Source organism: Hordeum vulgare, chromosome 1H (genome assembly GCF_904849725.1).
Source record: "Hordeum vulgare subsp. vulgare chromosome 1H, MorexV3_pseudomolecules_assembly, whole genome shotgun sequence".
Classification (NCBI taxonomy): domain Eukaryota; kingdom Viridiplantae; phylum Streptophyta; class Magnoliopsida; order Poales; family Poaceae; genus Hordeum; species Hordeum vulgare.
In genome coordinates, this window is record NC_058518.1 from 455,970,314 (window position 1) to 456,042,402 (window position 72,089).

The following is a 72,089-nucleotide window of genomic DNA, read 5'->3' on the forward strand; positions in this document are numbered from 1 at the left end:
CCAGCTCAGCTAGACGGTTTGAGTACCCAGACATTTTGAGCACGTGTTCACTGACAGACTAATTCCCCTCCATCTTGCAAGCATATAATTTATCAGAGGTCTCATACCTCTCGATCCGGGCGTTCTTCTGAAAGATAAACTTCAACTCCTGGAACATCTCATATGCTCCATGACGCTCAAAGCGACGTTGAAGTCCCGGCTCTAAGCCATACAAGACTGCACATTGAACTACTGAGTAGTCCTCCTTACGTGTTAACCAAGCGTTCTTAACATCTTGGTCAACCGGAGCGGGTGGTTCATCTCCTAGCGCAGCATTAAGGACACAATCCTTCTTCCCAGCTTGCAGGAGCAACTTAAGATTACGAGCCGAGTCTACAAAGTTGCTTCCATCATCTTTCATCTTAGCTTTCTCTAGGAATGTATTAAAATTCAGGGTGACTATCGCGTGAGCCATGATCTACAACACAAATATATTCAAAGTGGACTTAGACTATGTTCAAGATAATTAGAGTTTAACTTAATCAAATTACTTGCTAAACTCCCACTCAAAAAGTACATCTCTCTAGTCATTTGAGTGGTTCATGATCCAATTCCACTAGCTCAAGTCCGATCATCACGTGAGTTGAGGATAGATTCAGTGGTAAGCATCCCTATGGTAATCATATCAACTATATGATTCATGATCGACCTTTCGGTCTCATGTGTTCCGAGGCCATGTGTGCACATGCTAGGCTCGTCAAGCTTAACCCGAGTATTCCGCGTGTGCAACTGTTTTGCACCCGTTGTATGTGAACGTTGAGTCTATCACACCCGATCATCACGTGGTGTCTCGAAACGACGAACTGTAGCAACAGTGCACAGTCGGGGAGACCACAATTTCGTCTTGAAATTTTAGTGAGAGATCACCTCATAATGCTACCGTCGTTCTAAACAAAATAAGGTGCATAAAAGGATTAACATCACATGCAATTCATAAGTGACATGATATGGCCATCATCACGTGCTTCTTGATCTCCATCACCAAAGCACCGCCACGATCTTCTTTGTCACCGGCGCCACACCATGATCTCCATCAACTTGTCGCCATCGGGGTTGTCGTGCTATCGACGTGCAAGTCGATATTAACTATTACAACATGATCATCTCATACATCCAATATATCACATCACATCGTTGGCCATATCACATCACAAGCATACCCTGCAAAAACAAGGTAGACGCCCTCTAATTGTTGTTGCATGTTTTACGTGGTGACCATGGGTATCTAGTAGGATCGCATCTTACTTACGCAAACACCACAACAGAGATATATGAATTGCTATTTAACCTCATCCAAGGACCTCCTCGGTCAAATTCGATTCAACTAAAGTTGGAGAAACCGACACTCGCGAGTCATCTTTGAGCAACGGAGTTGGTCATAGCGATGAAACCAGTCTCTCGTAAGCGTACGAGTAATGTCGGTCCGAGCCGCTTCGATCCAACAATACCGCGGAATCAAGAAAAGACTAAGGAGGGCAGCAAATCGCACATCACCGCCCACAAAAACTTTTTTGTTCTACTCGAGATGACATCTACGCATGAACCTAGCTCATGATGCCACTGTTGGGGAACGTCGCATGGGAAACAAAAAATTTCCTACGCGCACGAAGACCTATCATGGTGATGTCCATCTACGAGGGGGATTTCAGATCTATGTACCCTTGTAGATCGCACAACAGAAGCGTTAATAAACGCGGTTGATGTAGTGGAACATCCTCACGTCCCTCGATCTGCCCCGCGAACCGTCCCACGAACCGTCCTACGATCCGTCCCACGATCCGCTCCGATCTAGTGCTGAACGGACGGCACCTCCGCGTTCAGCACACGTACAACTCGACGATGATATCGGCCTTCTTGATCCAGCAAGAGCGACGGAGAGGTAGATGAGTTCTCCGACAGTGTGACGGTGCTCCGGAGGTTGGTGGTGATCTAATCTCAGCAGGGCTCCGCCCGAGCTCCGCAGAAACGCGATCTAGAGGAAAAACCGTGGAGGTATGTGGTCGGGCTGCCGTGAAAAAGTTGTCCCAAATCAGCCCTGAACCCTCCGTATATATAGGTGGGAGGGGAGGGGCCTTGCCTTGGGGCTCAAGGAGCCCCAAGTGGTTCGGCCGAAGGGGGGGAGGAGGAGTCCTCCGCCAATCCTAGTCCAACTAGGATTGGAAGGTGGAGTCCTTCCCTTCCTTCCCACTTCCCCCTTTTTTTTCTCTTTGATTTTCTTTCTCTTCCTACGCAGGGGCCTCTTTGCGCTTGCCCACCATCCCACTAAGGGCTGGTGCGGCACCCCTAAGGCCTATGGGCTTCCCTGGGGTGCCCCCCGGTGAACATCTGGAACCCATTCGTCATTCCCGGTACATTCCCGGTAATTCCGAAAACCTTCCGGTAATCAAATGAGGTCATCCTATATATCAATCTTCGTCTCCGGACCATTCCGGAAACCCTCGTGACGTCCGTGATCTCATCCGGGACTCCGAACAACATTCGGTAACCAACCATATAACTCAAATATGCATAAAACAACGTCGAACCTTAAGTGTCCAGACCCTGCGGGTTCGAGAACTATGTAGACATGACCCGAGGGACTCCTCGGTCAATATCCAATAGCGGGACCTGGATGCCCATATTGGATCCTACATATTCTACGAAGATCTTATCGTTTGAACCTCAGTGTCAAGGATTCATATAATCCCGTATGTCATTCCCTTTGTCCTTCGGTATGTTACTTGCCCGAGATTCGATCGTCAGTATCCGCATACCTATTTCAATCTCGTTTACTAGCAAGTCTCTTTACTCATTCTGTAATACAAGATCCCGCAACTTACACTAAGTCACATTGATTGCAAGGCTTGTGTGTGATGTTGTATTACCGAGTGGGCCCCGAGATACCTCTCCGTCACACGAAGTGACAAATCCGAGTCTCGATCCATACTAACTCAACGAACACGTTCGGAGATACCTGTAGAGCATCTTTATAGTCACCCAGTTACGTTGCGACATTTGATACACACAAAGCATTCCTCCGGTGTCAGTGAGTTATATGATCTCATGGTCATAGGAAGAAATACTTGACACGGAGAAAACAGTAGCAATAAAATGACACGATTAACCTGCTACGTCTATTAGTTTGGGTCTAGTTCATCACATGATTCTCCCAATGATGTGATCCAGTTATCAAGCAACAACACCTTGTACATAGTCAGAAGACCCTAACTATCCTTGATCAACTGGCTAGCCAACTAGAGGCTTGCTAGGGACAGTGTTTTGTCTATGTATCCACACATGTATCTAAGTCTTCATTCAATACGATTATAGCATGGATAATAAACGATTATCTTGATACAGGAATTATAATAATAACTTATTTATCATTGCCTCTAGGGCATAATTCCAACAGATGTATCCCGAAGTTCACACCCTTGCGGGTGCTAATCTCCGTTTGGAGCGGTGTGGATGCACAATGCTCTGCAAGAAGCCATCGTAATCTCCTCACACCCTCGCACAATGCAAGATACCGTGATTTTACTAAGGGCCCCTTGAGGGCGGTCACCGAACCTGTACAAATGGCAACCCTTCAGGGCAGTCACTGAACCCGTACACTTTGGCAACCCTTGGGCGCGGTCATCGGTACTCGTATAAATTGCTCGAGGCAATCTCCACAATCTAATTAGAGACCAGGACGCTTGCCCGGAGCTTTACACAACAATGATTAAGCTCTGAGACGCCACCAAGCTTCTAGGACGCCAAGGCACCCAAGAAAAACAAACTCTAAGGTACCAAGCACCCAAGAATAATAAAATTCTTAAACTTCACTTCCACGTATCACCATGGAGAACCGATGCATCAAATGCAATGGCAAGGGCGCACAAAGTGCCCAGGTCCTTCTGTGCCAAATCCAACCACAACAACTAATGCCATGAGAAAAAAAAATGAGAGGAAGAATGAAGAACACGGAGAACTCCAAGATCAAGATCCTAGGGGTTCCCCTCACAAAGAGGAGAAAGTGATTGGTGGAAATATGGATCTAGATCTCCTCTCTCTTTTCCTTCAAGAACTAGCAAGAATCATTGAAGGGATTGAGAGTTAGCAAGCTCGAAGAAGGTCAACAATGGGGGGAGAACACGAGCTAAAGAGTTGTGGGCAATGGGGGAAAAAGACCCCTTTTATAGGTCCCCACGAATCTGGGAGTTATGTGTAGAAAAACATAGGAGCCGTACAACCGCTATAAGATCGTGTGACAGCCCAACGCCGGCGTTCCAGAAGATTCCCCTCTCTTTCCGTTTTCGTCGTGTATCTATTTTTATTTGTTACATCATCATCGCATCATGCACATCATCTGCATTGCATCGGCATCTCCGTTGCCGCCTGTTTTCAAAACTTGCAACCGTTGTTAGTTGCCGGTTCGCGTCGTTGTCCGTTCCGAGCCCGACCGCACACACACGCGCCCGCGGCACTGTCGTAACCCTGTTTTTAAAGCGTGCATAATACTTTCTCCGATTGAGCTGGAATTTGTCGTGCTGTATTATTTATATATATCTAGGCCGCGTGTCGAGTTTCGTCGCGATCGAAGACCGTCTGGTACCCGAACGGTCGACCGTAGCGGCACCGTATTCGGTCTATCCTCGGACGTCTGTCGGTGTTTTAAAATTCGTTGCCGCGCTGCCCGTTCTCCCTCTCGCCTCCTCCTAGCCACTCTACACAGCCCACCTAACCATTCCGCGTCCGTGGCCGTCCGATTACGATCCCGTGGTCGAAAACTAATCCGAATTCGGATAACCCTAGCCCGTTTCCTATAAATAGGACCAAACCCTAGGTCTTCCTCGTTTTCCGTGCCTCCAACCCTAGCCAGCAGTCCCACCCCCAGCCGCAGCCTCTCTCCTCCCACCTCCAGCCGCCGGGCCCGCGGAGCCCGCGTAGGGCCCGCTCGAGCCCATCTGGGCCCAACCTCCCTGCAACCCCGAGCCTCCCCAATGGCTGCCCCTCGCCGCGCCTTAGGTCGTCGTGTGCCGGCGCGCCCCGCTGCCGCCGCCTTGTGCCGCGCCGCCGGCCAGATCAGGTGCCGCACCGTGGCGGAGCGCGTCACCGGTGACCTGCCGGAGCCGCCGGAGGTGCCTCGTCCCGGCTTCAGCCCCTGGCCGCTTCCCTGCAGTGCCCTGAAGGCGTCGGTTCCTTGCGCCCCGCCGCCTTCTCCTCGAGGCGCCGACGGCACCGAGCCCGTGTTCCCCGCCGACTCCCGTGCGCCGCCCGGAGCTCCTCGGCCGCTGTCGCTTGGGTTGGCCGGCAGCGCCGCCCCTGGGTCGTCCCGAGGATAGCCCTACGGGAGGTGGACGACGCTCCAGGTAGGCGACCAACCGCCTCGCCCGGGTGGGCCTCCTGCCCAACGAGCTGCTGGCCCACCTCACCGACGCCTCGGCCTCCTTTGGCCTCTTCTGCGGCCCAGTCCGCCTCCTCTTCCACCAGGCCAGGCCCGAGGTGAATTTTTTTCCCTGAGCCCTCTATTCGGCGCCCGTGCGTGTTTTAGTTAAACCGCCCTTGACCCTGCAGCCCATCAGAAAATAGATTAGGCCCGTTAGTAATTTAGGGATTTTTCCGGAATTAATATATATTCCAGAAATAGACTAGATTTTCAAACCCCCGTAACTTATATTCTGTAAGTCGGATCGAGGTGATCTTTATATGGTTTTGGGGTAGTTTTGCGAGTAAAACGCGATTTTACAACTTGCATATTTATTTGATGTAGTTTAACGTGCCAAATGCTTTGTTTAGCGTGCTGTCCCAATAGGGGAACGTCCCATATTTATTTTTCGCACGTGTTCGGATAGCCCAGATGCCGTGGTATAAATGTCCATGTTTTAGGGACCATTTTTCTACGTATTGTAGAGCAGTCATTGATATTTTTGCGTGTAGGGATTTGCCGTTAGATTATTTTTCGTGTCTAGGTTTATTTCCCGCATTTTCGTGTGGCTTTATTTTGTGTTGCAAACCCCACATATTTTATATGTTTCCAGGGTAGAAAAATCCCATGGATTTTTCTGTGCTATTAGTTTTAGCTTTTGAGCAAGTTAGTCCGCGCGATATTTTGCCGTGATGCACTTTTGTTTAATTCGTAGGATTTATTCCGTGCTCCGTTTGATTAAGTTGTCAACTAGAGATTTGATCTTGGATGTTTTGTATAGCCTCTGGTATTTTTAGTTGCAATAGAAATGCATGTTTAGGTGTGGTTTGTTAGCCCTCAAGTTGCTAGAAATAGTGCTGATTTTGAGGAGCTGAAATATTTCTAAGTCTGGGATCTGTTATTATTTTGTTGCCGTCTTGTCTTGCTTGCATCTTGTGATCTGTAGCTCTTTTGAGGTTGGTCTAATGGAGTTAGTTGTAGCCCTTGTGTTTCTCTAGCGTGATGTGAATTTTCATGCCATTTGGAGTCCTGTAGATATAGGTTTTGCTGCTGTCAATATTGCTTCAGATCGAAAACTGCACTTCCAGGAGGTGTAATTTTCACCAAGTCTGAAATAGTGTGTGAGATGTCGTTTTGTGTCTTCTTGTCCTAGTGCTCCTTGCTGCCATGCTAGTTGTTGTTAGTTGTTTGTAGTAGTGCTTCTTGCCCTCTTCCGTTCCATGCCTTGCTTGAGCATATCGGAGTTGTGTAGTCGTAGTTGTGGGGCGTAGAATATGCTATGTGGCTGATTTTGGCAGATTGTAGTCATTTCTTGTTTTGCTCGTAGTTTTTGAACCGTAGCTCCGATTTGATCGTGTCCTACATGAAACTTGCTTAGAATCTTGTGTAGTTTCATTTTCTCTTGCTGTTTGTATGTTTTGAAGTGTCCGTAGCCGCCGTTGCACACATATTGCATTCATGCCATCATATTTTGCGGTGCTTGTATCTTTTGAACCGTAGCTCTGTTGGAGATGTTCTTTATGTGTAGATTGCTTGCCTTGACGCGTAGAATCACGTGAACCTATTTGTTTTTCTGTTTAACAACTAACTAAATGTATTAGTTCAGATCTGGACAGAATTGTAAATTAACATGTGAGGTCGTCTCGGAGATGCTATATGTCATTTCCAACCTCATTTAAAATGTCTAAATAGATAGTTTAATTTCCGCTTCACCTCTTGCATGTTTAACAACATTATTATTGCCGTGTAAATAACCGGGAGTGAACTAAATAATTAAACTTGGAGTTTCGTCAATATGCAACCCGTTGCATATTGAACTTCACTTAATGTGTAGTGTTGGTCGTGTGAAGTATCATGCCGCGACTTGCATGTATTCAGCTGCTCATGCATCATTTGTGTTGTGCATCGTGTGGTGAATTCCGTGTGTTGATTTGCGTTTCCGGTTTGTTTCGTCTCGATAGAGTTCCGCAGCGTGCCGGTTTGTGAGGACCCGTTTGACTACGTCGGTTCGTCTGCTTCACGGAGGCATTCTTCTTCCAAGCGGGATCTCAGGCAAGATGATCATTTCCCCAGATACCATTACTATCATTGCCATGCTAGTTTTACCGCTTCTATCGATTATGTCTCATTGCCTACCACATGTTAAATATCAGCCTTCTCAACAATGCCATGATAACCTTCAACCTGTTCGACCTAGCAAACCACTGATTGGCTATGTTACTGCTTGCTTAACCATGTTGTTAGCGTTGCTAGTTGCAGGTGTAGTTGCTTCCGTGTGATAACATGGGTTCCTTGTTATGTCACCATGTTAAATGCTATTTAATTTAATGCACCTATATACTTGGTAAAAGGTGGAAGGCTCGGCCTTTCTAGCCTGGTGTTTTGTTCCACCTTTGCCCCCTTAGTTTCGGCTACCGGTGTTATGTTTCATAATTGAGCGCTCCTAACACGATCGGGGTTGTTATGGGGACCCCCTTGATAATTCGTTTTAGATTAAAGCTGGTCTGGCAAGGCCCAACATTGGTTCTACATTTGCCCAACATAATAATTCTGATAAATTGAAATGCATAGGGAGTTAGCGCTACCCGAGGAGTAATTTTACATAGACTGGGGGGGCCAGTGCTGATGGTGTTGGTCCCAAATGGTCTGCCTGCGGGGCCACCGCTAGGAAACTCGAGGTTTGCCACCTGTAGCTAGTTCCATCCGTCGTGTCCTGAGAACGAGATACGCGGCTCCTATCGGGTACGTCGACACGTCGGGCGGCCTTGCTGGATTAGTTTTACCTTTGACGAGATATCTTGTGCATCGGGATTCCGGTGATGCTTTGGGTAATCTCAGAGTTGAGGTTTTCCACTAGGGAATCCGACGAGATCGCGAGCTTCGTGATTGAGGATTTCTATGCGGCTTGTGGTAATTTGTGATGGACTACTTGGAGCACCCCTGCAGGGTTAAATCTTTCGGAAAGCCGTGCCCGCAGTTATGTGGCAACGTGGATACTTTGTTTAACACTGGTTCTAGATAACTTGAAATTAACTTAATTAAAACATGCCAACTGTGTACGTAACTGTGACTGTCTCTTTCGTGAGTTCCTTCTCCGATCGAGGACACAGTGGGGTTATGTCTGACGTAGGTAGGTGTTCAGGATCATTCATTTGATCATCTGTAGTTCACGTCCGCTATGCGTAGATCTTCCCCCTCTTACTTCTTGTACTCGTAAGTTAGCCACCAAATATATGCTTAGCCGCTGCTGCAACCTCACCACTTAACCATACCTCACCCATTAAGCTTTGCTAGTCTTGATACTTTTGGAAATGAGATTGCTGAGTCCCCTGTGGCTCACAGATTACTACAACACCAGTTGCAGGTACATGTAAAGGTTACTTGACGCGAGTGCGTTGATTGCTCATTTGGAGTTGCTTCTTCTTCTTCTTCTTCATCGATCTAGGATGGGTTCTAGGCCGGCAGCCTGGGATAGCAAGGATGGACGTCGTTCTTATCTTTTCTCGTTTGTTTTCGTCCGTAGTCGGACCCTGCTCTTACTCTTGATGATTATGTAATGTACTGATGTGACTCTGATGTAGCTTGTGGCGAGTGTAAGCCAATTCTATATATATCTCTTCTTTTCAGTACATGTACTTGTAACGATATCCATTCTTGCGACACGACGAGATGCGCTTCTATCCCTGACGAGGCCTTCGTGCCAAATTGAGGATAGGGTCGCATCTTGGGCGTGACAAGTTGGTATCAGACCAGTACCGACCTAGGAGCCCCCTTGATTGATCGAACTTGGCCGAGTCGAGTCTAGTGAAAACTATTTGAGTCTTAGTTATATATCGGAGAGTAGGATTCTTTTTTCTCCTCTTTTATGCTCTGGTGAGGAATCTTGACGTAATAATTTATTCTACTCCTCTTCTCACTCAAATTTTTTTTAGGATCACACGATATTTTTGGAATCTATATGATGCCGATGTGACAGAGTTCTGTCTTGGTGCCTCTTGTCTGACTTGATTTTCTTCCGGGGAGTTGAGCTCCAGGGGATTCTTGAGCACATCGTTATCATTCAGATTTCTTAGTATCTCAGAACGAAGGATGTTCGTAATTGCTTCAATACTAGTAGTGGCGAGATAACCCCGATGTCCCCAGTACTGGTGCAGATTGTTCGGGAGTGCTGCCATACTTTGTATCGTTGTGATCACGAGGGTCTGTTGTAGATGAAGGTCCGAGATTCTGGTTGTGTGTTGACGGATGTGATACAGGTGACGGGTTAGTATAGGAGTTGTGTGATATTACTCCTTGTATCCGTGTACCAGATTGCATGACCAGATATTTCGGGAATTCATAGGTGGGGATTCTAGTAGTTGCTTATAGGACAATCTTCTAACAAATGCATGATGTTAGGTTGGGGTTCGACATCTAGTGGATTCGTTTGTTCACGATCGACTTACAGCGGTACACGTTGTGTCTTAAAGAGTCCTTGTAGCTTGCTACGACTCGGGGACGCTTCGTATGTCGGGTGCACTGCCTTGCACTTGATGGCTACTGAAAAATCGAGCCCGTGCGATCCTGTCCACGAAAATATCGGACGAAATCTTTCTCATGAGTTTGTTCTGGCTAATTGCAAGCCGCACCCTTTGTTTTGTTGAATATGGTAATTTAAGTTGCTTCGATGTCAAGTGGTGATTTCAGATCTTTCTAGTGGTGTTCTCATACTTTTATGTGAATGCTAATTCTTTTGCTCAAATCAATTGTCTTATCATTCTTGTCAACCGGAGTCGTCATATTAATTCTTTTCCAACCGGTGTGTTTCTCTCCAAGGGGATTCAATCTTCTCCAGTTTTTGCAGATCAATCTCTCAATTCTTCCGGAGTTCGTCTCATCTGTCCCAAGTTGTCTTTGTTTTTCCCCGCCCCCCCGCTCTTTTTCTTCAGTGATTGGATTTCATCCAAGTGCATTTCATTCCAGTGATGCTTCTGCTATCTCGTCCTCCTTTCGTAACCGGTGACTCATCGTGAAGATTCTCAGGAGATTCGTGTCATATTTGTTCATTCTTGTCATCTTTTCCGGTGAATTTAATTCAGTTGTCCGTGTTCATCATATCCTTTTCATCCTTGTAAATTCTTTCCTATGTTGGAGAGTATCATCAACCTATCTTGTTATTCTTTCATCTATGTTCCATCCGGAGCGTTGAAGTTATCTCAGAATTCTTGTTCCCAATTCTTTAATTATTTCGGGGTGCTAACCTCATCTAGTCTTCATTCATACCGGTGCAATATCTATCTTTTGGGCAATCTTTTCAACGGTGATTTCTTTGAGTGGGCCCATAACCCACAGGTTTTTCCCAGGATCTTATCTGGCTCTTCTAATCTTTTTTTTCGGAGATCCTTAATTCTTTTCAACTATGACATAAGTATGATTTCATCAGTCATATTCCTTCTTCAAGATCTATTTGAATTAATTCTCATATTTGGCTCAACCTTTCATTCTTCATTATTCCGGAGTGTCTCAGTTATTCTTGGTGTTGTTTCTCGTCATCATTCTCACCTTGCAAATTCGAAGGAGTGTTCCTCGTAAATCTTGGTTCATTCTCTTCGAGATTCATCATTTCAGCTTGGTGTCGTCATCTTATTTGTTCCAATCATGAGTATCCCTTTCTTGCTATCCGACGCATTTATGAATTGTTTCATTCTCGATTCTCCGAAGGCCATCATTGCAGAAGACTTCTTCGTTTTCAGCTTGCAGCCTTCGTTCTCTAATTCTTCTCCATTGCTGTCTCTTCGCTCGTCTCTCGGTTATTCCGACGCTTTGTTCAAGTTTTCTCTCAGGTGGTTCATGATCTCTTCATTCTCTTGCATCTCCATTAATTCTTGGTTGCCTCATTTATTTCAATTCTCACCGGTGCCTCTTTCAAGATTTTCTTCTAGTTTGTGCTTATATCTCTCCTTAATCATTTCAAGAAGAATAAGTGGTATGCTAGATCCGTTGCTTGTCATCAATTTAACTTGATGAAGGATAAGCATAATATAATTCTTATTCTTGTTCTTCCTTCTTCCAAGAGATTTCAATTCTTCTTCCGGAGTGGCTCATGATATCAATTCCTTTTCTCTAGTGTTCTTATCTTTCTTTTCCGGAGTTCCAAGTTTTCTCAAGTATCTCTTTGTGAGGCTTCATCTAAATCTTGGTCAGGTCATAATCTTATTCTTTTCTTCCTTGATATCTTTGCATCATTCTTTTGTATACGGTGGTCCGTCATGGTGGTTTTTCAAGGATGTGATTCATTCTCAAGTGTTCTTCAAGAATCTTATTGGAGAACCTCAAGTTTTCTTCTCTTGCATTTGTATGTGCAATTGTTCTTCCTTATCCTTTGAGGTGGTATTATAGCATTCTTGTTAGTGTAGGAGCCTCGAAGAGATATCCTTTCAAGAATGAGATAATTAAAACCACCAATCCTTTGATCATGAGATTATTCTTAACTCATGATTTCTTCATTGAGCTATCTTGGTTTGGATTTCACCTAAAGCTTTTCCTATGGATTGTGCTATCATGGTGCTTGTCATTAATCCAAGTTCTCAATGTATCCTCTTGGTGTAAGAATTGTTCATATCTTGTTTCTCCCAATCAATCCTTGTTTCTTTTAGTGGTTGGTTATCACCTCATATATGTTGAGATGGTTTCTGTCACGCCCAGATGCGACCCTATCCTCAATTTGGCACGGGGGCCTCGTCAGGGACAGAAGCGCATCTCGTCGTGTCGCAAGAATGGATATCGTTACAAGTACATGTACTGAAAAGGAGAGATATATAAAGAGTTGGCTTACACTCGCCACAAGCTACATCAGAGTCACATCAGTACATTACATAATCGTCAAGAGCAAGAGCAGGGTCCGACTACGGACGAAAACAAACGACAAAAGAAGAACGACGTCCATCCTTGCTATCCCAGGCTGCCGGCCTGGAACCCATCCTAGATCGATGAAGAGGAAGAAGGAGAAGCAACTCCAAATGAACAATCAACGCGCTCGCGTCAAGTAACTTTTACCTGTACCTGCAACTGGTGTTGTAGTAATCTGTGAGCCACAGGGGGACTCAGCAATCTCATTTCCAAAGGTATCAAGACTAGCAAAGCTTAATGGGTGAGGCATGGTTAAGTGGTGAGGTTGCAGCAGCGGCTAAGCATATATTAGGTGGCTAAACTTACGAGTACAAGAAGTGAGAGGGGGAAGATCTACGCGTAACGGGCGTGAACTACTGGTGATCAAATGAATGATCCTGAACACCTACCTATGTCAGACATAACCCCACCGTGTCCTCGATCGGAGAAAGAACTCACGAAAGAGACAGTCACGGTTACGCAAACAGTTGGCATGTTTTAATTAAGTTAACTTTAAGTTATCTAGAACCAGTGTTAAACAAAGTTTCCACGTTGCCACATAACCGCGGGCACGGCTTTCCGAAAGATTTGACCCTGAAGGGGTGCTCCAACTAGTCCATCACAAATTACCACAAGCCGCATAGAAACCCTCAATCACGAAGCTCGCGATCTCGTCGGATTCCCTAGTGGAAAACCTCAACTCTGAGATTACCCAAAGCATCACCGGAATCCCGATGCACAAGATATCTCGTCAAAGGTAAAACTAATCCAGCAAGGCCGCCCGACGTGTCGACGTACCCGATAGGAGCCGCGTATCTCGTTCTCAGGACACGACGGATGGAACTAGCTACAGGTGCCAAACCTCGAGTTTCCTCGCGGTGGCCCCGCAGGCAGACCGTTTGGGACCAACACCATCAGCACTGGCCCCCCTGTTTATGTAAAATTACTCCTCGGGTAGCGCTAACTCCCTATGCATTTCAATTAACAAGTTTTTATGTTGGGCAAATGTAGAACCAAAGTTGGGCCTTGCCAGACCAGCTTTAATCTAAAACGAATTATCAAGGGGGTCCCCATAACAACCCCGATCGTGTTAGGAGCGCTCGTTTATGGAACATAACACCGGTAGCCGAAACTAAGGGGGCAAAGGTGGAACAAAACACCAGGCTAGAAAGTCCGAGCCTTCCACCTTTTACCAAGTATATAAGGTGCATTAAATTAGATAGCATTTAATATGGTGATATAACAAGGAACCCATGTTATCACATGGAAGCATCTACACCTGCAACTAGCAACGCTAACAACAGGGTTAAGCAAGCAGTAACATGGCCAATCAGTGGTTTTGCTAGGTTGAACAGGTTAAAGGTTTCATGGCATTGTTGAGAGGCTGATATTTAACATGTGGTAGGCATCGAGACATAAACGATAGAAGCGATAACTAGCATGGCAATGATAGTAATGGTATCTGGGGAAATGATCATCTTGCCTGAGATCCCGCTTAGAAGAAGAATGCCTCCGAGAAGCAGACGAACCGACGTAGTCGAACGGGTCCTCACAATCCGGTACGCTTGCGGAACTCTATCGAGACGGGGAAACCAGAAACAAGCATCAACACACGATATTCAACACACGATGCACAACACATAAGATGCATGAGCTACTGAATACATGCAAGTCACGGCATGACAAATCACACAATCAAACACTACACATTAAGTGAAGTTCAATATGCACGGGTTGCATATTGACGAAACTCCACGTTAATTATTTAGTTCACTCCCGGTTATTTACACGGCAATGTTAATGTTGTTAAACATGCAAGAGGTGCAGCGGAAATTAAACCACCTATCTAGACATTTTAAATGAGGTCGGAGATGACATATAGCACCTCCGAACGACCTCACATGTTAATTTACAATTCTGTCCAGATCTGAATTAATGCATTTAATTGGTTGTTAAACAGCAAAACAAATAGGTTCACGTGATTCTACGCGTCAAGGCAAGCAACCTACACGTAAAGAACATCTCCAACGGAGCTACAGATCAAAAGTTACGAGCACCGCAAGATATGATGACATGAATGCGATATGTGTGCAACGACGGCTACGAGCGCTTCAAAACAAACAACCCACAAGAGAAAATGAAACTACACGAGATTCTAAGCAAGTTACATGTAGGACACGATCAAAACGGAGCTACGGTTCGAAAACTACGAGCAAAACAAGAAATGGCTACAATCTGCCAAAAACAGCCACATAGCATATTCTTCGCCCCACAACTACGGGTACACAACTCCGATAAGCTCAAGCAAGGCATGGCATGGAAGAGGGCAAGAAGCACTACTACGAACAGCTGACAACAACTAGCGTGGCAGCAAGGAGCACTAGGAAAAGAAGACACAAAATGGCATCTCACACGCTATTCCAGACTTGGTGAAAATAACACCTCGTCAAAGTGCAGTTTTCAGCCTGAAGCAATATTGACAGCAGCAAAACCTATATCTACAGGACTCCAAAAGACATGAAACTTAACAGCATGCTAGAGGAACACAAGGGGAACAACTAACTCCATTGGACCAAGCTTAAAAGAGCTACAGATCACAAGATACAAGCAAGACAAGACAGCAACAAAATATAACAGATTCCAGACTTAGAAATATTTCAGCTCCTCTAAAACAGCACTATTTCTAGCAACTTGAGAGCAAGCAAACAACACCTATACATGCATTTCTATTGCAACTAAAAATACCAGAGGCTAAACAAAACATCCAAGATCAAATCACTAGTTGACAACTAATTCAAACGAGGCACGGAATAAATCCTACGAATTAAACAAAAGGGCTTCACGACAAAATATCTCGCGAACTAACTTCCTCAAAAGCTAAAACTAATTGCACAGAAAAATCCACGGGATTTTTCTACCCCGAAAACATATAAAATAAGTGGGGTTTGCAACACCAAATAACGCTACACAATAATGCGAGATAATACCTCTAAACGGGAAAATAAACTACCGGCAAAACCCTACACGGAAAAATACGAGTGACCGCTCTAAATACGTAGAAATATGGTCCCTAAAACATGGACATTAAATCTATGGCATACGGGCAATCCGGATACACACGAAAATTAACTACGGAATGGATCCTAGCTAATCAGCACATAAAACGAGGCATCAGGCACTCTAAACAGCGTGAAACAAATATGCATGTTGGATAAACGTGTTCTACTCGCGGAGCTACCCCAAAACGATATATAACACGCGCCGTTCCGACTTACGGGTAAAAAGATACGGGCATTTTAAACATCGTCTATTTTCGTGAAAATACTAAATCGCGAGGTAATAAAAAAAAACCTCTCGGGCTGAATCTGATGCTAAATGGGCCTACAGTGCATGGGCGTTACATAACCAAATCTCGCTCAGGCGCACGTTAGAGGGGCCGGAGGTTGGCTCACCTTGGGCCGAATCAGGCCGGCCTGTTGGAGTGGGCCGAGGGAGCTGCGGCCTGGCTCGGGCGCTGGGGAAGCTAGGCCAGCGGGGTGAGTGGAGGAGGCCCAGGAGCGCGGGCGACTGGGCCGCTGGCTGGCGCGGCCGGCGCACGCTCGAGGCCAGGGGGCGGTCAACGCGAGGCAGGGCCTCGTCCTCCCGTGCTCTCCAGGAGCACGAGGACATGGCAGAGGCGGCGGCGCAGCATGGGGACTCCGACGAGGGGCTCGAGGATGGCCGGATCTGAGGAGGGGGGTCGCCGAATCCGTTCTTGACGAGCCCGATCCCGGCGGCGGCGAGCCCGGAGTCGACAGGGGCGGCAAGATGCTGCAGGCGGCGGCCGGCGAGGCACAAGGCTCCGGCGAAGGAACTACAGGTGCGGCGAGGCAAGGTGGAACCGGCGGCATAGATTTGCTCTGCTCCGGCGAGCTACTGCTGCCCCGCGACGGGAGGCTGGAGACGAGGCGGCTGCAGGGGCGGCACGAGACGGCGCGCTAGGGCGCGGGGGCAGTTGCCTCGGGCAGGGAGAAGCGGCGGCGCAGCCCGGGCCGAGGGCGGGCCTGCTGCGGGCTTCGCGGGCCCGGCGGCGCTGGCAGAGGAGAGAGAGTGGGGCGGCACGGCTAGGGTTAGGTTTAGTTGGGGCACGGATCCCGAGGAGAGATGAGAGGGGGCTGTCTAATTAATGGCATGGGGGGGGGGGGGGTATTTATAGACAAATGGGGGGGCTCGGTTAACCGGAATCGCGATCCGGATCCAACCGCGGGGTCGGATTCGGACGATTCCGAACGCGGGAACGGGCTACGTGGCCGTGTAGAGGGAATACCCGGAGACGAGAGGGAGAACGGGCGGCGCGGCACGAATTTTAAAACACCGACAAACGTCCGACGGTAGACCGAATACGGTGCCGCTACGGGCGACCGTTCGGGTACCAGACGGTCTCCGATCGCGACGAAATTCGACAGACGTCCTAGCTATATCTAATCGCGACCGCGTGCCAAGTTTCACCTCGATCAGAAAGAGTTTTAAACGCGTTTTAAAAACAGGGTTCCGACGGTGCCGCGGGCGCGTGCGTGAGCGGTCGGACTCAGAACGGACGACGACGAGAACCGGCAACTACTAACGAATGCACGTTTTGAAAACGGACGGCAACGGAGATGCCGATGCATTGCAGATGATGCGCATGATGCGATGATGATGCGACAAATAAAATAAATGACATGACGATAACGGAAAGAGAGGGGAATCTTCTAGAACGTCGGCATCGGGCTGTCACAACACTCCTACACTACAAGAGGATCTCGCCCCGAGATCCAAGAATGAAAGGGGGAGAGGATGAGAAAGCAAGAGGTAAAATTTAGTCGCTTCTTGACAAACGAGTGAAACCAACGATCCTTGAAGGTTGCAAAGAGATGAGGACTGATATGAGAAGGAAGCAAGAATTGACGGAAAATTTCGGCAGCACTTCGGTAGGAAAATGGGACAATTTTTTTTTCGATAAGATGATAGAAATAGACAATATTCACAACAAACAAGTAAATAGAGCAAGGGAACACCATGATCTTGAAAGAACAACAAGCTTGACTCAAATGAGCATCATCACAATGCCTCCGGAAAAAGAGAAAGAACCTAGCTTAAGCAGAAGAAGAGAATGAAGAAAAGAATGACAGCTACCATTGCCATAGAATAGAAGAGCCTCCGGATAGAAGAATAAACGGAGTAGTTGGAAAACCAACAACGAAAAGACAAGATAGCAGTGGGCTTATGAAAATCATCTCAACAAATATGAGGTGACAAACAACCACTAAAAGAACCAAGGATAGATTACGAGAAACAAGATATGAAGAAACTTACACCAAGAGGATACATTGAGAACTGGGATTAATGACAAGCACCATGATAGCACAATCCATAGGAAAAGCTTTAGGTGAATCCAAACCAAGATAGCTCAATTAAGAAATTATGGGTTAAAAATATCTTATGATCATAGAATTGGTGGGTTTAATTATCTAATTCTTGAAAGGAAAACTCTTCGAGGCTCCTACACTAACAAGAAGGTTATAATACCACCTCAAGGATAAAGGAAGAACCAATGCACTTGGAAATGCAAGAGAAAGAATACTTGAGTTCTCCAACAAGAATCTTGAAGAACACTTCAGAATGAATCACATCCTTGATGAACCACGAAGAATGACCCTCGTATACAAATGAACGAAGCAACGACATGAAGGTAGAACAGAATAAGATTATGGCCTTGCCAAGATTTAGATGAAGCCTCACAAAGAGATACTTGAGAAAACTTGGAACTCCGGAAAAGAAATATAAGAAGACTAGAGAAAAGGAATTGATATCAAGAGCCACTCCGGAAGAAGAATTGAAATCTCTTGGAAGCAGGAAGAATAAGAATAAAAATTATGTTAATCTCATCCTTCATCCAGTTTAATTGATGACAAGCAACGGATCTAGCATACAACTTATTCTTCTGAAAAGATTAAGGAGAGATATAAGCACAAACTAGAAGGAATCTTGAAAGAGGCACCGGTGAGAGTTGAAATGAATGAGGCAACCATGAATGGCTGGAGATAAATGAGAACGAAAAGATCTTGAGCCACCTAAGAGAAAACTTGAACAAGGCACCGGATAAACGAGAGACGAACGAAGAGGCAACAATTGAGAAGATTTGAAGATGAAGCTGAAAGCTGAGAACGAAGAATCTTCTAAAATGATGGTCTTCGGAGGATCGAGAATGAAAACAACTCAGAAAAGCACCGAATAGCAAGAAAAGGGATTACTCAAGATTGACAACAAATGAGAGGATACACGAAGCTGAGATGACAGTCTTCACAAGAATGGAACAAGACAGAGAGAAACACTCCTTCGAATTGCGAGCTGAGAATGACGACGAGAAACAACACCAAGAATAGCTGAGACACTCCGGACTAATGAAGAATGAAAGGTTGAGCCAAATAAGAGACTTAATTCAACTAGAACTTGAAGAAGGAATATGACTGATGAATTCATACTTACGTCATTGATGAAAAGAATTTAAAGATCTCCGGAGATGATTAAAAGAGCCAGGTAAGATCCTGGGAAAGAACCTGTGGGTTATGGGCCCACTCAAGAAATCACCGTAGAAAAGATTACTAGAAAGATTGACATAGCCCCGGAATGAAGAGAACTAGATGAGGTTGAGCACCTCGAAATAATTAAAAGAATTGAAAACACGAAACTTCCGAGATATCTTCAACACTCCGGAAGAAAAGAGAGGGATGAATAACCAAGATAGGCTGAAAGAATCTCCAACATAGGAAAGAATTACAAGGATGAAAAGGATATGAAGAACACGGACAACTGAATCAAATTCGCCGGTAAGGATGACAAGAATGAACGAATATGACACGAATCTCCTGAGAATCTTCGCAATGAAACGCCGGTACGAAAGAAAGAAGAGATAACGGAAGCATCACTGAAATGACACGCCGTTGGATGAAATCCAATCACTGAAGAAAAAGGGCGGGAGGGCGGGGAAAAACAAAGACAACATTGGACAGATGAGATGAACTCCGGAATAAAACGAGAGAATGATCTTGCAAAAATTGGAGAGGATTGATTACACTTGAAGAGGAGCACACCGGTTGAAAAATAATTAACATGACCACTCCGGTAGACAAGAATTGATAAGACAACTGATTGAACAAAAGAATTAGCGCTCACATAAAAATATGAGAACACCGATTAGGAAAGATCAGAAATCACCACTTGACATCGAAGCCACTTGAATTACCATAATCCAACAAAACAAGGATGCGGCTTGCAATTAGCCAGAACAAACTCATGAGAAAGATTTCCGTTCGATATTTTCGTGGACAGGATCGCACGGGCACGAATTACAGAAGCCATCAAGTGCAAGGCAGTGCACCCGACATACGAAGCGTCCCCGAGTCGTAGCAAGCTACAAGGACTCTTTAAGACACAACGTGTACCGCTGTAAGTCGACCGTGAACAAACGAATCCACTAGATGTCGAACCCCAACCTAACATCATGCATTTGTTGGAAGAATGTCCTATAAGCAACTACTTGAATTCCCACCTATGAATTCCCGAAATATCCGGTCATGCAATCTGGTACACGGATATAAGGAGTAATATCACACAACTCCTATACTAACCCGTCACTTGTATCACATCCGTCAACACACGACCAGAATCTCGGACCTTCATCTACAACAGACCCTCGTGATCACAACGATACAAAGTATGACAGTACCCCCGAACAATCTGCACCAGTACTGGGGACATCGGGGTTATCTCGCCACTACTAGTATTGAAGCAATTACGAACATCCTTCGTTCTTAGATACTACGAAATCTGAATGATAACGATGTGCTCGAGAATCCCCTGGAGCTCAACTCCCCGGAAAAAAATCAAGTCAGACAGGAGGCACCAAGACAAAACTCCGTCACATCGGCATCATATAGATCCCAAGAATATCCGCGTGATCCTAAATAAAATTTTGAGTGAGAAGAGGAGTAGAGTAAATTATTACGTCAAAATTCCTCACCAGAGCATAGAAGAGGAGAAAAAAGAATCCTACTCTCCGATATATAACTAAGACTCAAATAGTTTTTCACTAGACTCGACTCGGCCAAGTTCGATCAATCAAGGGGTCTCCTAGGTCGGTACAGGCTCTGATACCAACCTGTCACGCCCAGATGCGACCCTATCCTCAATTTGGCACGGGGGCCTCGTCAGGGACAGAAGCGCATCTCGTCGTGTCGCAAGAATGGATATCGTTACAAGTACATGTACTGAAAAGGAGAGATATATAAAGAGTTGGCTTACACTCGCCACAAGCTACATCAGAGTCACATCAGTACATTACATAATCGTCAAGAGCAAGAGCAGGGTCCGACTACGGACGAAAACAAACGACAAATGAAGAACGACGTCCATCCTTGCTATCCCAGGCTGCCGGCCTGGAACCCATCCTAGATCGATGAAGAGGAAGAAGGAGAAGCAACTCCAAATGAACAATCAACGCGCTCGCGTCAAGTAACTTTTACCTGTACCTGCAACTGGTGTTGTAGTAATCTGTGAGCCACAGGGGGACTCACCAATCTCATTTCCAAAGGTATCAAGACTAGCAAAGCTTAATGGGTGAGGTATTGTTAAGTGGTGAGGTTGCAGCAGCGGCTAAGCATATATTAGGTGGCTAAACTTACGAGTACAAGAAGTGAGAGGGGGAAGATCTACGCGTAACGGGCGTGAACTACTAATGATCAAATGAATGATCCTGAACACCTACCTATGTCAGACATGACCCCACCGTGTCCTCGATCGGAGAAAGAACTCACGAAAGAGACAATCACGGTTACGCACACAGTTGACATGTTTTAATTAAGTTAACTTTAAGTTGTCTAGAACCAGTGTTAAACAAAGTTTCCACGTTGCCACATAACCGCAGGCACGGCTTTCCGAAAGATTTGACCCTGCAGGGGTGCTCCAACTAGTCCATCACAAATTACCACAAGCCGCATAGAAACCCTCAATCACGAAGCTCGCGATCTCGTCGGATTCCCTAGTGGAAAACCTCAACTCTGACATTACCCAAAGCATCACCGGAATCCCGATGCACAAGATATCTCGTCAAAGGTAAAACTAATCCAGCAAGGCCGCCCGACGTGTCGACGTACCCGATAGGAGCCGCGTATCTCGTTCTCAGGACATGACGGATGGAACTAGCTACAGGTGCCAAACCTCGAGTTTCCTCGCGGTGGCCCCACAGGCAGACCGTTTGGGACCAACACCATCAGCACTGGCCCCCCCTGTTTATGTAAAATTACTCCTCGGGTAGCGCTAACTCCCTATGCATTTCAATTAACAAGTTTTTATGTTGGGCAAATGTAGAACCAAAGTTGGGCCTTGCCAGACCAGCTTTAATCTAAAACGAATTATCAAGGGGGTCCCCATAACAACCCCGATCATGTTAGGAGCGCTCGTTTATGGAACATAACACCGGTAGCCGAAACTAAGGGGGCAAAGGTGGAACAAAACACCAGGCTAGAAAGGCCGAGCCTTCCACCTTTTACCAAGTATATAAGGTGCATTAAATTAGATAGCATTTAATATGGTGATATAACAAGGAACCCATGTTATCACATGGAAGCATCTACACCTGTAACTAGCAACGCTAACAACAGGGTTAAGCAAGCAGTAACATGGCCAATCAGTGGTTTTGCTAGGTTGAACAGGTTAAAGGTTTCATGGCATTGTTGAGAGGCTGATATTTAACATGTGGTAGGCATCGAGACATAAACGATAGAAGCGATAACTAGCATGGCAATGATAGTAATGGTATCTGGGGAAATGATCATCTTGCCTGAGATCCCGCTTAGAAGAAGAATGCCTCCGAGAAGCAGACGAACCGACGTAGTCGAACGGGTCCTCACAATCCGGCATGCTTGCGGAACTCTATCGAGACGGGGAAACCGGAAACAAGCATCAACACACGATATTCACCACACGATGCACAACACATAAGATGCATGAGCTACTGAATACATGCAAGTCACGGCATGACAAATCACACAATCAAACACTACACATTAAGTGAAGTTCAATATGCACGGGTTGCATATTGACGAAACTCCACGTTAATTATTTAGTTCACTCCCGGTTATTTACACGGCAATGTTAATGTTGTTAAACATGCAAGAGGTGCGGCGGAAATTAAACCACCTATCTAGACATTTTAAATGAGGTCGGAGATGACATATAGCACCTCCGAATGACCTCACATGTTAATTTACAATTCTGTCCAGATCTGAATTAATGCATTTAATTGGTTGTTAAACAGAAAAACAAATAGGTTCACGTGATTCTACGTGTCAAGGCAAGCAACCTACACGTAAAGAACATCTCCAACGGAGCTACGGATCAAAAGTTACGAGCACCGCAAGATATGATGACATGAATGCGATATGTGTGCAACGACGGCTACGAGCGCTTCAAAACAAACAACCCACAAGAGAAAATGAAACTACACGAGATTCTAAGCAAGTTACATGTAGGACACGATCAAAACGGAGCTACGGTTCGAAAACTACGAGCAAAACAAGAAATGGCTACAATCTGCCAAAAACAGCCACATAGCATATTCTTCGCCCCACAACTACGGGTACACAACTCCGATAAGCTCAAGCAAGGCATGGCACGGAAGAGGGCAAGAAGCACTACTACGAACAGCTGACAACAACTAGCGTGGCAGCAAGGAGCACTAGGAAAAGAAGACACAAAATGGCATCTCACACGCTATTCCAGACTTAGTGAAAATAACACCTCGTCAAAGTGCAGTTTTCAGCCTGAAGCAATATTGACAGCAGCAAAACCTATATCTACAGGACTCCAAAAGACATGAAACTTAACAGCATGCTAGAGGAACACAAGGGGAACACAAGGGGACCAAGCTCAAAAGAGCTACAGATCACAAAATACAAGCAAGACAAGACAGCAACAAAATATAACAGATTCCAGACTTAGAAATATTTCAGCTCCTCTAAAACAGCACTATTTCTAGCAACTTGAGAGCAAGCAAACAACACCTATACATGCATTTCTATTGCAACTAAAAATACCAGAGGCTAAACAAAACATCCAAGATCAAATCACTAGTTGACAACTAATTCAAACGAGGCACGGAATAAATCCTACGAATTAAACAAAGGGCTTCACGATAAAATATCTCGCGAACTAACTTCCTCAAAAGCTAAAACTAATTGCACAGAAAAATCCACGGGATTTTTCTACCCCGAAAACATATAAAATAAGTGGGGTTTGCAACACCAAATAACGCTACACAATAATGCGAGATAATACCTCTAAACGGGAAAATAAACTACCGGCAAAACCCTATACGGAAAAATACGAGTGACCGCTCTAAATACGTAGAAATATGGTCCCTAAAACATGGACATTAAATCTATGGCATACGGGCAATCCGGATACACACGAAAATTAACTACGGAATGGATCCTAGCTAATCAGCACGTAAAACGAGGCATCAGGCACTCTAAACAGCGTTAAACAAATATGCATGTTGGATAAACGTGTTCTACTCGCGGAGCTACCCCAAAACGATATATAACACGCGCCGTTCCGACTTACGGGTAAAAAGATACGGGCATTTTAAACATCGTCTATTTTCCTGAAAATACTAAATCGCGAGGTAATAAAAAAAAAGCTCTCAGGCTGAATCTGATGCTAAATGGGCCTACAGTGCATGGGCGTTACATAACCAAATCTCGCTCAGGCGCACGTTAGAGGGGCCGGAGGTTGGCTCACCTTGGGCCGAATCAGGCCGGCCTGTTGGAGTGGGCCGAGGGAGCTGCGGCCTGGCTCGGGCGCTGGGGAAGCTGGGCCAGCGGGGCGAGTGGAGGAGGCCCAGGAGCGCGGGCGACTGGGCCGCTGGCTGGCGCGGCCGGCGCACGCTCGAGGCCACGGGGCGGTCAACGCGAGGCAGGGCCTCGTCCTCCCGTGCTCTCCAGGAGCACGAGGACATGGCAGAGGCGGCGGCGCAGCATGGGGACTCCGACGAGGGGCTCGAGGATGGCCGGATCTGAGGAGGGGGGTCGCCGGATCCGGTCTTGACGAGCCCGATCCCGGCGGCGGCGAGCCCGGAGTCGACAGGGGCGGCAAGATGCTGCAGGCGGCGGCCGGCGAGGCACAAGGCTCCGGCGAAGGAACTACAGGTGCGGCGAGGCAAGGTGGAACCGGCGGCATAGATTGGCTCTGCTCCGGCGAGCTACTGCTGCCCCGCGATGGGAGGCTGGAGACGAGGCGGCTGCAGGGGCGGCGCGAGACGGCGCGCTAGGGCGCGGGGGCTGTTGCCTCGGGCAGGGAGAAGCGGCGGTGCAGCTCGGGCCGAGGGCGGGCCTGCTGCGGGCTTCGCGGGCCCGGCGGCGCTGGCAGAGGAGAGAGAGTGGGGCGGCGCGGCTAGGGTTAGGTTTAGGTGGGGCACGGATCCCGAGGAGAGATGAGAGGGGGCTGTCTAATTAATGGCATGGGGGGGTATTTATAGACAAATGGGGGGGCTCGGTTAACCGGAATCGCGATCCGGATCCAACCGCGGGGTCGGATTCGGACGATTCCGAACGCGGGAACGGGCTACGTGGCCGTGTAGAGGGAATACCCGGAGACGAGAGGGAGAACGGGCGGCGCGGCACGAATTTTAAAACACCGACAGACGTCCGACGGTAGACCGAATACGGTGCCGCTACGGGCGACCGTTCGGGTACCAGACGGTCTCCGATCGCGACGAAATTCGACAGGCGGCCTAGCTATATCTAATCGCGACCGCGTGCCAAGTTTCACCTCGATCAGAAAGAGTTTTAAACGCGTTTTAAAAACAGGGTTCCGACGGTGCCGCGGGCACGTGCGTGAGCGGTCGGACTCAGAACGGACGACGACGAGAACCGGCAACTACTAACGAATGCACGTTTTGAAAACGGACGGCAACGGAGATGCCGATGCATTGCAGATGATGCGCATGATGTGATGATGATGCGACAAATAAAATAAATGACATGACGAAAACGGAAAGAGAGGGGAATCTTCTAGAACGTCGGCATCGGGCTGTCACAGTTTCCATAAGCCCACTACTATCTTGTTCTTTCGTTGTTGTTTTCCAACAACTTCGTTCAATTCTCCTTGCAAGGATGCTTGCCAAGTTCATTTGAGTTAGCGGTTGTCATTCTTTTCTTCATTCTCTTCTTCCGTATGAGCTAGTTCATATTCTATTGTTCCGGAGGCTTTGTGATATTTCTCTTTTGGGTCTAGCTTCTTGTTCTATCAAGATCATGGTATTCCCTTGTTCTGTTTAGTTGTTTGTTATGTATATTGTCTAATTCTCTCTTCTTGTCGAATTTTTTGTCCCTTTTTCCTACAGAAGTGCTGCCGAAATTTTCCGTGAATTCTTGCTTCTTTCCCATATCCTCATCGCCTTGCAACTTTCAAGGGTCGTTGGTTTCACTCGTTTGTCAAAGAAGCGACTAAGTTTTTACCTCGTGTTCTTTCTCATTCTCTCCCCCTTTCATTCTTGGATCTCGGGAAGAGATCTTCTTGTAGTGTAGGAGAGTTGTGACAGCCCGACGCCGGCGTTCCAGAAGATTCCCCTCTCTTTCCGTTTTTGTCGTGTATCTATTTTTATTTGTTACATCATCATCGCATCATGCACATCATCTGCATTGCATCGGCATCTCCGTTGCCGCCCGTTTTCAAAAATTGCATCCGTTGTTAGTTGCCGGTTCGCGTCGTTGTCCGTTCCGAGCCCGACCGCACACGCACGCGCCTGCGGCACCGTCGTAACCCTGTTTTTAAAGCGTGTATAATACTTTCTCCGATTGAGCTGGAATTTGTCGTGCAGTATTATTTATATATATCTAGGCCGCGTGTCGAGTTTCGTCGCGATCCAAGACCGTCTGGTACCCGAACGGTCGACCGTAGCGGCACCGTATTCGGTCTATCCTCGGACGTCTGTCGGTGTTTTAAAATTCGTTGCCGCGCCGCCCGTTCTCCCTCTCGCCTCCGCCTAGCCACTCTACACAGCCCACCTAACCATTCCGCGTCCGTGGCCGTCCGATTGCGATCCCGTGGTCGAAAACTAATCCGAATTCGGATAACCCTAGCCCGTTTCCTATAAATAGGCACCAAACCCTAGGTCTTCCTCGTTTTCCGCGCCTCCAACCCTAGCCAGCAGTCCCACCCCCAGCCGCAGCCTCTCTCCTCCCACCTCCAGCCGCCGGGCCCGCGTTGGGCCCGCTCGAACCCATCTGGGCCCGAGCCTCCCCAATGGCTGCCCCTCGCCGCGCCTTAGGCCGTCGTTTGCCGGCGTGCCCCGCCGCCGCCGCCTTGTGTCGCGCCGCCGGCCATATCAGGTGCCGCACCGTGGCGGAGCGCGTCACCGGTGACCTGCCGGAGCCGCCGGAGGTGCCTCGTCCCGGCTTCAGCCCCTGGCCGCTTCCCTGCAGTGCCCTGAAGGCGTCGGTTCCTTGCGCCCCGCCGCCTTCTCCTCGAGGCGCCGGCGGCACCGAGCCTGTGTTCCCCGCCGACTCCCGCGCGCCGCCCGGAGCTCCTCGGCCGCCGTCGCTTGGGTCGGCCGGCAGCGTCGCCCCTGGGTTGTCCCGAGGAGAGCCCGACGGGAGGTGGACGACGTTCCAGGCAGGCCACCAACCGCCTCGCCCGGGTGGGCCTCCTGCCCAACGAGCCGCCGGCCCACCTCACCGACACCTCGGCCTCCTTTAGCCTCTTCCGCGGCCCAGTCCGCCTCCTCTTCCATCGGGCCTGGCCCGAGGTGATTTTTTCCCTGAGCCCTCTATTCGGCACCCGTGCGTGTTTTAGTTAAACTACGCTTGAACCTGCAGCCCATCAGAAAATAGATTAGGCCCGTTAGTAATTTAGGGATTTTTCCGGAATTAATATATATTCCAGAAATAGACTAGATTTTCAAACCCCCGTAACTTATATTCCGTAAGTCGGATCGAGGTGATCTTTATATGGTTTTGGGGTAGTTTTGCGAGTAGAACGCGATTTTACAACTTGCATATTTATTTGACGTAGTTTAACGTGCCAAATGCTTTGTTTAGAGTGCTGTCCCAATAGGGGAACGTCCGGTATTTATTTTTCGCACGTGTTCGGATAGCCCGGATGCCGTGGTATAAATGTCCATGTTTTAGGAACCATTTATCTACGTATTTTAGAATGGTCATTGATATTTTTGCGAGTAGGGATTTTCCATTAGATTATTTTTCGTGTCTAGGTTTATTTCCCGCATTTTCGTGTGGCTTTATTTTGTGTTGCAAACCCCACATATTTTATATGTTTCCGGGGTAGAAAAATCCCATGGATTTTTCTGTGCTATTAGTTTTATCTTTTGAGCAAATTAGTTCGCGCGATATTTTGCCGTGATGCCCTTTTGTTTAATTCGTAGGATTTATTCCGTGCTCCGTTTGATTAAGTTGTCAACTAGAGATTTGATCTTGGATGTTTTGTATAGCCTCTGGTATTTTTAGTTGCAATAGAAATGCATGTTTAGGTGTGGTTTGTTAGCCCTCAAGTTGCTAGAAATAGTGCTGATTTTGAGGAGCTGAAATATTTCTAAGTCTGGGATCTGTTATTATTTTGTTGCCGTCTTGTCTTGCTTGCATCTTGTGATCTGTAGCTCTTTTGAGGTTGGTCTAATGGAGTTAGTTGTAGCCCTTGTGTTTCTCTAGCGTGATGTGAATTTTCATGCCATTTGGAGTCCTGTAGATATAGGTTTTGCTGCTGTCAATATTGCTTCAGATCGAAAACTGCACTTCCAGGAGGTGTAATTTTCACCAAGTCTGAAATAGTGTGTGAGATGTCGTTTTGTGTCTTCTTGTCCTAGTGCTCCTTGCTGCCATGCTAGTTGTTGTTAGTTGTTTGTAGTAGTGCTTCTTGCCCTCTTCCGTTCCATGCCTTGCTTGAGCATATCGGAGTTGTGTAGTCGTAGTTGTGGGGCGTAGAATATGCTATGTGGCTGATTTTGGCAGATTGTAGTCATTTCTTGTTTTGCTCGTAGTTTTTGAACCGTAGCTCCGATTTGATCGTGTCCTACATGAAACTTGCTTAGAATCTTGTGTAGTTTCATTTTCTCTTGCTGTTTGTATGTTTTGAAGTGTTCGTAGCCGCCGTTGCACACATATTGCATTCATGCCATCATATTTTGCGGTGCTTGTATCTTTTGAACCGTAGCTCCGTTGGAGATGTTCTTTATGTGTAGATTGCTTGCCTTGACGCATAGAATCACGTGAACCTATTTGTTTTGCTGTTTAACAAGTAACTAAATGTATTAGTTCAGATCTGGACAGAATTGTAAATTAACATGTGAGGTCGTCTCGGAGATGCTATATGTCATTTCCGACCTCATTTAAAATGTCTAGATAGATAGTTTAATTGCCGCTTCACCTCTTGCATGTTTAACAACATTATTATTGCCGTGTAAATAACCGGGAGTGAACTAAATAATTAAACGTGGAGTTTCGTCAATATGCAACCCGTTGCATATTGAACTTCACTTAATGTGTAGTGTTGGTCGTGTGAATTGTCATGCCGCGACTTGCATGTATTCAGCTGCTCATGCATCATTTGTGTTGTGCATCGTGTGATGAATTCCGTGTGTTGATTTGCGTTTCCGGTTTGTTTCGTCTCGATAGAGTTCCGCAGCGTGCCGGATTGTGAGGACCCGTTCGACTACGTCGGTTCGTCTGCTTCACGGAGGCATTCTTCTTCCAAGCGGGATGTCAGGCAAGATGATCATTTCCCCAGATACCATTACTATCATTGCCATGCTAGTTTTACCGCTTCTATCGATTATGTCTCATTGCCTACCACATGTTAAATATCAGCCTTCTCAACAATGCCATGATAACCTTCAACCTGTTCGACCTAGCAAACCATTGATTGGCTATGTTACTGCTTGCTTAACCATGTTGTTAGCGTTGCTAGTTGCAGGTGTAGTTGCTTCCCTGTGATAACATGGGTTCCTTGTTATATCACCATGTTAAATTCTATTTAATTTAATGCACCTATATACTTGGTAAAAGGTGGAAGGCTCGGCCTTTCTAGCCTGGTGTTTTGTTCCACCTTTGCCCCCTTAGTTTCGGCTACCGGTGTTATGTTCCATAATTGAGCGCTCCTAACACGATCGGGGTAGTTATGGGGACCCCCTTGATAATTCGTTTTAGATTAAAGCTGGTCTGGCAAGGCCCAACATTGGTTCTACATTTGCCCAACATAATAATTCTGATAAATTGAAATGCATAGGGAGTTAGCGCTACCCGAGGAGTAATTTTACATAAACAGGGGGGCCAGTGCTGATGGTGTTGGTCCCAAACGGTTTGCCTGCGGGGCCACCGCGAGGAAACTCGAGGTTTGGCACCTGTAGCTAGTTCCATCCGTCGTGTCCTGAGAACGAGATACGCGGCTCCTATCGGGTACGTCGACACGTCGGGCGGCCTTGCTGGATTAGTTTTACCTTTGACGAGATATCTTGTGCATCGGGATTCCGGTGATGCTTTGGGTAATCTCAGAGTTGAGGTTTTCCACTAGGGAATCCGACGAGATCGCGAGCTTCGCGATTGAGAATTTCTATGCGGCTTGTGGTAACTTGTGATGGACTAGTTGGAGCACCCCTGCAGGGTTATATCTTTCGGAAAGCCGTGCCCGCGGTTATGTGGCAACGTGGATACTTTGTTTAACACTGGTTCTAGATAACTTGAAATCAACTTAATTAAAACATGCCAATTGTGTACGTAACCGTGACTGTCTCTTTCGTGAGTTCCTTCTCCGATCGAGGACACGGTGGGGTTATGTCTGACGTAGGTAGGTGTTCAGGATCATTCATTTGATCATTTGTAGTTCACGTCCGCTATGCGTAGATCTTCCCCCTCTTACTTCTTGTACTCGTAAGTTAGCCACCAAATATATGCTTAGCCGCTGCTGCAACCTCACCACTTAACCATACCTCACCCATTAAGCTTTGCTAGTCTTGATACCTTTGGAAATGAGATTTCTGAGTCCCCTTTTGGCTCACAGATTACTACAACACCAGTTGCAGGTACATGTAAAGGTTACTTGACGCGAGTGCGTTGATTGCTCATTTGGAGTTGCTTCTTCTTCTTCTTCTTCATCGATCTAGGATGGGTTCCAGGCCGGCAGCCTGGGATAGCAAGGATGGACGTCGTTCTTATCTTTTCTCGTTTGTTTTCGTCCGTAGTCGGACCCTGCTCTTACTCTTGATGATTATGTAATGTACTGATGTGACTCTGATGTAGCTTGTGGCGAGTGTAAGCCAATTCTATATATATATCTCTTCTTTTCAGTACATGTACTTGTAACGATATCCATTCTTGCGACATGACGAGATGCGCTTCTATCCCTGACGAGGCCTTCGTGCCAAATTGAGGATAGGGTCGCATCTTGGGCGTGACAGATCGGTACAACCGCCAGAACCGAGCACGGGTGGTGGCAAAGTCCCGAGCGGTACAACCGCTGGACACTGGTACAGCCGCTCAAAATGTTTACCAGAACAACTAGGCCACCACCGTCGAAGTACCGCATCAAAACAAAAACTTGTGTGGTTGTAGGGCAGTACTGGGCGGTACAACCACGCGAAAGCTACTCTCCAGGATTGGCAGTGGTACAACCGCTGGTACCAACCTAAGAACGACAACCCCATAGAATCACCCCTCGGTCGGTAGTTGCACCGGAAGTACGTCCAGGCGGTACAGCCGCTCGCAAGAAAACAGGTAAGAGCAAAACTACCATAACTTTCGGATATGAGCTTCGAATTGAGCAAACTCAAGCTTGTTGAATAGCACATGACAAGTACTATCCAAAAAGCAACATCAACATGTTAACATGCAATTATTAAAATGCCAATGATATAGAGATGTGAAACCTCTATGAATGAAGAACTTGCAAAAACTCCAACATCGAAAACATCATAGAAGATCCACATGAACTCTGTTTTCGGTGAACTCAAACTTGTCATAAAGATGACCATAAGCTCAAGAACTCACAAAGAGAAACACCAAACAAGAACCAAGAAAGATGATGCAAGGATGCAAATGTTTGAGCTCTCAACGAACAATATGATCAAGCTACTCCCTTGAGAGCCCTTCTTGATAGTACGATAATCTATCCTACAACCCAGTCTCCCAACTACCACCATGAGACTCGTAAAATAGAAAACCTATCAAGGACAAGCCTATACCTTCACATAGTCCACTTGAGCTAGATGATGACGATCTTGACTTCCTCAATGTGGACCATCTTTTTTGATCGTGTTGGCTCGATGAAGACTAGTTGATTGCTCTCCCATAATCATTGCGGGTGAGCCATTCTTTGGCACATCTTCACAAGTCCATTGTCACCAAAATGGATGGCAAGCTTCAAGCATGATCTCTTCGTGATGCTCCACTTAAACTTTCACACCGTAATCTTTCATTGGTTGAATGAGATATTCCTCTTGACGCAAGCCCATGAAAACACAACTAACCCCACATAGAACTCTCATGAAGACCATGAGTTAGTACACAAAACGTAATGGACAATGCTTACCATACAATGAGATAACATGATCCCTCTCGGTACATCTTGTATGCTTTGTGTGTTGATTAACTAGATTCACTCTTTGACTTAGTCTTAATCAACCTTGTGTCTTTATGACCAATCTTTGGATAAAATCTTGAATAACCCCTTGTTCATCATATAAACTCTTTAAAACCAATAGATAGACTTCAAGAAGTGGCCATGAACAAATCCTTCGAATATAACTTAAGACAACCATTAGTTCATAGGGACTGCTATCAATTATCAAAACCACATACGGAGAAATATGCTTTAACATAGGTCTTGAAACAAAAAAACACAATGTGTTAATTGGCTGGACGTTGGGCAAAAACTAGAGCAGGGGGTGTGCAGTAGGAACAAGTAATGATGTATTTTGAGTCTTAAGCGGCTGGAGTTTGGTAGATATTTATATATAATACTTTGTGTTAGTTCCTATTGTTGTTTTTATTTACGATATAAAAACTATAGCAATATAAAATTTAGTGTAGTTAAATATTTAAATAAATATTCACCGTGAATTTTTAAAATGTCAACACGATGTAAAATTTGGTTAGTGAATTTTTATCGAGTGTTGATACATTAAAAAAGTGTTACATATTAAAAATGTTCATGTCTTTCAAAAATCTACATAACGTTTGTGTAATGATAAGCATGTATAAAAATCTTGTATGTATAAACCAAAAACGTGCAGTGTCTACATATATTTTAAAAAACATACATCATTTATTTGAAAAATCATAAACATGTGTAAAAATGTTTTATATTTTAAGAAAAATTACAATATAATGGAACTTATTCATTTTAACACATATTAAAAGATATATTAATCATGTATTTGAAAAATCTTATATGTGCATAAAAATGTTCCTGATTTAAGTAGAAAATCTACAATGTGTACGTAAAATTTAGATATGTGTTGGAAAAAAATAGAAAATATCTCTCTCTAATAATAAATCACATATGGCTTCTGTCGTCCGTCACTGAAAATAGCCTTAAAGTTCGGATGAATTTACCCCTATGCCACCGATAAGTGAAGAGAACGGTTCGTTTTTCCTTCTAAAAAAACGCGCAAACTTTAGTTTATTTTAAGCGAACGCTTTATCAGTTGTGAGTAGCTGGGTAGCACAGCGGCTGAAGCCTCTCTTCCCTACAAAGGAGACTATGGTTCGAATCCAACAACCCTCATATTTTTGTTTTTTTCTCTTCAATTTTCGTCAGCGTAGAAAATGTCACTCGCATGCATTCCTTATTAGCGTTCCATTTTTGGTGTCTGCCGAGCTACTTAGTTTTGCAACGTTTTGTTTTCTTTTTAACGAATCAAATGGTTTAAAAAAATATATCTTTCAAACCCTAACATTAAATTAAACATTTGATTTATGAAAAATCCTTAAAAAATGTGTACGTATCAAATATGCTATAATCATGTACGTAATTATTTCAAAAATTATGTTTAGAATGCACCTTAAAAATTCCTATTATATATGAGATCTATTCTTTTAAATTGACTAGAAAGAATAGTTTTATGTTTAGGACTAACCACATTCGAACACGTTTTCGTTCTATGAACACTCAGACCACTGTTGATAACAGACATGTGATGTCATTTGGAACTAAAAGACGTGGGTCTATTAAGGTCTTGAGTCATGGTTATTGGATTAAGAGTGCGTGTTATTTTCTCTGCCGTTGCAACGCACGGGCTCTTTTGCTAGTAAATTATAAAAACAAGAAGAAAACGGATGAAATCGAAAAGGAAACATAAACTAAAGGAAAATAAGAAAACAAACAAAGAAAACCGTTGTAAAATTGTTAAAAACCTGATAAGAAAACCACACAAGGAAAAAAAACTCAGGTCGCAGCTATATTAATGGTCTGGACTTGTAGCGCGCTCACTAGAGGTGAGACGAGCGCTGTCTAGCACCAGGCACGAAATATGGGACCTCCTATGTGACCCTCGCTGTGTCCAACAGCAGCCAGCCGCACACGGGCGAACCGTTAACATGTTCCTATTTTTGTTGGAAAATGTGTGGCTTGCTGCCCGGAATACTGGACCTCCTCGTGTAGCAGCATCCAATGGTGATCTGGCCAAAACCGCTAACATGTTCCAGTGTTTGCGGTTTTGGAAACTTTCTATACTTTTTTATCTGGTTTCAGGTTTTGGAAATGTTTTAAAAGGTTCCTTGAACCGATTTTCCTATTTCTTTTTGGCTTTTGAATTTTATTTTGTTTTCTTTAAATTTCGCAACGTTTTTACAATCTTCCGAACAATTTTTAAAATTCCGGAACATTTTCATATTTCGGAACATTTTTTCGTATGCAGGAATATTTTTTCAAATTCAGGAACATTTTCGAAAATTCCGGATCATTTTTTATTAATCCAGAACATTTGTTTTAAATTTAGGAACATTTTAATAAATACGCGAACATTGTTACAAATTCCGGAACATTTATAAAAATTCCAGAACATTTTATCAAATTCCGGAATATTTATTCAAATTCAGGAACATTTTTTCATATACCAGAACATTTTTAGAAAATACCGGAACATTTTTCCAAAATTAGGGAACATTTTTTCGAATTCCAGCACATTTTTTCGAAATCGGGAATATTTTTTCAAATTCTGGAGCAATTTTGAAATTCCAGAAGATTTTTTCAAATTTCAGATTTCCTTTTTCAAAATTCTGGAAGATTTTTCCAAATTCTGCAACATTTGTTTAAATTCCGATCATTTTTTAAAAATTCTGAAACTTTTTTAAAAAATCTGGAACATTTTTAAAACAGAATAAAAAAAGAAGAGAGTAAAAAAAAGAAAAAGAAAAAACCAGTTCAGGAAACCTCTAGAAGGTTCCCAAAACCGGGCACTCCTGCCCCGCTTCTCGGCCAGCCCTATCCCCTGCTCTCTCTGTGCGAAGCCTCGACACCGTTTGGAATAAAGCGGCAAATAAGGTTTTCCGTGAAATACCTATGACCTAGGGCTCCGGTCAAGTTTCTTAGATAAACTTGGGGCCTATTTGGTGGCCTGTATATCACCCGACGAGGCTGTGATGCAATTTTCGGATATTTCCTATTTTGTGTCACATGCATCAGTTAACGTACATTTTTGTTAACTGGTGTGTGTGGCGTTCGTAAATGGACCGGCCCATCTACGTGTCGTTTGATGTTTTTTTTTTGAAAATTATATGAACTTATTTGCATATTGATGAACATTGTTTAAATTTCAGCGAATATTTTTTTATATTGATGAACTTTTTTGAATATCAGAGAACTTTTTTAAATTTTGATGGACATCTTTCAGAAAATGGATGAACTTTTTAAAGATTTATGAACTTTATTTCAGTTCAATGAACATTTTTCAAAAATACATGAACTTTTGTTGCTTTTTTATGAACTTTTTAAAAATTTATTGAACTTTTTAAAAATTTAACGAACTTTTCCTAAATTGATGAATTTTGTTTCATTTTCAATGATTTTTTTCTAATTGATATTTTTTTTAAAAAATTGATGAAACTTTTTTAGAGATATGATTTTTTTTTCAAATGGATGAACCTTTTTTCTTTAAATCTGTAAACCTTTTTGGATTTCATATTTTTGTTTTCGTAACAAAAAAACAAAAAAAACTGGGCAACACTCTAATGGACCGGCCCATGCTAGCAGCACTGCAGGCGCCGAATCGTTAACGGCCGCCTACATCGTTGCATAGGAGCTACCCAATTTTGACGTCGTTGTTTATATACGCGTGCGTTTGGGCCTTTATAGTACGAACCTCAAAAAAACCCAGATCATGACTCTAGAGGAACAGATGAGTGGGCCATTTTCAACGAGCCAGGCCCGAGCGAGCGCAAGGAAGGAGGGCACGTGGCTGCACGCGTGGGAACGAGCACGAGGCAACACATTGTTTCATGAAGCGACGCCATAAATCCTCTCACCGCTCATGCTCTCCTCTCTCAGTTGTCATCCCCTCTTTTTGTTGTCACTCCCTCTCACCGTGGAAGCGGCGATGGCTAGATTTGGATAGCGAGCACCATAGCCATATCCTTTGCCACAGGCCGTTGCATGTAGATCACATCTCGTTGTCGAAGGTTACCGGAGTAGAGACATTCATTTCGCCACCTTCATCGACCAGGCCCTAGGCTTAGACTGGCCACTACTCTCTAGCAACAACGAGTGATAAGGGAGGACGGAGGCGGCTCCTAAGAGCAACTCCAGCCGCTAGCACCAACGATGAAAAAAATGCCCAGTCGCCCCCCAGAACGCCGATATCCGCCGATTGGGCCCATTTTTAGGCCCGGCGATCCCATGACGAACGACGCATGGGCCGCCCCTGTCACGCGAAAAAACGGGTTTCCTCCTCCAGATCTGCCCCTCACGCACTACACCTTTCGCCGCCATGCCGATCCCGGCGCCACCCACCTCCCTGCTGCCGCTACAAAGGCCATCTCCCCGACAATGAAGGGTGGGTTCGCCGCGGCTTCGCCCCTCTGCTTCTTGGCGAGTTTTTCCCGGCGCCCCGGCCACGCACGCGGCTGCGCGTCTTCCACGCGTGCCACGTGTTCGGCGATTTTCCTTGGCGATGGACTCCGACGATGAGGAGGCATTCGCGGCGCTAATGGAGGAGGAAGCCGATGCCGACACCCAGGATGAAGAGCACCTCATGGTCCTCACCGCTCTGGCCAACCTGTTCACGAGCAATGCAAAGCCGAGGCGACGTGGCTCGGCGCCAGGACAATTGAAGGCAAAGCAGAGGCATCGACTAGAAGGCTATTGCTTTCTCTACACCGACTACTTCGCCAACGCACCTTTGCACGGCGACAAAGTATTTTGGCGCCGTTATCGAATGAGCCGGAAGCTCTTCCTCAGGATTGTGAATTCCATCGGGCAGTTCGACGACTACTTCAAGTGCAAAAAGGATTGCACCGGCATACTTGGATTCACCTCACTCCAGAAGTGCACGACAGCTATGAGGATGCTTGCATACATAGCTCCCGGTGATACTTTGGAAGACTATGGACGCATGGCCGAGTCCACCACCATTGAGTGTTTGTACAAGTTCTGCACGATAGTGGTGGCGGTATTTAGACCTCAATACTTGCGATCACCCAATGCTCAAGACACCGCTCGGATCCTAGCACAAAATGCAGCAAGAGGATTTCTTGGGATGCTTGGAAGTATCTACTTCATGCATTGGAAATGGAAAAACTGCCCATTTGCTTGGTAGGGAATGTACAAAGGCGCCAAAGGAGGTTGCAGTGTGGTACTTGAGGCAGTGGCCACACATGACCTCTGGATTTGACACTCCTTCTTTGGTATGCGAGGAACTCACAATGACATGAACGTACTGCAGTGCTCAAATGTCTTTGCCAACGCGAGGAACTACGAGGTCAATGGGCACCACTACAACAAGTGATACTATCTAGCAAATGGCATTTATCCGAGATGGTCCACATTTGTGAAGACTATCTCAAACCCTGCACTAGGAGGCAAGAACTCCTACTTTGGCAAGCGTCAAGAAGCTTGCAGGAAGGATGTCGAGTGGACATTTGGTGTTCTCCATGTTGGAATTATGCCCTAGAGGCAATGATAAATAAGTTATTATTATAATTCCTGTATCAAGATAATCGTTTATTATCCATGCTATAATTGTATTGAATGAAGACTTAGATACATGTGTGGATACATAGACAAAACATTGTCCCTAGCAAGCCTCTAGTTGGCTAGCCAGTTGATCAAGGATAGTCAGGGTCTTCTGACTATGTACAAGGTGTTGTTGATTGATAACTGGATCACGTCATTGGGAGAATCATGTGATGAACTCGACCCAAACTAATAGACGTAGCATGTTGATCGTGTCATTTTGTTGCTACTGTTTTCTGCGTGTCAAGTATTTATTCCTATGACCATGAGATCATATAACTCACTGACACCGAAGGAATGCTTTGTGTGTATCGAATGTCGCAACGTAACTGGGTGACTATAAAGATGCTCTACAGGTATCTCCGAAGGTGTTCGTTGAGTTAGTATGGATCGAGACTGGGATTTGTCACTCCGTGTGACAGAGAGGTATCTCGGGCCCATTCGGTAATACAACATCACACACAAGCCTTGCAAGCAATATGACTTAGTGTAAGTTCCAAGATCTTGTATTACGGAACGATTAAAGAGACTTGCCGGTAAACGAGATTGAAATAGGTATGCGGATACTGACGATCGAATCTCGGGCAAGTAACATATCGAAGGACAAAGGGAATGACATACGAGATTATATGAATCCTTGGCACTGAGGTTCAAACGATAAGATCTTCGTAGAATATGTAGGATCCAATATGGGCATCGAGGTCCCGCTATTGGATATTGACCGAGGAGTCCCTCGGGTCATGTCTACATAGTTCTCGAACCCGTAGGGTCTGCACACTTAAGGTTCGACGTTGTTTTATGCGTATTTGAGTTATATGGTTGGTTACCGAATGTTGTTCGGAGTCCCGGATGAGATCACGGACGTCACAAGTGTTTCCGGAATGGTCCGGAGACGAAGATTGATATATAGGATGACCTCATTTGATTACCGGAAGGTTTTTGGAATTACCGGGAATGTACCGGGAATGGCGAATGGGTTCCGGATGTTCACTGGGGGGGGGGGGGCAGCCCACCCCGGGGAAGCCCATAGGCCTTAGGGGGTGCCGCACCAGCCCTTAGTGGGCTGGTGGGCAAGCCCAAAGAGGCCCTTGTGTAGGAATAAAAGAAATCGAAGAGAAAAGAAAAAAAAGGGGAAGTGGGAAGGAAGGGAAGGACTCCACCTTCCAATCCTAGTTGGACTAGGATTGGAGGAGGACTCCTCCTCCCCCCCTTCGGCCGAACCCCTTGGTGCTCCTTGATCCCTAAGGAAAGTTCCCTCCCCTCCCACCTATATGTACGGAGGTTTTAGGGCTGATTTAAGACAACTTTTCCACGGCAGCCCGACCACATACCTCCATGTTTTTCCTCTAGATCGCGTTTCTGTGGAGATCGGGCGGAGCCCTGCTGAGATTAGATCACCACCAACCTCCGGAGCGCCGTCATGCTGACAGAGAACTCATCTACCTCTCCGTCTCTCTTGTTGGATCAAGAAGGCCAAGATCATCATCGAGCTGTAGGTGTGCTGAACGCGGAGGTGTCGTCCGTTCGGCACTAGATCGGAGCGGATCGTGGGACGGTTCATGGGACGGTTCGCGGGGCGGATCAAGGGACGTGAGGACGTTCCACTACATCAACCGCGTTTATTAACGCTTCTGCTGTGCGATCTACAAGGGTACGTAGATCTGAAATCCCCCTCGTAGATGGACATCACCATGATAGGTCTTCGTGCGCGTAGGAAATTTTTTGTTTCCCATGCGATGTTCCCCATCAGTGGCATCACGAGCTAGGTTCATGCGTAGATGTCATATCGAGTAGAACACAAAAGTTTTTGTGGGCGGTGATGTTCGATTTGCTGCCCTCCTTAGTCTTTTCTTGATTCCGCGGTATTGTTGGATCGAAGCGGCTCGGACCGACATTACTCGTACGCTTACGAGAGACTGGTTTCATCGCTACGAGCAGCTTCGTTGCTCAAAGATGAGTGGCGAGTGACGGTTTATCCAACTTTAGTTGAATCGGATTTGACCGAGGAGGTCCTTGGATGAGGTTAAATAGAAATTCATATATCTCCGTTGTGGTGTTTGCGTAAGTAAGATGCGATCCTACTAGATACCCATGGTCACCACGTAAAACATGCAACAACAATTATAGGACGTCTAACTTGTTTTTGCAGGGTATGCTTGTGATGTGATATGGCCAATGATGTGATGTGATATATTGGATGTATGAGATGATCATGTTGTAATAGTTAATATCGACTTGCACGTCGATGGTACGGCAAACGAGAGGAGCCATAGGGTTGTCTTTAAACTAACGTTTGTGCTTGCATATGCGTTTACTATATTGCTAGGATGTAGCTTTAGTAGTAATAGCATGAGTAGCACGACAACCCTGATGGCGACACGTTGATGGAGATCATGGTGTGGCACCGGTGAGAAAGAAGATCGTGGCGGTGCTTTGGTGATGGAGATCAAGAAGCACGTGATGATGGCCATATCATGTCACTTATGAATTGCATGTGATGTTAATCCTTTTATGCACCTTATTTTGCTTAGAACGACGGTAGCATTATGAGGTGATCTCTCACTAAAATTTCTAGACGAAATTGTGTTCTCCCCGACTGTGCACCGTTGCTACAGTTCGTCGTTTCGAGACACCACGTGATGATCGGGTGTGATAGACTCAACGTTCACATACAACGGGCGCAAAACAGTTGCACACGCGGAACACTCGGGTTAAGCTTGACAAGCCTAGCATGTGCAGACATGGCCTCGGAACACATGAGACCGAAAGGTCGATCATGAATCATATAGTTGATATGATTAGCATAGGGATGCTTACCACTGAAACTATCCTCAACTCACGTGATGATCGGACTTGAGCTAGTGGAATTGGATCGTGAACCACTCAAATGACTAGAGAGATGTACTTTTTGAGTGAGAGTTTAGCAAGTAATTTGATTAAATTAAACTCTAATTATCTTGAACATAGTCTAAGTCCACTTTGAATATATTTGTGTTGTAGATCATGGCTCACGCGATAGTCACCCTGAATTTTAATACGTTCCTAGAGAAAGCTAAGTTGAAAGATGATGGAAGCAACTTTGTAGACTAGGCTCGTAATCTTAAGTTGCTCCTGCAAGCTGGGAAGAAGGATTATGTCCTTAATGCTGCGCTAGGAGATGAACCACCCGCTACGGCTGACCAAGATGTTAAGAACGCTTGGTTAACACGTAAGGAGGACTACTCAGTAGTTCAATGTGCAGTCTTGTATGGCTTAGAGCCGGGACTTCAACGTCGCGTTGAGCATCGTGGAGCATATGAGATGTTCCAGGAGTTGAAGTTTGTCTTTCAGAAGAATGCCCGGATCGATAGGTATGAGACCTCCGATAAATTCCATGCTTGCAAGATGGAGGAGAATTCGTTTGTCAGTGAACATGTGCTCAAAATGTCTGGGTGTCAAACCATCTAGCTGAGCTGGGGATTGAACTCCCGCAAGAAGCTATCACTGACAGAATTCTTCAATCACTGCCGCCAAGCTATAGGGGCTTTGTGTTGAACTACAACATGCAAGGGATTAACAAGTCACCCGGCAAGTTGTTTGCGATGCTGAAAGTCGCAGAGTCAGAACTCCGTAAAGAGCATCAAGTGTTGATGGTGAATAAGACCACTAGTTTCAAGAGAAACGGCAAAGGAAATAAGGGTAATTCAAAGAAGAGCGGCAACCCTGTTGCCAATCCGACGAAGAAACCCAAAGCTGGACCTAAGCCTGAAATGGAGTGCTATTATTGCAAGGGTATGGGTCACTTGAAGCGCAACTGCCCCAAGTATCTGGCTGATAAGAAGGCGGCCAAAGAAAAATCAGGTATATTTGATATACATGTTATTGATGTGTACTTAACCAGCTCTCGTAGTAGTGCCTCAGTATTCGATACCGGTTGTGTTGCTCATTTGCAACTCGAAACAGGAACGGCGGAATAAGCGAAGGGTGGCCAAGGATGATGTGACGATGCGCATGGGAAATGGTTCCAATGTTGATGCAATTGCCGTCGGCACAGTTTCACTTCAGTTACCATCAGGATTAGTTATGAACTTAAATAATTGTTATTTAGTGCGTGCATTAAGCATGAACATTATATCTGGATCTTGTTTATTGCGAGACGGTTACTCGTTTAAGTCAGAGAATAATGGTTGTTCTATTTCTATGAGTAATATCTTTTATGGTCATGCACCCAATGTGAGAGGATTGTTCATATTGAATCTTGATAGTGATAATACACATATACATAACATTGAGGCCAAAAGAGTTAGAGTTAACAATGATAGCGCCATGTTTTTGTGGCACTGCCGCTTAGGTCATATTGGTGTAAAGCGCATGAAGAAACTCCATACCGATGGACTTTTGGAGTCACTTGACTTTGATTCACTTGACACGTGCGAACCATGCCTCATGGGCAAGATGACTAAAACTCCGTTCTCCAGAACAATGGAGCGTGCAAGTGACTTGTTGGAAATCATACATACCGATGTGTGTGGTCCGATGAGCATGGAGGCACGCGGTGGATATCGTTATTTTCTCACCTTCACTGACGATTTGAGTAGATATGGTTATGTCTACTTGATGAAGCACAAGTTTGAAACATTTGAAAAGTTCAAGCAATTTCAGAGTGAAGTTGAAAATCATCATAACAAGAAGATCAAGTTCCTGCGGTCTGATCGTGGGGGTGAATATCTGAGTTTTGAGTTTGGTGCTCACTTAAGACAATGTGGAATTGTTTCAGAGTTGACACCGCCTGGAACACCACAGCGTAATGGTGTGTCCGAACGTCGTAATCGTACTTTATTGGAGATGGTGCGATCTATGATGTCTCTTCCCGATTTGCCGTTATCATTTTGGGGTTATGCATTAGAAAGAGTTGCATTCACTTTAAATAGGGCACCATCAAAATCCGTTGAGACGACACCATACGAACTGTGGTATGGCAAAAGACCAAATTTGTCATTTCTTAAAGTTTGGGGATGTGATGCTTATGTCAAAAAGCTTCAGCTTGAAAAGCTGGAACTCAAAGCGGAAAAGTGCATCTTCATAGGTTACCCAAAAGAGACAGTTGGGTATACCTTCTATCTCAAATCCGAGGGAAAAGTGTTTGTTGCTAAGAATGGAGCTTTTCTCTAGAAGGAGTTTCTCTCGAGAGAATTGAGTGGGAGGAAGATAGAACTTGATGAGGTTGTCGAACCTCTCATCCCTCTGGATGGTGGCGCAGGGCAAGGGGAAACCCCTGTCGTTGCGATGCCGGTTGAGGAGGAAGTTAATGAGATCAAGTTCCTATCGGACCTCGCAGGACGACGAGACCGCGTACTACTCCAGAGTGGTACGGTAATCCCGTCTTATCAATTATGTTGTTAGACAACAATGAGCCTGCGAATTATGAAGAAGCAATGGTGGGCCCGGATTCCAACAAATGGCTGGAGGCCATGATGTCCGAGATAGGATCCATTTATGAAAACAAAGTGTGGACTTTGGAAGTACTACCTGAGGGCCGCAAGGCTATTCAGAACAAATGAATCTTTAAGAAGAAGACGGACGCTGGCGGAAATGTGACCGTTTATAAAGCTCGACTTGTGGCAAAGGGTTTTTCACAAGTTCAAGGAGTTGACTATGATGAGACATTCTCACCCGTAGCGATGCTTAAGTCCATCAGAATCATGTGGGCAATAACTGCATTTTTCAATTATGAAATCTCGTAGATGGATGTCAAAATGGCGTTCCTTAATGGTTTCCTTAAGGAAGAGTTCTATATGATGCAACCCGAAGGTTTTGTCGATCCTAAAAATGCTAACAAAGTGTGCAAACTCCAGCGATCCATTTATGGGCTGGTGCAAGCATCTCGGAGTTGGAATAAACGCTTTGATGAGGTGATCAAAGCATTTGGGTTTATACAAGTGGTTGGAGAATCTTGTATTTACAAGAAAGTGAGTGGGAGCTCTGTGGCGTTTCTAATATTATATGTGGATGCCATATTGTTGATTGGAAACAACGCGGTGTTTTTTGGAGAGCATAAAGGATTACTTGAATAAAAGTTTCTCTATGAAGGACCTAGGAGAAGCTGCTTACATTCTAGGCATTAAGATCTATAGGGATAGATCGAAACACCTGATAGGACTTTCACAAAGGACATACCTTGATAAAGTTTTGAAGAGGTTCAAAATGGAACAGTCCAAGAAGGGGTTCTTGCCAGTTTTACAAGGTACGAGATTGAGTAAGCCTCAGTGCCCAGCAACTGATAAAGATAGAGAGCATATGAGCACCGTCCCCTATGCTTCAGCCATAGGTTCTATCATGCATGCAATGGTGTGCACTAGACCGGACGTTAGCCTGGCCATAAGTATGGCAGGCAGGTTCCAGAGTAATCCAGGAGTGGATCACTGGACAGCGGTCAAGAATATCCTGAAGTACCTGAAAAGGACTAAGGAGATGTTTCTCATGTATGGAGGTGACGAAGAGCTCACCGTACAAGGTTACGTCGATGCAAGCTTTGACACAGATCCGGACGACTCTAAGTCGCAGACCGGATACATATTTATTCTTAGTAGGGGTGCGGTAAGCTGGTGCAGTTCCAAACAAAGCGTCGTAGCTGATTCTACATGTGAAGCGGAATACATGGCTGCCTGGGAGGCAGCTAAGGAGGGTGTCTGGATGAAGCAGTTCATGACGGATCTTGGAGTGGTGCCAAGCGCACTGAATCCAATAACCCTGTTTTGTGACAACACGGGTGCCATTGCCTTAGCAAAGGAACCACGGTTTCACAAGAAGACCAGACACATCAAACGACACTTCAACCTCATCCGCGACTATGTCGAAGGGGAGGACGTAAATATATGCAAAGTGCACACGGATCTGAATGTAGCAGACCCGCTGACTAAACCTCTTCCACGGGCAAAGCATGATCAACACCAGAACTGTATGGGTGTTAGATTTATTACAATGCAATTCGCATGGTGATGTGAGGGCTAGATTATCGACTCTAGTGCAAGTGGGAGACTGTTGGAATTATGCCCTAGAGGCAATGATAAATAAGTTATTATTATAATCCATGTATCAAGATAATCGTTTATTATCCATGCTATAATTGTATTGAATGAAGACTTAGATACATGTGTGGATACATAGACAAAACATTGTCCCTAGCAAGGCTCTAGTTGGCTAGCCAGTTGATCAAGGATAGTCAGGGTCTTCTGACTATGTACAAGGTGTTGTTGATTGATAACTGGATCACGTCATTGGGAGAATCATGTGATGGACTAGGCCCAAACTAATAGACGTAGCATGTTGATCGTGTCATTTTGTTGCTACTGTTTTCTGCGTGTCAAGTATTTATTCCTATGACCATGAGATCATATAACTCACTGACACCGAAGGAATGCTTTGTGCGTATCAAACGTCGCAACGTAACTGGGTGACTATAAAGATGCTCTACAGGTATCTTCGAAGGTGTTCGGTGAGTTAGTATGGATCGAGACTAGGATTTGTCACTCCGTGTGACGGAGAGGTATCTCGGGGCCCACTTGGTAATACAACATCACACACAAGCCTTGCAAGCAATGTGACTTAGTGTAAGTTGCGGGATCTTGTATTACGGAACGAGTAAAGAGACTTGCCGGTAAACGAGATTGAAATAGGTATGCGGATACTGACGATCGAATCTCGGGCAAGTAACATACCAAAGGACAAAGGGAATGACATATAGGATTATATGAATCCTTGGCACTGAGGTTCAAACGATAAGATCTTCATAGAATATGTAGGATCCAATATGGGCATCCAGGTCCCGCTATTGGACATTGACTGAGGAGTCCCTTGGGTCATGTCTACATAGTTCTCGAACCCGCAGGGTCTGCACACTTAAGGTTCGACGTTGTTTTATGCGTATTTGAGTTATATGGTTGGTTAGCGAATGTTGTCCGTAGTCCCGGATGAGATCACGGACGTCATGAGGGTTTCTGGAATGGTCCAGAGACGAAGATTGATATATAGGATGACCTCATTTGATTACCGGAAGGTTTTCAGAATTACCGGGAATGTACCGGGAATGACGAATGGGTTCCGGATGTTCACCGGGGTGGGGGGGGGGTAGCCCACCCCGGGGAAGCCCATAGGCCTTAGGGGTGCTGCACCAGCCCTTAGTGGGATGGTGGGCAAGCCCGAAGAGGCCCCTGCGCAGGAATAAAAGAAATCGAAGAGAAAAGAAAAAAAAGTTGAAGTGGGAAGGAAGGGAAGGACTCCACCTTCCAATCCTGGTTGGACTAGGATTGGAGGAGGACTCCTCCTACCCCCCTTCGGCCGAACCCCTTGGGGCTCCTTGAGCCCCAAGGAAAGTCCCCTCCCCTCCCACCTATATATACGGAGGTCTTAGGGCTGATTTGAGACAACTTTTCCACGGCAGCCCGACCACATACCTCCACGGTTTTTCCTCTAGATCGCGTTTCTACGGAGCTCGGGCGGAGCCCTGCTGAGATTAGATCAGCACCAACCTCCGGAGTGCCATCACGCTGCCGGAGAACTCATCTACCTCTCCCTCTCTCTTGCTGGATTAAGAAGGCCGAGATCATCGTCGAGATGTACGTGTGCTGAATGCGGAGGTGCCGTCCGTTCGGCACTAGATCGGAGTGGATCGTGGGACGGATCACGGGACGGTTCGTGGGACGGTTCACGGGGCGGATCGAGGGACGTGAGGACGTTCTACTACATCAAACGCGTTTATTAATGCTTCTGCTGTGCGATCTACAAGGGTACGTAGATCTAAAATCCCCCTCGTAGATGGACATCACCATGATAGGTCTTCGTGCACATAGGAATTTTTTTGTTTTCCATGCGACGTTCCCCATCACTACAATCTCATTTTGCTGTTGTCCTGTACCGCGCTCAGACTTAGTTGAAAGATCAAATGTGGGAAGTCATGACTTGCTGTGCCATCTTGCACAACATGATCAATGAGAGCGAGCAGGAAGAGCCACTGTTTGACACTGAACCATATTACAGGCAGGGTCCTCTTGCCCAAGTTGATCATCACCTACCGGCAACCTGGACTGCCTTCCTCAACATGCGTTGGGAGATCCGAGACCAAGAGGTGCATCAACAACTGCAGGACGATTTGGTGGAGCACCTATGAAGGCTCAAGGGCAAGGCCTAGCTCGATGTGTGATGAATTATGAGTTTTTATTTGTTGAACTATTTTGATTTGTATTGATTTGTTGAACTATTTTTGATTTATATTGAAATCTGTGATGAACTATGTGATAAAAAATAAAGGATTTGTTTAATTTGTACCTAAGCACGCTAAATATGCGCCAAAATTGGTCTCATTTTACCTAGAAAGTGGGCCAATTTGCGCCCAAAATGGACCGAATTCGGCGGGTGAGGGGCGACCTTGGGGGGGGGGGGGCTGGGAACCCGAGCCCCCTCACGCCAATTTTTCTGCCGGCGCACCCCCATGCGACGCTATTTCACGCACCTCGGGGCGATAGCTGGAGATGCTCTAAGGTTTTGGTGTGCGTGTGGGTTTGTTGGCAGACATTTTTAGGCAAACATGTGTGTGGCTTTATTAATTTAACTAGAAGAGTGGCCCGCACAATTGCGCGGCCAGATTTGTGTTTCTGCGTGGAATTATGTAACGTTTTCCGAAAATAGTTGGTGGTACCAAAGTATGGTGTATAATTTTTCCCGTGTAATTATGCATTGATAGCAACTCCATTATTCATATAGCAAAATAAAAGTGTAATTTTGCCATTTATTACTTCCCGAGATCTGAATGAAAGTCCAATGCTATATAGTTGCAATGTAACACCTATAGGGTGTAGTTCCGTTGCACCGACCATTGGGTATCAAAATTTCTTTGTCGTTTGACTTATTTACAACCAAATATGCAAATTGTCACTATAGTGTCTTGTAGAGAACAAAATCCTTTATATTTCCTGAATTTACATTTGAACTCCATTGATTATTGTTGTTTGTATTGAAATCAAGCCAATAAGCACAAAATACTTATGTATTTATTTGTTTCTTGAATTTAGCAGAATTAACAAAAATAATGATAAGTGTTTCTAGGGTCTACAATACTTTTTGAACTACAACCTCATTTCTTAGTATTTTGATAATCATTCAATGGACCTCATTTATACCTCACTCATCGTAGATAAAAAGTATGAACGGTTGCAACCATCAATTTCTTCAATGGGAAAAATCATGTCGCATTGATGCCATTTCGAGGTTGTAAGCTATACTATTCGTCAAATTCTTTCTTGAAGAAGAATAAACAATGACCATATATGAGGAATAGGCGTATGCACCTGTGTCCCAACATGCGCAATAAGATAACAGTTGCACTGAATTGTTGTCCCAAAATTGATTTGAACTCTATTAATGCGTGTTGATTATATCAAGATCATATGTATAGACTCTCACTACTTATACATTTTGTGAACAATTTAGCAGAATTACCTAAAATATTGATATTTTTTCTAGGTTCTTCAATATTTTTTGAACTACAACCTCATTTCTTAGTATTTTGATCAACATTCAATGGTCCTCATTTATGCCTTGCTCATGTTAGATTTACAAAATGAGTTGTCGCAACCATCAATTTCTTCAATGGACAAAATCATGACGCATTGATGCCATTTCGAGGTTGTAAGCTATACTATTCATATAATTCTTTCCCGGAGAAGAAGAAACATTGAAAGTATATGAGGAATAGGCATATATAGTTGTGTCCCAACATGCATGGTAAGATAACCGTTGCCCTAAATTGTTATGTCAAAATTGTATTTTAGCTCTATTAGTGATTGTTGATTATATCAAGATCATATGTATAGACTGTGACTACTTATACATTTTTTTCTTGAATTTAGTGTACTTAATTTATTAATTATTTTCTTATATGTTGTTTGTAGTATTATTGACCATCAACTCATTCCTTACCATTCATATTAACAATTATGGGTCCAGTTTGTGTCATGTTATTAATAGCTTGAAACTCTCATTCGCCTCTTTGGACGATATAGCCGGTCGACAGAGCATTGTGTACATTTGCACAATATCGTGCAGGTCCTTGTCTATTGTGATAGACATTATACATCTAATATTATTATTGCAAATCTCAATAATAAGAATTATAATTAAGATTTACCTTAACTAATGGCTAAATTGCTAGCACTTGAATTGTTACGTACGTCCAAGTCCTGATTGTCCCTGTTTTTTCCAATTATGATACCACTATCATAAGCCCTCATAGGTTATATCATTTTATAAACATTTGAACACCCATCAAATCTCCATTTGGGTCTCCGTGCGAGAAAACTCACCTTTGGATTTAACCAATAACTTCAGATTAAATGAATGACATATTTTTAAGTATACACAGAGTTGCTTTATTCATCCGCCTTATAATATTATTGTTAAGTATCTTGTATTGAGTAAGTAAACGAAGCAAATCACAATATTGTTCTTATTTTATTTCGTATATCATATATTCTAGCAGTATTATTTACCTGTCCAATAAATATTCCAATGTTCCCACAATATTCTAACTTACCTATTTATAAATGTTACATGGATTTCATTCTAAAAGCAAAATTATTATTTTTTATCTATTTTAAATTCCATAAATAAAACTTACTGTTTTGTATTGATCTGGTACATGCGCTTATACTGGTTAGAAATTAATAATTATAAAATACTGAAAATAGATAATTAATGCATAACCAATATTAGCTTAATTTTGACACCATTATGGGATGTTTGATTGGCAACTAACTGATACAACTATATTTTAATATATTTTGGTGCGCAATACAAATAATATATATTGCACATATATCTATACCATATCTTGTATTCTGATAGCATCTTTTTCCTAATTGTTGGTTGAAAAAGTAATATAGTTTGCGAATATGGGTTAATATTTTCTTATATGTTATAAGCTACCATGAATTTTCTTTCCACGTGCTACACAGGGACATGCATGCATGTCTAAGTGTTGGAACGTATTTCTCAATATGTTCTTTTGGTAATTGATGACAAATCCTTATGAACTAATGGTTTCCTTAAGTCATATTCGTAGGATTTGTCCATATGCACTTTTTGAAGTCCATCTGTTGGTGTCAAGGAGTTTATACGATGACCAAGGTGGTATTCAAGGTATTATCCAAAGATTGATCATAAAGACACAAGGTTGATCAAGACTAAGCAAAGAGTAAATCAAGATGATTAACACACAAAGTGTACAAGATGTACCGAGAGGGATCAAGTGATCCCATGGTATGGTAAGCATTATCCATAACGCTTTTGTGTACTAACCCATGGTCCTTGTGAGAGTTCTATGTGGGGTTAGGTGTGTCTCCATGGGTTTGCGTCAAGAAGATCTCATTCAACCTATGAAGGATGACATCAAGTGGTGATCGTCATCAAGATTGCGGTGTGCAAGTTTAAGTGGAGCATCACGAAGATATCATGCTTGAAGCTTGTCGTCCATTGTGGTGGCAATGGACTTGTGAAGCTGTGATGAAGAGTGGCTCACCCATAGTGAGTATGCGGGAGCAATCAACTAGTCTTCTTCAAACCAAGGCAATCAAGAAAGGTGGTCCATCTTGAGGAAGCCAAGATCATCATCATGTAGCTCAAGAGGACTAGGTGCAAGGTATATGTTTGCCCTTTATATGTTTTCTATTTTAGGATAGATTGTCGTACTATGAAGGAGGGCTCTCAAGTGAGTAGCTTGATCATATCGTTCATTGAGAGCTCAAACCATTTGCATCCTTGCATCATATTTCTTGGTTCTTGTTTGGTGTTTCTCTTTGTGAGTTTTGGAGCTTATGGTCTATAATGCCCAAGATGCAATCCTATCCTCAATTTGGCACGAGGGCCTCGTCAGGGATAGAAGGGCATCTCGTCGTTTCGCAAGAATGGATATCGTTACAAGTACATGTACTGAAAAGATGAGATATATGGAATTGGCTTACACTCGCCACAGCTACATCAGAGTCACATCAGTACAATACATAATCATCATGAAGAAGAGCAGGGTCCGACTACAGACAAGAACAAACGAGAAAAGAAAACGACGTCCATCCTTGCTATCCCAGGCTACCGGCCTGGAACCCATCCTAGATCGATGATGATGAAGAAGAAGAAGCAACTCCAAATGAACAATCAACGCGCTCGCGTCAAGTAACCTTTACCTGTACCTGCAACTGGTGTTGTAGTAATCTGTGAGCCACAGGGGACTCAGCAATCCCATTTCCCAAGGTATCAAGACTAGCAAAGCTTAATAGGTGAGGTAGGTTAAGTGGTGAGGCTGCAGCAAGCGGCTAAGCATATGTGAGGTGGCTAACTTACGAGTACAAGCATGAGAGGGGGAAAGAACTACGCATAACGGACGTAAACTATTAATGATCAAATGAATGATCCTGAACACCTACTTACGTCAAACATAACCCCACCGTGTCCTCGATCGGAGAAGGAACTCACGAAAGAGACAGTCACGGTTAAGCACTCAGTTGGCAAGTTTTGATTCGGTTAACTTCAAGTTATCTAGAACCAGTGTTAAACAAAGTTTCCACATTGCCACATAACCGCGGGCATGACTTTCCAAAAGATTTAACCCTGCAGGGGTGCTCCAACTAATCCATCATAAATTACCACAAGCCGCATAGAAATCCTCGATCACGAAGCTCGCGATCTCGTCGGACTCCTTAGTGGAAAACCTCAACTCTGAGATTACCCAAAGCATCACCGGAATCCCGATGCACAAGACATTCGTCAAAGGTAAAACTAATCCAGTGAGGCCGCCCGACGTGTCGACGATCCCGATAGGAGCCGTGTATCTCGTTTTGAGGACACGACGAATGAGCGATGGTTACCACGCCAAACGCCGAGTTGCCCCGGGTAGCGTTAGTAAGCTGCTCTGTTTTGGACCAGCACCATCAGCACTGGCCCTCCCTGTATTAAGTAGAATTACTCCTTGGGTTCATGACGCCCTATGCTTTCAGTATTAACAAAATTATCATGTTGGGCAAATGTAGTACCAATGTTGGGCCTTGCCAGACCAGCTTTAATCCAAAACGAATTATCAAGGGGGTCCCCATAACAACCCCGATCGTGTTAGGAGCGCTCAATTATGGAACATAAGACCGGTAGCCAAAACTAAGGGGGCAAAGGTGGAACAAAACACCAGGCTAGAAAGGCCAAGCCTTCCACCTTTTACCAAGTATATAGGTGCATTAAATTAAATAGCATTTAATAGGGTGATATAACAAGGAACCCATGTAATCACATGGAAGCAACTGCACCTGGAACTAGCAACGCTAACACATGGTTAATCAAGCCGTAACATAGCCAATCAGTGGTTTGCTAGGTTGTGAACAGGTTGAAGGTTTTCATGGCAATGTTGAGATGCTGATATTTTACAGGTGGTAGGCAACGAGACATAACGGTAGAAACGATAAAACTAGCATGGCAATGTTAGTAATGGTATCTGGGGAAATGGTCATCTTTCCTGAGATCCCGCTTGGAATAAGAGGGACTCCGTGAAGCAAACAATTCGTTGTAGTCGAACGGGTCCTCACAATCCGACACGCTTGTGAAACTCTATCGAGTCGAAGCAAACTGGAAACAAGAATCAACACACGATATTCACCACATGATGCACAACACATATGATGCATGAACAGCTGAATACATGCAAGACATGGCATGGCAATTCACGACAATCAAACACTACACATTAAGTGAAGTTCAATATGCAACGAGTTGCATATTGACGAAACTCCACATACCAATTATTTAGTTCTATCCCGATTAGGTACACGACAATATTAAATGTGGATACACATGGCAAGAGGTGAAGCGTAATTAAACTACCTATCTAGGCATTTTCAATGAATTCGGAAATGACATATAACATCTCCAAGATGGCCTCACACGTTAATTTACAATTGTATCCAGATCTGAACTAACACTTTTAAATGTTTGTTAAACCGCAAAAATAATAGGTTCACGTGATTCTACGCGTCGTTACAAGCAATTTATACATACAGAACATCTCCAATGGAGCTACGGTTCAAAAGATACGGACACCACAAGATATGATGGCATGAATGCAATATGCATGCAAATGGCATCCAAAACATTTCAAAACACACAACCAGCAAGATATTATGAAACTACACAAGATGCTAAGCAAGTTTCATATAGGACACGATCAAAACGGAGCGACGGTTCAACAACTACGAGCTAAACAAGAAATCACTACAATATGCCAAAAACAGCCACATAGCATTTTCTACACCTCACAACTATGAGCTACTCCAATCTAAAATGCACAACCAAGGCATGAGGCAGTAGAGGGAAAGATGCACTACAACATAAAACTAATAACACCTAGCATGGAAGCATGGAGCACTAGGAAAAGAAGTCACAAAAAGGCATCTCACACACAGTTTCAGACTTAGTGAAAACCACAGTTTATGAAAGTGCAGTTTTCGATCTGAAGGCATATTGACAGCAGCAAAACCATAAGCTACAAGACTCCAAATGGCACGAACAATCATAACATGCTAGAGAAACCCAAAGTCTACAACTAACTCCATTGCACCAACCTCAAAAGAGCTACAAATCACCAGCTAAACTCATGCAAAGACAACAACAAAATATAATAGATCTCAGACTTAGAAATATTCCAGCATCTCTAAATCAACACTATTTCCTAGCAAGTTGAGAGCAAGCTAACCACACCCTAACATGGATTTCTATTGCAACCAAAATTACTAAGGTCTAGACTAAACATCCAAGAGCAACTCTCTAGTTGACAACTCCTTCATATCAAGCACGGATTAAATCCCATAAAATAAACAAAAGGGCAACATGGCAAAATATCATGCACACTAACTTGATCAAAAGCTAAAACTAAACGCACAGTTAAATTCTATGGATTTTTCTACCCCGAAAACATATATAACAAGTGGGGTTGCAAAACAATAATATCGCCACACGTAAATGCGAGAATATGTCCTAAACACGGTATAGCAAACTAGCGACGGAATCCTACATGCAAAAATACAACCAACTACTCTAAAATACATGGCAAAGGGTCCCTAAAAACATGAGCATTTTAAACTACGGGAATCTAGCAATCCGTACACGTACACGCGCGAAAATAAATACGTGACGGACAACCTATTAGGATAGCACATATTTCTAGGCAAACAGTGGGCCAACCACATCAAACATGTAAACAAGTTACAAAATACGAATCTACGCGAAATTCTACACGAGTTTCATATACAACTCGTTGCAAACCGACGCACGGTTAATTATCTACGGGTATTTTAAAATCACTTATATTCCTGTAATTAAGTAATTCGAAAACCCTAAATAAAAAAAATACTATCGGGCCGAATCCTGTGGGCGCAATATACCAAAAGGGTGCCTAGGCGGGGGATAGAGCAGCGGGGTCCTCACCTTATGGGCCTGGCCCGGTCGGCGGAAGCCGAAGCTAGCTCGGCCACAGGCGGCGCAGGACTGGGCCGATTGCTGCTGTGGCAGCCCAGGAGCGAGGGAGAGGCGCTGCTCACGGTCAACGCCGATCGGATCGGGGCGCTGGCACAACGCTCGCTGCTCCCGAGCGGGAGGTCACGACGGCAGAGCAGCAGGGCTCCGCGCGGCCGGCGGGGGCGGCAGATCCGACTGCGCGGGCTAGAACCGGCGAGGGGAGGCCTCAGGAGGGCCTCGGATCCGGGAGGGGTGCGCTCCGGCGGCCATGGCCGGCAGGGTCTGAAGCGGGGCGAGCGGCCTGAAGCTGCGGTGGCCGTGCTCCGGCAGGGTGCGCGATCGCCGGCGGGCGTTGAGGCAGGTGGCGCGGGGCGCCGAGCTGCGGGACCGAGGCGGCGGCGAGGTTAGGTGGAACCGGCGGCGCGGGCTGGCTCTGCTCCGGCGAGCTGCTGCTGCGGGGAGCTCGGGCCCAGATGGGCTCGGGCGGGCCCAACACGGGCTCCGTGTACCGGCGGCTGGAGGAGGGAGAAGGCAGGCTGTGGGGGTGGCGGCTAGGGTTAGGTGGGCATGGATTTCAAGGGAGAGAGAGAGGGTTTGCTAAAAACGGCAAGGGGGTCTTATTTATAACAATGGGGGGGGGCTAGGTTTAGCAGTTTTTCCTCCCGGATCCAACCGCGCGGTCGGAATCGAACAATTCCGAACGTGGGACCAGCTAAGTGGTCGTGTAGAGTAGGTTATCCGGAGAAGAGAGGGAAACGGGGCACCCGACAACGTATTTTAAAACACCGACAAACGTCCGACGATAGATCGAATACGGTGCCGCTACGGTCGACCGTTCGGGTACCAGACGGACTATGATTGCGACGAAATTTGACAGACGGCCTACCTATATTAAAATAATACCGCACGTCAAGTTTCAACCCAATCAGAGAAAGTTTTAAACACACTTTTAAAAATAGGGTTTGACGATGCCGCGGGCGCGTGCGTGTGTGGCCGGGCTCAGAACGGACAATGACGAGAACCGGCAACTAACAACAGATGCAAGGTTTGAAAACTGGCGGCAACGGGACGCCGATGCAACGTGGATGATGCGCATGATGCGATGATGGTGCAACAAATAAATGAATCCACACGACGGAAACGGAATAAAGGGGGAATCTTCTGGAACGTCGGTCTCGGGCTGTCACAACTCTCCTACACTACAAGAGGATCTCGGCCCGAGATCCAAGAATGAACGGGGAAGAGGATGAGAAAGCAGGAGGTAAAACTCAGTTGCTTCTTTGACAAACGAGTGAAACCAACGATCCCTGAAGGTAGCAAAGAGATGAGGAATGATATGAGAAACAAGAAAGGATTCACGAAAAATTTCGGCAGCACTTTGGTAGGAAAAGGGGACGAAATCGATAAGATGGGAGAACTAGAACAGATTCATAACAAACAACTAAATAGAACAAGCGAACACCATGATCTTGATAGAACAACATGATTGACCCAAAAGAGCAACATCATAATGCTGTAGAACAAGAGAATAAAACTAGATCATTGGGATCAAAGACTGAATAAGAGAATGACAACTACTATCACAAGAATCTTGAAGAACACCTTGAGACAAAGAATTGATATCATGAGCCACTCCGGAAGAAGAATTGATATCTCTTGGAAGAAGGAAGAACAGGAATAAGAATTATGTTATGCTCATCGTTCATCAAATTAAATTGATGACAAGCAACGGATTTAGCATACAACTTGTTCTTATTGAAAGAAACTTGAAGAGACAAAGAGATAAGTACTACTTGAAGCATAATTGAAGGAAGCATCGGTAAGAATCACAATTGAATGGGAACACCACGAATTAATGGAGATACATGAGAATGAAGAGATCATGAGCCACCTGAGAAAAAAAACTTGAACCAGGCACCAGAATAATTGAGAGACGAACGAAGAGACAACAATTGAGTAGAATTGAGGATGAAAGCTGAAAGCTGAGACGAAGAATCTTTTGAAATGATGGCCTTCAGAGGATCGAAAAAATGAACACGACATTGAAAAGCATCGGATAACAAGAAAAGGATTCTCATGATTGCGAACAATTCAAGATGATGCCACAAAGCTGAAAGCTGAATCTTCTAGAGAATGGACCAAGATTTGAGAGAAACACTCCTTCAGACTTCCAAGCTGAGAATGATGAAGAGAACACCACCAATAATTAATGAGACAGTCCGGAATAAAGAAGAATGAAAGGTTGAGCCAAATATGAAAATTAATTGGAATTGATCTTGAAGAAGGGATATGACTGATGGAATTCATACTTACGTCATAGTTAAAAAGAATTAAGGGTCTGCGGAAAAATTACAAGAGCCAGAAAAGATCCTGGGAAAGAACGTGTGGGTTATGGGCCCACTCAAAGAAACCACCGTTAAAAAGATTGCTTAGAAGGAGAGATATTGCACCGGTATAATGAAAACTAGATGAGGTGAGAACCTCAAAATAATTGAAAGAATTGAAAACAAGAACTTCTGAGAAAACTTCAATGCTCAAGATAGAATATAGAAAAATGACCACAAGAAGACTTGATAAGAATTTTCAACATGGGAAAGAATTTAAAGGATGAAAAAGATATGATGACACAGATAACTAAATTGAATTCACCGGAAAAAACCATAAGAATGAATAAAGATGAACATGAAGCTCCTGAGAATCTTTACAACGAATCACCGGATAGGACACGGAATAAAAGATAGCGGAAGCAACAATGAAATGAAATGCACTTGGATGAAATCCAATCACTCCAGAAAAGGGCGGGAGGGCGGGGAAAAACAAAGAAAACTTGAGACAGATGAGACAACTCCGGAAAGAAAAGAGAGATTGATCTTGCAAAAAATTGGAGAGGATAGAATTCAGTGAAGAGAAGCACACTGGTTGAAAAAAGAATTGATATGACGACTCCGGTTGAAAAGAATTGATAAGACAACTTGATTGAACAAAATAATTTGCATTCACATAAAAATATGAGAACACTTCTTGGAAAAGATATGAATTCACCACTTGACATCGAAGCCACTCGAATTACCATACTCCAACAAAACAAAAGGGTGAGGCTTATGAAACAAGCCAGAATAAACTCATGAGAGAGATTTCGTCCGATATTTTCATGGACAAGGTCGCACGGGCTCGATCCTTACAGTAGCCACCCTTTGCAAGGTAGTGCACACGACATATGAAGCGTCCCCGAGTTGTAGCAAGCTACAAGGACTCTTTAAGACACAACGAGAACCATTGTAAGTCGACCATGAACAAACGAATCCACTAGATGTCGAACCCCAACCTAACATCATGTATTTGTTGGAAGATTGTCCTATAAGTAACTACTTGAATTCCCACGTAAGAACTTCCGAAATTTCTGGTCATGCAATCTGGTCCACAGATACAAGGAGTAATATATCACTCAACTCCTATACTAACCCGTCCAGTGTATCACATCCGTCAACACATAACCAGAATCTCGGACCTTCATCTACTACAGACCCTCGTGATCACAACGATACAAAGTATGGCAGTACTCCCGAACAATCTGCACCAGTACTGGGGACATCGGGGTGATCTCGCCACTACTAGTATTGAAGCAATTACGAACATCCTTCGTTCTGAGATACTAAGAAATCTGAATGATAGCGATGTTCTCGAGAATCCCGTGGAGCTCAACTCCCCGGAAGAAATCAAGTCAGACAGGAGGCACCAAGACAGAACTCCGTCAAATTGACATCATATAGATTCCAAAAATATCCGCCTTATCCTAAAAAAAATTGATTGAGAACAGGAGTAGAATTGAAATTATTACGTCAAGATTCCTCACCAGAGCATAGAAGAGGAGAAAAAAGAATCCTACTTTCCGATATATAACTAGACTCAAAGTAGTTTTTCACTAGACTCCACTCGGCCAAGTTGGATCAATCAGGGGGGCTCCTAGGTTGGTACTGCTCTGATACCAACTTGTAACGGCCAGGATGCGATCCTATCCTCAATTTGGCATGAGGGCCTCGTCAGGGATAGAAGCGCATCTAGTCGTTTCGCAAGAATGGATATCGTTACAAGTACATGTACTGAAAAGATGAGATATATGGAATTGGCTTACACTCGCCACAGCTAAATCAGAGTCACATCAGTACAATACATAATCATCATGAAGAAGAGTAGGGTCCGACTACGGACGGAAACAAACGAGAAAAGAAAACGACGTCCATCCTTGCTATCCCAGGCTGCCGCCCTCGAACCCATCCTAGATCGATGAAGAAGAAGAAGAAGAAGAAGAAGAAGAAGAAGCTACTCCAAATGAACAATCACCGCGCTCGCGTCAAGTAACCTTTACCTGTACCTGCAACTGGTGTTGTAGTAATCTATGAGCCACAGGTGACTCAGCAATCTCATTTCCCAAGGTATCAAGACTAGCAAAGCTTAATAGGTGAGGTAGGTTAAGTGGTGAGGCTGCAAGAAGCGGCTAAGCATATGTGAGGTGGCTAACTTACGAGTACAAGCATGAGAGGGGGAAAGAACTACGCATAACGGACGTGAACTATTAATGATCAAATGAATGATCCTGAACACCTACTTACGTCAAACATAACCCCACCGTGTCCTCGATCGGAGAAGGAGCTCACGAAAGAGACAGTCACGGTTACGCACTCAGTTGGCAAGTTTTAATTAAGTTAACTTCAAGTTATCTAGAACCAGTGTTAAACAAAGTTTCCGCGTTGCCACATAACCGCGAGCATGACTTTCCGAAAGATTTAACCCTGCAGGGGTGCTCCAACTAATCCATCACAAATTACCACAAGCCGCATAGAAATCCTCGATCACGAAGCTCGCGATCTCGTCGGACTCCTTAGTGGAAAACCTTAACTCTGAGATTACCCAAAGCATCACTGAAATCCCGATGCACAAGACATTCGTCAAAGGTAAAACTAATCCAGCAAGGCCACCCGACGTGTCGACAATCCCGATAGGAGCCGCGTATCTCGTTCTGAGGACACGACGAATGAGCGATGGTTACCACGTCAAACGCCAAGTTGCCCCGGGTAGCGTTAGTAAGCTGCTCTGTTTTGGACCAGCACCATCAGCACTCGCCCTCCCTCTATTAAGTAGAATTACTCCTCGGGTTCATGACGCCCTATGCTTTCAGTATTAACAAAATTATCATGTTGGGCAAATGTAGTACCAATGTTGGGCCTTGCCGGACCAGTTTTAATCTAAAACGAATTATCAAGGGGGTCCCCATAACAACCCCGATCGTGTTAGGAGCGCTCAATTATGGAACATAACACCAGTAACCAGAACTAAGGTGGAAAAGGTGGAACAAAACACCAGGCTAGAAAGGCCAAGCCTTCCACCTTTTACCAAGTATATAGGTGAATTAAATTAAATAGCATTTAATAGGGTGATATAACAAAGAACCCATGTAATCTCATGGAAGCAACTGCACTTGCAACTAGCAACGCTAACACATGGTTAAGCAAGCGGTAACATAGCCAATCAGTGGTTTGCTAGGTTGTGAACAAGTTGAAGGTTTTCATGGCAATGTTGAGAGGCTGATATTTTACAGGTGGTAGGCAACAAGACATAACGGTAGAAACGATAAAACTAGCATGGCAATGTTAGTAATGGTATCTGGGGAAATGGTCATCTTGCCTGAGATCCCGCTTGGAAGAAGAGCGACTACGTGAAGCAGACGATTCGATATAGTCGAAGGGGTCCTCACAATCCGACACGCTTGCGGAACTCTGTCGAGTCGAAGCAAACCGGAAACAAGAATCAACAAATGATATTCACCACACGATGCACAACACATATGATGCATGAACAACTGAATACATGCAAGACATGGCATGGCAATTCACGACAATCAAACACTACACATTAAGTGAAGTTCAATATGCAACGAGTTGCATATTGACGAAACTCCACATACCAATTATTTAGTTCTATCCTGGTTAGGTACACGACAATATTAAATGTGGATACACATGGCAAGAGGTGAAGCAGAATTAAACTACCTATCTAGGCATATAATTTACAAGATGACCTCACACGTTAATTTACAATTCTGTCTAGATCTGAACTAACACTTTTAAATGTTTGTTAAACCGCAAAACAAATAGGTTGACGTGATTCTACGCGTCGTTACAAGCAATTTATACATAGAGAACATCTCCAACGGAGCTACAGTTCAAAAGATACGGACACCGCAAGATATGATGGCATGAATGCAATATGTGTGCAAATGGCATCCACAACATTTCAAAACACACAACCAGCAAGATATCATGAAACTACATGAGATGCTAAGCAAGTTTCATATAGGACACGATCAAAACGGAACGACGGTTCAACAACTACGAGCTAAACAAGAAATCACTACAATATGCCAAAAACAGCCACATAGCATTTTCTAAACGCCACAACTACGAGCTACTCCAATCTAAAATGCACAACAAAGGCATGAGGCGGTACAGGGCAAGATGCACTACAACATAGAACTAATAACACCTAGCATGGAAGCATGGAGCACTAGGAAAAGAGGTCACAAAAAGGTATCTCACACACAGTTTCAGACTTAGTGAAAACCACAGTTTATGAAAGTGCAGTTTTCGATCAGAAGGCATATTGACAGCAGCAAAACCATAAGCTACATGACTCCAAATGGCATGAAAATTCACAGCATGCTAGAGAAATACAAAGTCTACAACTAACTCCATTGCACCAACCTCAAAAGAGCTATATATCACCAGATAAACTCATGCAAATACAACAACAAAATATAACAGATCTCAGACTTAGAAATATTTCAGCATCTCCAAATCTGCACTATTTCCTAGCAAGTTGAGAGCAAGCAAACCACACCCTAACATGGATTTCTATTGCAACCAAAATTACTAGGGGCTCGACTAAACATCCAAGAGCAACTCTCTAGTTGACAACTCCTTCATATCAAGCACGGATTACATCCCACAAAATAAACAAAAGGGCAACATGGCAAAATATTACGCGCACTAACTTGCTCAAAAGCTAAAACTAAACGCACAGTTAAATTCTATGGATTTTTCTACCCCGAAAACATATATAACAAGTGGAGTTGCAAAACTATAATATCACCACACGTATATGCGAGAATATGTCCTAAACACGATATAGCAAACTAGCGACCTAATCCTAGATGCAAAAATACAACCAACTACTCTAAAATACATGGCAAAGGGTCCCTAAAAACATGAGCATTTTAAACTATGGGAATCTAGCAATCCGGACACGCGCGGAAATAAATACGGGACGAACAACCTACTAGGACATCACATATTTCTAGGTAAACAGTGGGCCAACCACATCAAACATGTAAACAAGTTACAAAATACGAATCTACGCGAAATTCTACACGAGTTTCGTATACAACTCGTTGCAAACCGACGCACGGTTAATTATCTACGCGTATTTTAAAATCCGTTATATTCCTGTAATTAACTAATTCGAAAACCCTAAATAAAAAAATACTATCGGGCCGAATCCTGTGGGCGCAATATACCAAAAGGGTGCCTAGGCGGGGGATAGAGCAGCTGGGTCCTCACCTTATGGGCCTGGCCCGGTCGGAGGAAGCCAAAGCTAGCTGGGCCACAGGCGGCGCTGGACTGGGCCGGTTGCTCCGGTGGCGGCCTAGGAGCGGGAGAGAGGCGCTGCTCGCGGTCAACGCCGATCGGATCGGGGCGCTGGCTCAACGCTTGCTGCTCCTAAGCGGGAGGCCATGGTGACGGAGCAGCAGGGCTCGGCGCCATCGGCGGGGGCAGCAGATCTGGCTGCAAGGGCTAGAACCGGCGAGGGGAGGCCTCAGGAGGGCCTCGGATCCGGGTGGGGTGCGCACCGGCGGCCATGGCCGGCAGGGTCTGAAGCGGGGCGAGCGACTTGAAGCTGCGGTGGCCGTGCTCCGGCAGGGTGCGGGGTCGCCGGCGGGCCTTAAGGCAGGTGCCGTGGGGCGCGGAGCCCCGGGACCGAGGTGGCGGCGAGGTTCGGTGGAACCGGCAGCGCGGGCTGGCTCTGCTCCGGCGAGCTACTGCTGTGGGGATCTCGGGCCCAAATGGGCTCGGGCAGGCCCAACGCGGGCTCCGCGGGCCGGCGGCTGGAGGAGGGAGAAGGCAGGCTGTGGGGGTGGCGGCTAGGGTTAGGTGGGCACGGATTTCAAGGGAGGGAGAGAGGGTTTTTCGTCCCGGATCTAACCACGCGGTTAGAATCGAACAATTCCGAATGTGGGACAGGCTAAGTGGCCATGTAGAGTAGGTTATCCGGAGAAGAGAGGGAAACGGGGCACCCGACAACGTATTTTATAACACCGACAAACGTCCGACGATAGACCGAATACGGTGCCGCTACGGTCGACCGTTCGAGTACCACACGGACTATGATTGCGACGAAATTTGACAGGTGGCCTACCTATATTAAAATAAGACCGCATGTCAAGTTTCAACCCAATCAGAGGAAGTTTTAAGCACACTTTTAAAAACAGGGTTTGACGATGCCGCGGTCGCGTGCGTGTGTGGTTGGGCTCAGAACGGACAATGACGAGAACCGGCAACTAACAACGGATGCAAGTTTTGAAAAACTGGCGGCAACGGGATGCCGATGCAACGCGGATGATGCGCATGATGCGATGATGATGCAACAAATAAATGAATCCACACGATGGAAACAGAATAAATGGGGAATCTTCTAGAACGTCGATCTCGGGCTGTCACATGGTCATCTTCATGACAAGCTCGAGTTCATCGAAAACGGAGTCCATATGCATCTTCTATGATGTTTTCAATGTTGGAAGTTTTTGCCGGTTCTTCATTCATAGAGGTCTCACTTATCTATATCATTGTCATTTTCATAACTGCATGTTCTTAAGATTTTATGTCGCTGTTGGATAGCTCTTGTCGTTGTGAATTCAATAAGCTTGAGTTTACTTGATTCGGAGTTTGTATGCGAAAGTTAGAGCAGTTTCAATATCCAGCGGTAGTACCGCTCCTCGTGCTAGCGGTAGTACCACTCCTGGAGCGGTAGTAATTGTTTACTACCGCTCCCTCGAACATTCTGGGAGCGGTAGTACTGCTCCGAGAAGTGGTAGTACCGCTCTAGTCGGTCTGTGAGTGGGGGTAACGGTTGGATTCGTTCCCCCACTATATAAAGGAGGTCTTCTTCACCATTGGACCTTATCTATCTGTTGAGCTCGCTTTATTCCCCCATTGTTGACCTTCTTAGAGCTTGCTAACTCTCAATCCCTCCAATGATTCTTGCTAGTTCTTGAGGGAAAAGAGAGAGGAGATCTAGATCCACATCTCCACCAATCAATTTCTCCTCTATGCGAGGGGAACCCCTTGGATCTTGATCTTGGAGTTCTTTGTGAGCTCCTTGTTCTTCCCCTCAGATTTCATCATAGCTTTTGTTGTTGTGGAGGGATTTGAGTGTGAGGGACTTTACCACTTCGTGTGTTCTTACCATTGCATTAGTTACATTGGTTTGAGTTCTCCACGGTGATACGTGGAAGTGAGAAGTTGAGAAGCTTATTACCCTTGGGTACTTGGTACCCCTAGAAGCTTGGTGGTGCCTGAGAGCTCAATCATTATGGTGTAAAGCTCCGGGAAAGTGTCGGGGTCTCCAATTAAGTTGTGGAGATTGCCCCCGAGCATTTGTGGTCACTTCGAAGCCATATGCCATTGTGGTGCAGGTTCGTGGTGTTGTTGGGAGCATCCAATTAAGTTATGGAGATTGCCCCAACCTTGTTTGTACGGGTTCGATGACCGCCCTCAAGGGTCCCTTAGTGGAATCACGACATCTTGCATTGTGCGAGGGCATGAGGAAATTATGGCGGCCTTAGTGGCATCTTGGGGAGCATTGTGCCTCCACACCGCTCCAAACGGAGATTAGCATCCGCAAGGGTGTGAACTTGGGGATTGTCGTTGTTTACTCACAACATAAGCCATGGGTAGGCTAAAGATGGTGGGAACCGAAGTGGCACCGGAGGGCGCTGGGAACGAGGATGGTACAAGCATGGAACACACGATGTACCCAGGTTCAGGGCTCTCCGTAGAGATAACAACCCTAATCCTGCCGGATTGTATGATGTATCAAAGGGACTATAAATGCTCCTTGAGTTGTTCTGCGGAGGAGGAAGAAGGAGCAGCCGACTCGCGTCTACCTCTCCTGTATGGTGTGTGTGTGTGCTGAGTTCACCCACCCACTTCATGGGGGGGGGGGTTGTAGACGAACCCACCGACCTACAATAAGGATAAAAGTACAAGAGTCAGACCCGGCTGGCAGCCTCGCCGGCTGGCCAAGGGGCCCACAGGGGTCTTGTCTTGTCGCTAGAGGGGCCCGCCGGCTGCAAGGTCCCGTCTGGCTATGGGACCCGCTGGCTAGCCAGTAAGGCTCTCGCGTAAGGTTGACGCAGGACACGTGTGGTACGTCCGGCGTCGTCCAGCGAGATTCGTCATGGGCAAACAGTACGGCCTTCTCCAGTGTTCCCACGCCGAGTGCAGTAATGGAGTGGGAGTTTGATGGGCCAACACTGTGTAGGGTGATGGATCGGAGCCGGAGGAGGTCAGCGGCATGGCCGCCGACGCTGTACCTGCCGTGCACCCCGATCCAGTACCTTGGCTGACGCATAGCCACCTTTAACCGTAGGGTATCGTCATGACCTACGATCTGATGTGACTTGAGCTCCCTAGCCGGCTAGTCGCTTGACTAGCCGGCCTGGGCACGGCCGCCTCGCCTCTAGCCGACCGGCTTGGCCTAAACGGCCAGAGGGAGGTAACCGTCTCACCTCTAGCCGGCAGGAGTTTCCTGGCCGGCTAGAGAGTTGGTCGTTTCGCCCCCAGCCGGCAGGTGCTTCCTAGCCGTCCAGGGGGACTTGGGCTTTGTATAATGGTTCATCATGTTCCTTCATGGTAGAAGGCAAAGGAGTAGGCTGGATGAGCCTACCCCAGGGTTATTCCCCCGACAGTAGTCCCTGAAGGAGGGGAGGCTCGCCGTCTTGGAGCGGCTGGCCTCGCTGGCTTGAGTTGTTTGCTGCTGAATTGCTACCCCCGCTTGCGGCAGGAGACGCCGGCTGGCTTCTAAGCGATGCCTCGGCTTTGTCGTAGGTTGCGCAAATTACGCCACGTGCGAGGCCTCGGTCTGACGTGATGATGGATTGCTCAGATGACGGGACTAGGCCTGAGCCCTGGGTCCCGCCACGACGCCCCCTCGGCCCCCGTGCGGAGGATCCTCTGCGGATTTACTCCGTGATGGTTGGGTTTCGGGAGTCGTAATGTCCCCTTAAAAATCGAGGATGGTGGGTCCTGCGCGCACCGGATCACCTCCCCACGATCCATCGTGGGGTTTAAATGGGGTGCGGGGGTACTGAGGAGGCCATTTGCCCCCTTCGCGCCCCGCACTTGCGCCCCTCCTTCCCTGAGCCCAAAGAAATAGAGAGTCTCTCCTTCGTCTTCATCGCCACGCAGACCGTTGCCGCCAACCCTACGAGCTCTCGCTGCTCGCCGCCATGTCGAGCAGCTCCTCCAAGAAGGGCCAACACAACGGTGCCAGGCTCGGCAGCGACATCTGCGCCGACCATATTGATGCGCTCCGCCATCGCGGCATGCTGCCTCCGGCCTCCCTCGTGGCCGCGCGGATTCTCGGAGCCGAGACCGCCCCGACTCCGCAGGAGGGAGAAGTATTCGTGTTCGACGAACACTTCTACAGAGGCTTCGGGCTCCCGGCGAGCAACTTCTTCGCCAACTTTCTTACTTTCTTCAGCTTGCAGCCGCACCATCTCGCGCCGAACGCCATTCTTCAGCTCGCCTCATTCGTCGTCCTGTGCGAGGGCTTCCTGGGGATCGAACCCCGCCTCGACCTTTGGCAAAGCCTATTCTTCTTCAAGCAACAGTCCATCAAGATGGACAAGGCCGAGGTGGAGAAGCTTGATACGTCTCCGTCGTATCTACTTTTCCGAACTCTTTTGCCCTTGTTTTGGACTCTAATTTGCATGATTTGAATGGAACTAACCCGGACTGACGCTGTTTTCAGCAGAATTTCCATGGTGTTGTTTTTGCGCAGAAATAAAAGTTCTCGGAATGACCTGGAAATCTACGAGGATTTTTTGTGGAATATATAAAAAATACTGGCGCAAGAATCATCTGGAGGGACGGAGCCAGGAGCTCACAAGCTCACCAGGCCCGCCCACCCTGGCCGGGCCTGGCAGGCTTGTGAGCCCCTCGGAGCTCCGCCGCCCCCAATTCCAGCTCTATATATCCACTTTCGTCCGAAAAAAAATCAACGAGAAGAGTTCATCGCGTTTTACGACACGGAGGCGCCGCCACCTCGTGTTCCTCCCCTGGAGGGCAGATCTGGAGTCCGTTTTTGGGATCCAGAGAGGGGAGATCATCTCCATCGTCATCATCAACCTTCCTTCATCACCAATTCCATGATGCTCTTCACCGTTCGTGAGTAATCTCATCGTAGGCTTGCTGGAGGGTGATGGGTTGGATGAGATCTATCATGTAATTGAGTTAGTTTTGACGGGGATTGATCCCTAGTATCCACTATGTTCTGAGATTGATGTTGCTACTACTTTGCCATGCTTAATGCTTGTCACTAGGGCCCGAGTGCCATGATTTCAGATCTGAACCTATTATGTTGTCGCCAATATATGTGTGTTTTAGATCCTATCTTGCAAGTTGTAGTCACCTACTATGTGTTATGACCCGGCAACCCCGGAGTGACAATAGCCGGAACCACTCCCGAAGATGACCATAGTATGAGGAGTTCATGTATTCACCAAGTGTTAATGCGTTGGTCCGGTTCTTTATTAAAAGGAGAACCTTAATATCCCGTAGTTTCCATTAGGACCCCGCTGCCACGGGAGGGATGGGCAATAGATGTCATGCAAGTTCTTTTCCCTAAGCACGTATGACTACATACGGAATACATGCCTACATTAGATTGACGAACTGGAGTTAGTTACATATCTCTCCGCGTTATAACTGTTGCATGATGAATAGCATCCGGCATAATCATCCATCACCGATCCAATGCCTACGAGTCTTTCCTACTGGTCCTTGCTACGTTACTTTGCCGCTACTGTTGTCACTGCTACTACTGGTTACTGTTGCTACTGCTGCTATCATACTACTTTGCTACTGATACTTTGCTGCAGATACTAAATCTATCAGGTGTGGTTGAATTGACAACTCAACTGCTAATACTTGAGAATATTATTTCGCTTCCCCTTGAGTCGAATCAATAAATTTGGGTTGAATACTCTACCCTCGAAAACTGTTGCGATCCCCTATACTTGTGGGTTATCAAAGCTCACGGGCCCTCGCCCGATGACCCCGTGCGGCGCAGCACTGGTGCATCACCGGACGAAGTGCGGCTTCCCCCAGATGCCGCTCCAGGACACCATCAAGCAGTGGTAGAGGGGATTCTTCTATGTGAAGAACTCCAACCCCTCCCACGACGCCATCAACATGCCCCCTTCGCCATCGAGCCTCCGATGGCGAAGAAGAATTGGCAAGCAAAATATCCGAAGCCGGTTATCGAGGTAGCGCAGATAGGCGCCTACCTCGAAAGCCCGAAGACTCGCGCCCTTCTGGACCGCGACCTGCTCACCACCATAATGACCCACCGAATCCTGCCAGTGCAGAGACGGCCTCATCTGATATGTGAGATGAGCGGCCGACGCGATCCCTGCCGGCTCTCCACCAAAAACTTCCATGCCGGCGCGGTGGCGAAGAACTATAAGTGCATCTAGTACCCCTTAGTGATTTTGGTGGTTTGAAGACTTATAGGTTAAGTATCTAATGTCTTTATGAGTATACACAGGATCTATAAGTCATGGAGGAGTTTGAGATATTTGAAGAATATCGACCCCTAAAAATGTATATCTTCAGTTGAAGAAATTGGTCTGAAGCTGAAGAAATGAATCGCGAGGAATCTGCGATGAAATTGATATTCCTCATGAAGATACTGATATTGAGAAGACCGGTGGTTCCTGAAGAAAATCATTCTGAAGAAATTGAAGCGTGAAGATTTACGTTTTCTGTTTTACTTTCTTCGCATTTGATGAATAGGAACACCGTACTGTTAAAGGGGGTCAAAGTAACACTATGGAATGGATTTCCTCATGATGCTCAACCCAAGCCCAATCCTAGCAAAAGCCTCAAGTGAGGAATATGAGTGACATGAGGACTCTCACAGTTGAGGGTTCCGACCGTTTCGATAGCCACGCCAAGTCACTGGTCTTATCCACTCCAACGGTCATATTATTTAAGGGCATTAGTGTCAAATCATGTCGGGATGCTCCCAGGCTATAAATAGCCACCCTCACAACCACTAGCTGATTGGCTGCTCCGTTAGAAACTGACACTTGTCATAAGAGCAACCCAAATTCCTCATAGCTTTCGAGAGTAATTCATCAGTGAGGAAATACCCCATACACCGAAACCACAAACCAAACCTAGTGATTGAGCATCACTGAAGAAGTTGTTCCTGTGTGGGACTGAAGGCTTTTACCTTTGAGGACTGTGCATCCTCCAGACGGTTAGGCGTCATGGTCTAGAGCAATCCAGCAGTCAATTGTGGATCGCCGGGTGACCAAGTTTGTGAGGGTTTGGAAGTTTGCCCTGAAGACTTACCACGAGTGTTGGGCGAGGACTGTGTGTCCTTAGCTCAAGGAGAATATGGTAGGGACTGTGTGTCCCGGGACTGGGTGTCCTTTGGTTTCAATACCAAGCCGCTCCAAACTAGATGTACAACTATCACAGCAGTTGGAACTGGGTCATCAACAACTGTCTTCACTGAGAAACGGGTTCTAATTCCTCAACTCTTTACTTTCCTTGTATTGTGTGTTGATGACTTTCACTGTGACTGTTTGAAGAATTTGCTGAAGACTTTCTCTGAATTTCCTCAACCTCAAATTCTTCACGATAGTTAATCATCATCTGTATTCTGCGTGCCTACTTACTGTGCAATCTGTTTTCACATTCTTCACTCTGAAAAACTGCTGTTGTGAACATTTGCACGTCTGATCCTTTACTGTTTCCGCTGTAAGTTAGTCATTAGTGAGGAATTTCCTCAGTGATGAAATTCTAAAAATCTCCTATTCACCCCTCTCTAGTCGATATAACGCACTTTCAATTGGTATCAGAGCAAGGTACTCCCTTGTTCTGTGTGATTTTGGTTCAACCACCTAGAGTTTTAGTTATGTCGACTGCAGGCATGTTTAAGGTGACTGCAGCATGTCCTACCTACGAAGGAAAGAACTTTCCCTTCTGGAAGAACAAAATGCAAATGCATTTACAAGCTATTGATAATGATCTCTGGTATATTGTGGAAAATGGTGTCCCCATTATCTCTGCCAGTGTCACTGCTGCTGATGTGAAGAAATTCAAGCAACTCGATTCTCAAGCGAAGAACATCATCTGTGGTCATCTGAGCCCAGGCCAGTTTGGAAGAGTAAGTGCTTTGGGCTCTGCAACACTGATCTGGGAGAGACTGTGCAAGGTAAATGAAGGAGTATCAACCCAGCGTGACTCTCGTGTTGATATTCTTCGCAATCTCTTCAATCGCTTCAAGAGACATGACAATGAAAGCTGCCAAGACACCTTTGATCGCCTCACTGACATATCAAATGAACTGTAAGCACTGGGAGCTCAAGACATCACTGATCACGAAGTTGTGAAGAAACTGCTGAGATCTCTGGATTCTTCATTTGATACTTTAGTTCTGATGATTCAAGAAAGACCAGACTACAAGATACTGGATCCAGCTGATATCCTTGAAAGGCTAAATACTCATGAATTCCAGCTGGAAGAAAAGAGAGATCTATATGGACAAAGCTATTCCAGACCACGTGCACTGAAGGCTAGAGCAATTTCCTCATATGAAGAAGAAGACACAGATGACAGCAGTTGTGACCCTGAAGAATTTGGACAGGAGCTTGCAATGCTTGTGACGAAATTCCAGAGATTTACACGACGAGGCCAGTTCGGTAAATCATCAAGAAGAGATATGAGGAAATCAGAATCTGCATCTGAGGACTACAAGAAACGAACCTGTCACAAGTGCAAGAAATCAGGTCATTACATTGCTGATTGTCCCCGTTGGGGAAAGGAATGAAAGAAGAAGAAATACAAGGATGACAGTTCTGATGAATTGAAGAAGAAGAAGAAATCTTCAAAATCCTCATCTTCAAAGCCCTCATCGCACAAGAAGACTAGTTTCAGAAAGGCTCGGGCACTTATTGGCAAGGAAATGGACTCCGAGGCAGAATCAGAAGAATGTGATGAAGAAGAGGGTTCTGATGAAGACTCAGAATCCGGACAGGCTAGTCTTGCACTAGCAACCACTTTTGTTAGCAAGTCAATCTTCAATCTTGAAGAAAATGATTGCACCATCCATACAGATGACTATGCTGATGACATCGCTCCAACCTATTGCTTCATGGAAAAAGGTTCAAAGGTATCAAATAATGCTTCCTCCTCTGATTCAAGTGACTGTGACCATAATGATTATAAGAAACCCAGTTACAGTAAACTTGCTATCATTGCCACTAAACAACAAACTGCTCTGGAAAAGCTTCAGAAACTGCTAGACAAAAGTGATGATCTATTGAATGATGAAATGAACCTGAACCAAATCCTCACTGATGACATGAAAAGTCTTCAGTCTAGATTTGATAATATTCAGGATCGTTATGATACACTCCTCACTGATCATGAGAAGCTTTCCTACGAATTTCTTCAAAGGAAGCTTGATCTTGAGAGGCTGAGAATGTCTCATGATGATCTTCGTATGGAAAATGATTCATTGCTAGCTCAACAGATCAGCGCTAGTCAAGTTGAATTTATTCCTCCATGCCTTAAATGCATTGAACGCGAAACTGCTAATTCCTCACCAGAATCATCAAATGCTACCATTGCTACAAATTCTTCAACTGCACCTGTTGTGTCTATTTCCTCACTTGAGGAAAACACAAATGTTACTAATGAAAATGCAGGGTTGAAGGAATTGTACGTGACAGGCATGTACAAAAGCCTCAAAGGACATCAAACCCTTTGTGATGTGCTTAAAAAACAGATCTTGAACAGGAACCCGAGGAAAGAAGGAATTGCCTTTGAGAGGAAATTAAATGCTGATGAATCTTATTGGAAACCTGAGCAGTATCCCAAAACCTCATGGGTTGCTGCTACTGGGCCTCCTTTTGATCCATCTAATCTAACTGGCTTCTCATGTGAATTATCCTATTCCTCAGATGAATCATTTGATTACAACTATAAACTGTTCAAAAATCAATCTGGTGAAGTATTTGCTCGATATGTTGGAACTAACTGCAGGAATGTCCCTCCTCTGAGGAATATCTGGGTTCCCAAAATTTGTCTTGAAAATCTTCAGGTGAATGTCCTCATGACACCACCACTGAAGAATCTGAACCCCAGATCAAATTCCTCAGGAGGACCAAAGTCTACAAGAGGATCAAAGTCCTCAACTGGTCAAAACTATGCTCGTACCCATGCTTATGCGTCTAAAATGCAGGGAAACTACAAGGAATATGAATATGAGCGTTACTCCTCAAATCATTATGTTCATAAATCCTCAAACCAGTTCTCTGCATATAAATATGATTACTTTAATCGCCCTACTGTTAAGAGAACTGCATTAGCTTCAATGCCACCTTTCTCTTATGGTGCTCGTAGGATGATGAACGCTTTACCACCCCTTCAGATGTGGGTGGTGAAGAAATCGAACTAATCACTTCTGCAGGTCAGGTCTCCAGATGAAAATCATCATCTAAAGAATTTTCTGGAGACCTGAGGAAATGCTTGATAGGACGCAAGCTAATAATTGATGAAATAGAAATATTTCACACGTCCGTACATTTCTGTTATGATGAAATTACTGATGAAATTAGTATCATATTCTTCAAATCTGAAGCATATGAGATGGTAAGCTGTACTAA